A 72,089-nucleotide genomic window follows, 5' to 3' on the forward strand; every position below is an offset into this window, starting at 1 on the left:
TGAATTGTGTCCCTCAAAAAGTCATGTGTTGAAGACCTAACCTTCCATGTGACTGAGTTTGGAGCTAGGGCCTTTAGGAAGGTAATTAAGGGTGAAGTCATAGATGAAGTCATATGGGTGGGGCCCTGATCCACTGGGATTGGTGTCCTCATAAGAGTGAGAGACCCTGTGGAAGACAGAGATCTCTCCCATGCTTGCACACAGAGGAAAGACCACGTGAGGTCACAGGGAGAAAGCAGCCACATGCAGGTCAGAAAGAGCTCTCACCAGAAACCAAGCCTGACAGCTGGTTGATCTTGCACTTGAGAAATTAAAGTTGTGTTGTTTAAGCCACCTTGTCTGGGGTGTTTTATTATAGCAGACTAGTACACATGGAGTGCACAGAAACTTTGGTGGAAAAAACAAGTGAAAGAATAAATACATTTCCTGCTCTTGAGAATCATACCACCTAGTAGGAGCCTGTCACCAAGTACTCACAATGTAATACTTGTAATTATTAAAATATCTACTGGTTCAACCAGTATTTATTGACCCTTTACCATGTGCCAGGCACTGTGACGTTACTGGGGATAAAGCGGTGAATGAAATAGGGTCTCTTCTGTCACATCTGATGTGGGAGACAGCAAACAGCTTGATATCGAATCAGGGAGACGAATACACCAGGTGAGAGGGAAGGAAATGGTGGCGGCTATCTTTTGTACAGGATGCCTGCGAAGTACTTTCTGACCCAGTGGTATTTGAAGGAAATGTGGAAGGAACTGTACAGGGATCTGAGGGAAGAAGTGCCAGGCTGAGACGGGCAAAAGCAAAAGCTTGAGCAGCGAGCTGACATGTTCATGCAAAGGGGGCCCCTATGGCTGGAGCGAGACAGGAAAGGCTGAGCAGGGCTGGAGTCCCCATGGAGCACCAGGGCCCTCACTGGCTCAGGTGTCTCCTCCAAGCCCTGAGAGGAGCCTGGTCACGTCTCGCTTGTCACCCACTTTGTAATTTACACAGTTGAGATATTCCAGCTGGATTGGGCCTCCTGCCTCCTTCTGTCCTGTCCCCTTCCATGGCACTTCCTCCCAAGGTGGGTGGTGTCATCTGTTTGAGTCTTTGGTGATCCAGAAGAGAAAAAGCTAGGAAGCCATTAAGTGGTTGGTGGAGTGTTTTGTTTTGGTTTTTGAGGGAAATGTCTTTCTTTTATTATGGTAAAATAGAATGACATAAAACTACCATCTTAGTTGCACTTCCCTGATGGCTAATGATACTGTTGGGTGGTTAGAATAGGAAATAGGAGTCCAAAATGGTGCTGGCTAAAAGACAAGGAAGGGAAAAGCCCGCGAAAATAGAACAAAGGAAGGTCAAAGGAAAGTCCGAGGACCCGAGTGACGACTTCAGGTAGAACAAACAGAATTTCTGGCTAGCCCAATTTGCATAGGGCAGGCCCAGGGGGAGGGAAAAACATATAAAAAGAGGAGCCAAAGGGCTCTCTCTCTTTTTCTCTCTCTCTCCCGCACGCCGGGGCATTCTTCTCTTTGCGTCTTTGGGTCGACATGCCCTCTCGCCTTGAGGATGGATTTTTCTGCTATTATCTAACCTTTAACCTTTCACTATCTTAATAATTTTTAAGTGTGCAGTTCAGGGATATTAAATTCATTTGCATTATTGTGCACCCATCCTTGTAAGTCTTTTAATTGAAATATTGTTGACATACAATATTATGTGAGTTTCAGGAGTACTGCATAGTGATCTGATATTTGCATAAACTAGGAAATGTTCACCACAATGAGTCTATTAGTGTACAAAGTTATTGCAATATTATTGACCATATTTCTTATGCTGTGTACTACATCCCTGTGACTTATTTATTTTATAAATGGAGGTTTATAAATCTTAATCCCTTTCACTTATTTCACCCAGAACTCACCCCATCTGGAAACTACCTGTTTGTTCTCTGTGAGTCTGCTTCCGTTTTGTTTTCTTTCTTTGTTTGCTTTGATTTTTAGATTCCACATGTAAGTGAGATCATACAATGTTTGTCTTTCTCAGCCATTCTTTTTTATGGCTGAGTCCGGTCCCATCACTTCATGGGAAATAGATGGGGAAACAGTGGAAACAGTGTCAGACTTTATTTTGGGGGGCTCCAAAATCACTGCAGATGGTGACTGCAGCCATGAAATTAAAAGACGCTTACTCCTTGGAAGGAAAGTTATGACCAACCTAGATAGCATATTCAAAAGCAGAGACATACTTTGCCAACAAAGGTCCGTCTAGTCAAGGCTATGGTTTTTCCTGTGGTCATGTATGGAAGTGAGAGTTGGACTGTGAAGAAGGCTGAGTGCTGAAGAATTGATGCTTTTGAACTGTGGTGTTGGAGAAGACTCCTGAGAGTCCCTTGGACTGCAAGGAGATCCAAACAGTCCATTCTAAAGGAGATCGCCCTGGGATTTCTTTGGAAGGAATGATGCCAAAGCTGAAACTCCAGTACTTTGGCCACCTCATGTGAAGAGTTGACTCATTGGAAAAGACTCTGATGCTGGCAGGGATTGGGGGCAGGAGGAGAAGGGGATGACAGAGGATGAGATGGCTGGATGGCATCACTGACTCAATGGACGTGAGTCTGAGTGAACTCCGAGAGTTGGTGATGGACAGGGAAGCCTGGCGTGCTGTGATTCATGGGGTCGCAGAGAGTCGGACACAACTGAGCGACTGAACTGAACTGAACTGAACTGAATATTCGATTGTGTATATATGCCACATCTTCTTTTTCCATTCGTCTGCCGATGGTTGCTTCCATGTCTTGCCTGTTATGAATAACGCTGCAATGAGCACTGATGTTTGTCTATCTTTTCAAATTAGTGCTTTTGTTTTCTTCAGGAGCTGACAGAGTGTTTTGAACATTAAAGGATAGTGCATGTGTCCTGTTAAGACTACACCACTCCGAGGGGGTCATAGTACATCAGGACACTCTGGCCCTGCAAACCTCTGCATTTGAGTGGAGTCACAGGGGTTTTTCTAGAGGGTGCAGGCAGCCTCACCCTTGGGTGGGGAGGAAGTTGCCATGGGCAACTGGCCAGATAAGCAGTGAGGGGAGATTGATGTGAGCTAGAGAGATCAGCAGGGCTGGATCACAATGGACTGTCGATCATCTCTCTTTTTCTTGGTTTTGTTGCCTGATAAACAGGCACCATATTAAAGTGGGGAAGCAGTGAGATCCACCAGTATCTTCTTACGCTCTTACTTGGCCCACACAGACTCTAGCGATGTAGCCATCTTCTTAGTTCTTGGTCACAAGAGAAGGATCCTGAGGACATCTGGGTGACACCAAGGCAGCATATTCATGCTGTACAGAACTGGCTCTCCACTGCACCCTAAAGTTCTGGGACCAGCAGGCCTGTCTGGGGCAAGGACAGCTTGACGGATCTCTTTGACCATGACCCCTGGACACATTAGACATGAGTTTATGTGGTTTTGTGTGTGTGGGTTTGCGTACATGTCCCTTTCTACATCTTTCTGCCCTTCATTTCATTACCAAAGCACCATAAGTGGCTCTGTTTCCCAAAGACAGGTGGTCTTATTCTCGGAGGGGTCTGCTCTCTGTCCCAGCACGTCCCATCATTGTCCCTTGCGTGCACCATCTCATGTAAATAGATCCCAGGTGGCCTCACATCTGGCCCTTCTTTCATGTCTGAATATGTCTGCATTTCCAGGGGACATCCCAGGCTATGCTCTCACTCTGGAAGCCCCACTCTCTGTGCAAACATGTGTATACCCTATAAGGGCGTTATGTACATTCAGAGGTGTTTGTATATCTGGATGACGTGCCACGGCTCATGGAACTGACCACAGGAACGTGCATTTTGGTGTGTAGGCTAGAGTTTCTGCTCATGCCCACGTCCACACGATTCCCTTCTGGGACAGAATGACACGACTTCTCTGCCGTAGTGTAAACATGAAGAAGGAGATCCTTTCTGCTGTTTCAGTTACTCTTATTTTACATTAATCGGGGGATGGGGGAAGAGAATTTTCCATCGAGTTTTTGGCTGTTCATTTGGAAGCCTGTTGTCTGACGGTATTTCCTTTGTCTTCCTTCTATTGTGTGTGTTTTCTACTCTGTTTCTACACAGGCATAATATTCAGTATCTACCATTCTCGTTGGTAAAGAGCTTTATAATTTATAAAGTTCTTTGGCATACAGCAGTTCGTGTAAACATCACAGCAGCTTTGTTTAGAAGGCATTGTCTGTTTAATAGATGGAGTAATTACAGGCCAGAGAGTGTATACATTTACCCAAGGGCGCACAGATAGGAAATGGCAGTACCGGGACTTGAACCCTACATGTGTGTGCCAAGGTCGCTGCCCCAGTATGAGACTGTTGGTGACTCCTTGTGTTTTCGTTTGAGAATGTTCAGGTGGGTGGTTAATGCTTTCTTGCCATAGAAACACTAATAAACAGTTGTCACTCTTGCTATCAGACAAACCTAGTATTATTAGCTGTTTGAGAATGTCCATTTTCTAGCAGGGCTAGGCAACTTTTCAAAGCCAAAATTTCTGATTTGGATGAAGAAGCATAATAATAAAGAATCAATGAGCAGTTTGAAGCTAGTTTTTATCCTGAAAAAAATATACCTTGAGGTTTTCCTGGTAGTCCAGTGGTTAAGAATCTGCCTTCCAATGCAAGGGACTCGGGTTCAATCCCTGGTCAGGGAACTAAGATTCCACATGACTCGGGGCAGTTAAGCCTGTGCACCCATCAGGAAGACCCAGTACAGTCAAAATAAAAATAAGGAAAATTTATAAATACAGAAAGGACTGATGCTGAAGCTGAAACTCCAACACTTTGGCCACCTGATGCAAAGAACTGACTCATTGGAAAAGACCCTGATGCTGGGAAAGATTGAAGACAGGAGAAGGGGACGACAGAGGAGGAGATGGTTGGATGGCATCACCGACTTGATGGACATGAGTTTGAGCAAGCTTTGGGAGTTGGTGATAGACAGGGAAGCCTGGCGTGCTGCAGTCTGTGGGGTCACAGAGAGTCAGACACAACTGAGCGACTGGACTGAACTGAAAGTTTAAAAAAGAAAAAATACATCTTCCTACTGGATTATCAGTTGAAGTTCAAGGACCAGTAATAAAGATGAACCTGGGTTAGCATAAACTAAAAGGAGGAATAAATAAAATCACAGGTTGTCTCAAGGAACCAAGGAACAGAAGGCTGCCAGGCTAGGACCAGAAAACATTAGGACATTTTCACCCCAGTTCTTGTCTCTGCTTCCCTTCGAGCATGTGCTGTGGTCTCCTTTCTGTTCTCAATTCGGACATGGTTTTTCTGCCTCTCTGGCCCTCCAGGAAGATTATGGAAATGTGGCCACCCAGTATTTCCACAGCTTGAGATACCAGCAGAGGCTGACAGACAGCTTTTTGGTCCCAATTCTCAATTCCCAGGAGAGAAAACCTGGGCCCCACCTTGGGGTCTGGTGTCCCCTCTGTTCTAATTAACAGGAGCAAGGGGAGGAGTTGGTCCCATAACAGTAACACCATGAACCAGGGGAAGTTCCCAAAGGATGAAGAATAGCAGTTTTGCACTTTGTATGTGTCCTCAAAAGTGTTTATCATAACTGAGTTGCAGGAGAATTGTTTTTAAAATTTGGAATTAACCATTAGTGATAGTTCTGTATGACTTAATTTTCTTAACTGTTTATAAAGAGTTCAGAAACTCTTTTTTCCCTACAGTTTTTTTGCAATGTAACTGACACATGGAACTGTATAAATTTGAAATGTACAGCATAATGATTTGACATGGATACATCATGAAATGAATATTGTAAGAAGTTTAGTGAGCATCTGTAACCTCATGTAGATATAAAAGTAAAGAAATAGAAACAAACTGTTTTCCTTGTGATGGAATTCTTAGGATTGACTCTCTTAACTTTCATATATAATATAGAAGTGAAGTGAAGTCGCTCAGTCGTGTCCGATTCTTTGCGACCGCATGGACTGTAGCCTACTACGCTTCTCTGTCCATGGGATGTTCCAGGCAAGAGTACTGGAGTGGGTTGCCATTTCCTTCTCCAGTATATAACATACAGCAGTGTTAATTACACTTATCAGTATTGTGCACTACATACTGGTACTTATTTATCTTATAACTGGAAGTTTATACCTTTTGATCACCTTTATCCAGTTCTCCCTCCTTCTACCTGCTGCCTCTGATAACCACAAATCTAATGTCATGTGTTTCCTTATATGTTTAAAGTTGAGAACATCTTTGGAGAACACCGAATCCACACCCTGTTTATGTAACAGTGATGTAACCGACACTCGGAGGGTTAAGTTGACATGACCATAGCAAGTCAGTCGAAAGATGAAATTGGAACACATATCTGAATCCCAGAACTGTGCTCTTTTTATTGCACCAAGTTTCCCTACGTGATCTGGAAGTCTGATGACTGGTTTTGGATAGAAGCGACATGTATCAGGCAGTGCTAGCTCCGAGAAGCCGAATCACTAGGAAGGATGTTGAATAAGGGCGTTAAATTGACTGAGAAAGCTAGTTAAACAGTCTGAGTCCAGCTGTCCCTCCTGGATCTGGGGCCAAGCCCAAAGTCTCAGGGTGGGTGATGGAGAAGGTAAGATGAATGCAAAGTGGGGGAAAGGCGGGCAGCTGACCTCCTCCTGCCCCTCACTGAAGTCCACGTCAGGCCACCCCATCTCCATTGTCACCATGACCTGCAGGAGAGGGTTTGGAAGAGCTGGAGGAAGAGATCCCACTGAGCTGGAGCTTCAGCCCATTTGCTTCCCGCACCAGTAATTGATCTATTGGATCCACAAAACCCAGTGGGAGCTGTGACCGGACCTGCCCTGTCTGGACCCTCTGGGAATAATCACAGCTGCCACCCCACCTCCATCTTCCACATCACGTACAGATGCCTCTTGTGGGCAGCCCTCACCAGAAACATGGAAGAAAGGGAGTTGTGGGGGCCCTCACTCAGCCCCGCCAGGTTGCAAAGCCACCACATTGCAGCCGATGGCTCTGGGGATGGAGCCTCCCAGCTGCTGCCCCTCCCCCGAGACCAGCTCTCTTTCCAGCTCTCTTTCCAGCTCTCTTGTTGCCGATCCTACCAGAACACAGGCAGCCAGAAGTCTGCCATCTACGCTGATGTCCAGCGGGGGAAATGAGGTGACCAGAGCAGGGCTTCTCACGGGTATCTTTATTGCCTGTAAGTGATTCCCTAGAAGGTATCAACTCTTTGCTTGGGTTCACAGAACGCGAGCATCTCCCTCCCTTGGAGGGTGGGGAGAGAACCGGGGAGAGAACCGCTCCTCATTATGCACCCTGACTCGTCCCCAGTCTCAGATAGAAACCGTCTGGAGCAGCACAGGCGTGGTAGCGGAACCTGTTCTGCCACTTTCTGTGAACTCCATCGGGCGGGGTGGATGCGTCTGGCCCGTTATTGGCTAATTGTGTCAGTATTAGCTCCTCTTGTCCTCAGCTTTGAGCCTTAGCCACAATTCCAGCCTGATAAGAAAGTTCTGACCTAACATCTCATTTCACAGTTCTCCCTTGGAGCTTTCCGCAGGCACTAAAGCTCCTACTATTAGGAACACCAATTAGGGAGCTTTTAGAAATATGTGCTTTTCAGCTGGGAAGGAAGTACACATCTTCTGTCATCTGAAAAGTGATGGGGAATCAACAGAAAAACTGGATGTCCAAGATAGGTACCCTTCAGTTCAGTCGTGTCTGACTCTTCGCGACCCCATGGACTGCATCACGCCAAAGGGGAATAAAGAAGGGAATGAAGGACTTCCCTGGCGGTCCAGTGGTTAAGACTCCATGTTCCCAATGCACCAATGCAGGGGGCATGGATTTGATCACTCATCTTGAAACTAAGATCCCACATGCCACAGGGCGTGGCCAAGGAAAAAAAAAAGAGAGGGAGAAGGGAATTGAAGCAACTTTGTGGCTTTCATTGAAATGACTAGAGTCCTCTGGGCATCTGGGTTGCTAGGAGGAAGAGCTAGGACCATGAATGGCAGAGGGAACGACTAACTTGCTGTCATACTTAGGATTCCAGGGGATGGAGGGTCATCATCCCCGCCCCAGGGCCATAGTGTCTTCATGGCACTTGGCTAGAGGTTCCATTCCATAAGCGATAGTAAGCTGTTCCTCTAAACACCTACTCAGAAAGTTTTCTGCTTTTCTTTCTCCATAATCTCATCAGAAGAAAGGAGCAGATGTTTTTAATTCAGTTAATTTTCCTTCCCCAATCACATAAAGAGGCATCTTTGGTTTCTTGGCAGACTTATGTCTCTGCATGTAGTGTAAGTTGCCCTTATAAGATGCTAGGCTGGTAACTTTCTTTCTACTTAGTTCATCCTCAGGCTGATTCCTTTCATCCCCGCAGGCCAATGGGAAGACATCCTCAGAGACGCACCTGGAAATCTTATTCTCCCTGGCCTCTGTGCATACCTTGGGCAGTCAGGTTCACACATAAAATTAACCATAACATGACTTAACCTCTCTGAGTTTCTTCACCTGTAACTGGGACTAAGACTTTCTCCATTGCGGGGTACCTGTGAGGATCAAGGTGGTACCCAGTGCTCCCCTTCACCCTTTCTGTTCCCTTGTAGTGAGCACCCGTGGCAGGGGCTTTTATCCCCCAGGCCGATTCATGCTCTTTTTGACTTCTGCATCCTAGGAAAATACGCAGAGAGGGTCAAGTTCAGTTTTTCTGAGCAATCAGGCTTGTCCAAGTCTCTGTTCCTGCTCCTCTCTGCCTGCAATGGGCTGAATTGATTACCTTGAGGCTGCAGATAACCTTCTTGGATTCAAGAAGGCAGAGATCAGAGAGTTCCCCTGTGTCTCTCTGGTCTAAGCCATATTTTCCAGTGCATTTCCCCCAAGACAACCCACATCTGGGAGTATGGAGGGCTTGGCCAACTCTGACCAAATCATGCTTTGTTTCCCATCTGATTATTCTTCCCTGCAGACAAGCCCCCTGGAGCTGTGGGCCACAGGACTGAGCAAGTCCTATGCTCCTGGGCATGATATAAACACCGGCAAAACCTCACTTCTAACTTATAATACTGCCTTTGTTTAAGTAATACAGAACCTTTCTAAAGTCTTCAGTTCAGTTCAGTTCAGTCGCTCAGTTGTGTATGACTCTCTGCGACCCCATGAATTGCAGCAAGCCAGGCCTCCCTGTCCATCACCAACTCCCGGAGTTTACCCAAACTCATGTCCATCAAGTCGGTGATGCCATCCAGCCGTCTCATCCTCTGTCGTCCCCTTCTCCTCCTGCCCCCAATCCCTCCCAGCATCAGGGTCTTTTCCAATGAGTCAACTCTTTACATGAGGTGGCCAAAGTATTGGAATTTCAACTTCAGCATCAGTCCTTCCAGTGAACACCCAGGACTGATCTCCTTCAGAATGGACTGGTTGGATCTCCTTGCAGTCCAAGGAGTTCAAAAGCATCAATTCTTTGGCGCTCAGCCTTCTTCACAGTCCAACTCTCACATCCACACATAACCACTGGAAAAACCATAGCCTTGACTAGACGGACCTTTGTTGGCAAAGTAATGTCTCTGCTTTTCAATATGCTATCTAGGTTGATCATAACTTTCCTTCCAAGGAGTAAGCGTCTTTTAATTTCATGGCTGCAATCATCATCTGCAGTGATTTTGGAGCCAAAAAAAAATAAAGTCTGACACTGTTTCCACCGTTTCCCCATCTATTTGCCATGAAGTGATGAGACCAGATGCCATGACCTTAGTTTTCTGAATGTTGAGCTTTAAGCCAACTTTTCACTTTCATCAAGAGGCTTTTTAGTTCCTCTTCACTTTCTGCCATAAGGGTGGTGTCATCTGCATATCTGAGGTTATTGATATGAATAACTTTAATCTTAAATCTATTTATGAATAAAATAACTGCTGAGTTGTTGGGAGGTTCAAAAGGAAGGGAACACATGCATACCTAAAGTTGATTCATGTTGATGTTTTGCAGAAACCAACAAAATTCTGTAAAGCAATTATCCTTCAATTAAAAAATAAATAAATGTAAAATTTAAAAAAATTTTAAAATTAAAAAAATGTTTTTTTAATTAAAAAAAAATTTAAAAACCCTTCAACATCCAAAAAAAAGTAATTTAAAATTTTTAGTAAAACGTAGTATGTAATTGAATAGAAAATGTCCTAGAATATCCTTATTTCAGATCTGTGATTCGCACCTGCTCCCACCCACATGAAAAAGTCACTCCAGCAAAACAGGTGAACTGGGTCAATGCTGTTGTTCAGTCGGTCAGTCATATGTGACTCTTTGCAACCTCAGGGACTGTAGCATGCCAGGCTCCTCTGTCCTCCACTGTCTCCTGGAGTTTGCTCATATTCATGTCCATAGAGTCAGTGATGCCATCCAACCATCTCACCCTCTGTCGCCCCCTTCTAAACTGGTGCGAAATATCATTTTGGAGACAGGGAATTTTGGGGACGTGAAGCTCTCTGGGGGGCAATTTCCTATAAGCAAGAGCACACAGCAGGAGGCGGGTCTTGGGGCAGGGTGGTCTTCTGCCGTCGTGTATCTCTGTTATTGTTGAGATACTCACCCTATGCTTATGGGATTTCTGTATCATTACAGGCAAAGCTTTATGCCAATCTTGAAAAATCAAGAATTTTCTAAGGCATCCTAAACTCTGCTTGGGTGGAAGCAGACACTACTTTAAGGCCACTGGAATTGAAAGAGGCGCTAAAAACAGGAGGCTTACAGAGGCACTTCAGCTGTTGATGGTAGGGATGAACTAGCCACGTCTGCAGCAGCGAAAGGAATTCTACACGATGGGAGCCACAGAACAGGCCTGGAAGGGGCTGAAAGTCACCGCAAGGCAGAATGACAAAGGAACCCTCTATCTTCAAGGAGGCGGCAGCTGTGTGCCCTGAAGATGACTTGGCAATGACATGGTTTGAGAACTGAGACCCCAAATCCTCCAAAGTCCTGGAGATGAACAGAGGGACCCAGAAAAGGAGAAGGTACCAGAAGAAGAAAGTGGGAGATCACCCCTCTCAGCTGCTGTGTCTTGCGGGCAAACACATTCTGGATGCTGGTCACCGGATGATGTCATGATTGTCGTCCTTTTGACTTAAACACCATTTGAGTTTTACATGTTCCAGGACTGAACGTTTGCTTGACTTAGGAAGAAGCAACATTAGCAGGGGCAGTCTCTGAGTGGCAGGGTCAGAAGTGTTATTGTCTTACTTTAGTATATTGGCCGAACTGTCTACAATGAATATGTGCTACTTTTAACATTTTATAAAGCACTACTTCAAAAAAATTGTAATTACTCAAAGCTGTATTTAGACATTCTATTTGAGACTAAAGGAAGGAGATGCAGCCTGGGGAAGTCCAGGGGGCTGAAGAAGAGGGGACCCACAGTCTGGGTGGATGTTAGACTGGGAAGATTATGATTGGAAGGTTCTAGATTGTTTAAACCAGTGGCCCAGTGATATTATCAAGGAGCTGAATCCTTCCTCTCTCTGTTCTGCCTTCATCAGTTTCCGCTGCATCCAAATCTGACTCCCCACATTCTGGCACAAACTGCTCCAATCATTCCAGGCTTCACATCTATGCAGGGCACCGTCCAGCACAGCACTGTCTGGTAGAAATATAATGCAAGCCCTGTGTGTGATTTTAAATTTTCCAGTAGTCATGTTTTTAAAAAGCAAAAAGAAAAAGGTGATGTTAATTCCAGCAACACACGCTATTTCACCCAATGTATACAAAATATTATCTCAGTGTGTAGTCATTAAAAAATTCATAACCTATTTTGCATTCATTTTTTGTACTAAGTCTTCAAAATGCAGTGTTTTTTTTAAGTATTTATTTTATATTTTTATTAATGTATTTTTGACTGCGCTGGGTCATCATTGCTGTGCAAGGGCTTTCTCTAGTTGCGCCAAGTGGGGCAACTCTCTAGAAGCGTGCAGGCTTCTCACTGCAGTGGCTTCTCCTGTTGCGGAACACGAACTCTGGGGTGTGGGCATTAGTAGTCGTGGCTCACAGGCTCTAAGCTCAGGCTTTAAGAGTCGTGCATGGGCTTGGTTGCCCCCTGGCATGCAGAATCTTCCCAGACTAGGGGTGGAGCCCAGGTCCCCTGCAATGGCAGGCAGATTCCTAACCACTGGGCCACCAGGGATGTTCCAGCCTGCGTTTCACATGTGTTTTACACTTAAAGAGGGCTTCCCTTGTGGCTTAGCTGAATCTGCCTGCAATGCAGGAGACCTGGGTTCAATCCCTCGGTTGGGAAGGCCCCTTGGAGAAGGGAAAGGCTACCCACTCCAGTATTCTGGCCTGGAGAATTCCATAAACTGTAAAGTCCATGAGGTTGCCAAGAGTCGGACATGACTGAACCATTTTCACTTTCACATACTTAAAGAACATCATAAGTCAGAGCACCCGCATTTCAAGTGTTCGATAGCCTCATGTGCCCAGTGGCTCCTGTACTGGGCAGGACAGATCTAGAGCAGGGGAAAAGTCCTTCTGTCCCAGCGTTTCCGGCTAGCATGGACATCCACTCTGATTGGACTGCATTAGGCTATTGTCTAGGACTGTAGCCAGGGCAATGGATTGTGCTAATTGGATACAGCTTGGTGTGACAGTGGGAGGCAAAGATGTCCACATCCTAATTCCTAGAATTTGTGAACTTGCTAGATTACATGGCAAAGGGGAAGTGAAGTTACAGATGGAATTAAGTTTGTGATGAGTTGATCTTGGGTGGAGGAGATTGTCCTGGTGGTAATGTAGTCACAAGGATCCTTACAAGCGGAAGAGAAGTGGCAAAAGAGAGAACCAGCACGATGGCAGCGTGAGCAGGGCTCAGCTGCATGCCCCTGGCTTTGGAGACAGAGGAGGAGGGCCACAAGTCAGTGAATGTAAGCTGCCTCAAGAAGCTGCAAGAGGCAAGAAAGGGATTCTCTCCTAGAGCCCCCAGAAGAAACGCAGCCCTGCCAACACCTCAACACCTCGACTTTAGTCCAGTGAGAGCTGTGTTAGACTTCGGATCTCCAGCGCTGTAAGATAATGTACGTGTATTGTTTTAAGTCACCATGCGTGTCGTCATTTGTTATAGCAGTCAAAAGAAACTAAATTGATGACCCAACTTGGAAACCCAAAATAAATGACAGCCGTTATGAGAGATAAAAGAGCCTTTAGTTCCAAATGCTTGGTTTTTAAGTGTCAAAAACAAAACCATGAAAGAATGAGAAAACGTGTGCCATAAACAATAGACTGAAAAGAGAACAGATAAAGAATCGGACGACTCTGTACCCTGGGAGGTCAGATGAGGTTTTCCTAGGAGAGGGAAAGGGAGTCAGAAAGGCAATAAGGTCATAAGATGCTGTTTATCTTCTTAACAGGTCCTTGCACTCTGTTGCTTCTTTTATCCTCAAACAATAGAATTCCACACATATATATGTATACAAATACATACACACACATACGGGCTTCCCAGGAGGCGCTAGTAGTAAAGAACTCACCTGCCAATGCAGGAGACATAAGAGACGTAGGTTCAGTCCCTGGGTTGGGAAGATCTCCTGGAGGAGGGCATGGCAACTCACTCCAGTATTCTTGCCCGGAGAATCCCATGGACAGAGGAGCCTTGTGGGCTATAGTCGATAGGATCCCACAGGGTCGGAGACAACTGAGCAACTGAGCATGCGCATGCACACACACACATACATATGCGTCTAAGAATAGTTAACCGCTCCCCTCCCAGGGATCAAACCCGTGCCCCCCTGCAGTTGAAGAGGGGCATCTTAACTACTGGAGGGCCAGGGAAGTCCCAGTTGAAGGGTTTTTTTATTTGTTTGTTTGTTTTTATTTTTGGCTGCACTGGGTCTTTTTTTGCTGAGTGGGGGGGGCGGGGTGGGGGGAGGGGTGGGGGTTTTTCTCTAGTTGAAAGAAGTGGGGACTGCTCTCCATTTGCGGTGCTCAGGTTTCTCACTGCAGCGGCTTCACTTGTCGCAGAGCACAGGCTCTAGGGCACGCAGGCTTCAGTAGCTGTGGCATCCGGGCTCTAGACCCCAGGCTTCAATAGTTGTGGCGCATGGACTTCGGTGCCTCTCGGAATGTGGGATCTTCCTGGAGCAGGGATCCACCCGTGTCCCCTGCATTGCAAGGTGGATTCTTAACCACTGGGCCACCAGGGAAGCACAAGGTTGGACTCTTAGCAGTTGTAGGAACACAGACCTAGAGCCTGGAGATCCAGAGCTCCTGCGCTCTGGCTAACTGAACTCTTGGGTCATCCTTGACTCCAGTATTTATCAACGAAAACCCCTCACGTGTTTAAATTACTTTCCTTGCCTAAATCCAACAAAATGAATCTTTTCTTCTAGTGGAACATCTTGCAGGGTCAAGGCGGTCACTATTCTAAACATTCGCTCTCCTGTCCTCCAGGAGTATTTGCATCTTGCCTGCTTCCTTACAGGAAAGGTCCTGAAAGACCAACCTGAGGTCGTCCACAGACACCCTGGTCTCTGACAGCCAGCTCCCCAGCTCTCTTCCCAGCCCTTCCTAGTCTCTTCTGACTTCACACGTGCTCCAGGTTTAATGTGTGGTCAGTGAGAGCCAGAACTTTGTAGACTTCACAGTATTTCCTGGTTCATGGCCCTGTGAAAAATCTAGGTTTTTTTTCCCCCTCTGTGTTTACAACAGACTTCTGTTGCTTAGATTCCCACACAGAGGGGAAAAACCCAGGAAGCCGTCTGCTGCTTTTTCCTCAAACTCTGCAATGGCACAGCCAACCCCCTGGGCTATTGTGAATCCTTAGAGTTTTGACCTTAGGATGATTTATGGAGGTTGTAAAAGTAAGTTTATGAGGGGAAAAAAGTGCAGGCATGTAATGTGTATAGAGAGAGAGAAGGGGGTTGGGGAATATAGACACAGTAAAATCTCCTAATCTTAGGGGAATGTATATGTGTGAGCTGTGTGTGTGCTTGGTTACTCAGTCATGTCTGACACTTTGCAAGCCCATGGATTGTAGCTCACTGTCCATGGGTTTCTCCAGGCAAGAATACTGGAGTGGGTTGCCATTTCTTACTCCAGGGCATCTTCCCCACCCAAGGATCGAACCCTCATCTCCTCTGGCTCCTACACTGCAGGCAGATTCTTTACCACTGAGCCACAGGGGAAGCCCTAATAATTATTTATGTTTATCATATTCGTTCCTAAATAGGCACAAGTGCCTTAAAGATATGAATAGAAAATTCACATAGACATACAACTGATTAGCAGACGTACAAGCAACTGTTCAATCTCACTAGCCTAATAAATATTTCTAGGTTAAAAGAAAATGCCCTTTCTATTTTTCAAATAATTAAACTTATTTTTTAAATGAATCCAATAAAATCCAATCCAATACTCCCATTGAGACTATAAATTAGCACAAGTCTTACAGGGTAAAATTCAAGAGCTTTTAAAAATCTTGATTCCCCTTTAATAGTTCCCTGTAGTGAGTCTAATACAAGGAAATCATCTTAAATATGGCAAAAGACTTTTGAAACAAAAATGCCCAGCCAGCGCAATAAGTAATGTGTAAAGTAAGAAACAAGCAAATACCTAGCACTTAGGGAATGGTTTCAAAAATTGTGACAGGTTCACTCAGCAGAATATTAGATCGTCTAGCTAACTCCCTTTCTTTTTTCTCTTTTATTTATTTCTTTTTTTTTTTTGGCTTCCGGGATTTTAGTTCCCGGACTGGAGATGGAACCCAGGCCTCAGGCTGGCAATGAAAGCAGGACTTCTAACCACTGGACTGCCAGGGAACTCGCAGCTGCCTTTGTTAGGACAAAGACAGACAGGAGAGGACAAGGTTCCAGTTAGCTCTGCCAGGATTGGCTGTTTTGTTTTACACACAGTGTTGTAAAGCTGAAACCGCTGGAATCCAGGGATGTGCTTATCAACAAACAATGGACTTATTAAACTATTTTTTAAATTAATTAAGAAATGAAAAGCCTTTTCTGGTAAATGACTACAGGGTACATTTATCAGTTTCTAGCACATTTCCTGGCCAAAGGAGGTGACAGCAATTATTATTAGAGTAGTCAGGGATGTTTTATTGAATGCTGACTATATGTCAGGGGCTTTCTCAAGTGGTCCATATCATCTTATTTTATTCTCATTGCACACATTTTGCAAGGCTGCCCAAGCTAGAGTGTTCCAATCTGTTTCCCTCCTAAGCATTTTGCCAGCCAGGTAGGTACGATGGCCCTGAGGGATGAAGACTTCCCAGTTATTAGCTTGGGGATCCTGGCAACCTGATCCCGGATTTTATTGCACTTGTGAAAGAGGACTGCGCAGGAAAAAGCAGGGAACTGGATTTGCCCATCAGCAGCCAGCTCAGCCACCCAGACCAGCAGTCTCCAGCCACCATAGGGCCTCACTGGGCTCCGGGAGGAATTGGTGCCCATGCCGGTGCTGGCCAGGTGCCCGCTCCAGATACAGGCTGAGGCGCCAAGTGTAGACAGCAAGGGCAGGGCAATCTGGTGTGTGGAGTCCACTACAGAAGATAGAAAACCCCTGGGAAGTAAAGGAGATGCAAATTCTTCCTTTTGAATTTGGCCTTTTCAGCCTTCTTTGTAGCCTCCCCACCACCCCACACCAACCCCTTCTTCCCTCCCCCAACCCTCCACCTCAACCTGCAGCCTATAGCTTCACGCCTTTCAAACCAACAGGGAAAAAACAGAATACTGTCTTCTTAGTCCCATTTCTTCAGAACAACATTGGCAGGGCGCTGTGCCCTCCTCCCGAGGGTGTGACGGTGAAAATTTCAACCAAGACAGCCTCGGAATGGCCAAACCTCAGAACATCCCAGCTGAGCCAGCCCCAGGTAGAAACCTGAAGTCAAAAGCATTTCTCTTATTCCTTCTCATGTCTCTCATTTGGGGCGGGGGGTGGGGAAGGAATTTTATGTCTATTACAAGAAGAAACATTAACTTGTTGAAAAACTGAACGCTGCTGGATTTGGAAGGAAAAGTGGGAATCCCTGATGTAGCCCTCTGCGCTTCTGAGGCCTCTGCTTTTGTTTTTTCTGGTACTTACTCTGTAGTTTTGAAATATAAGCCTACTCAACTACAGCTCGATTTTTCAGTTTTAGATAGTGCCTATTGCCTTCCTAGCGGAAAAGCAAGATCTAGGGTTACCGGAAGGAAGACCCCTTCTGGGCCCGGAGAGAGGGCTCTTGTCTGACACCAGGAAATGAATTGTTCAAGGATTCACACGTGCTGACAGAACGAGAGACTTTATTGGGAGGGGGCAGCTGGGCGGAGAGCAGGAGGGTCAGGGAACCCAGGAGGACTTTTCTCCCATCTAGCTGGTATTATGGTGATGCTATTAGTCTCCAGGCTGTCTCTGGCCAATCACTCTGACTCAGGGTCCTTCCTGGTGGTGCCTGCATTGTTCAGCCAAGATGGATGCCAGCAAGAAGGATTCTGGGTAATTCTTACATATGGTAATTCTTACCATGTGTTGGTAAGACATATGGGCTGCTGTCTCCTTTTTGACCTTTCGGTGGTGGCTTGTTAGTCCTGTGTTCCTTACCAGGATCTCCCTGTCATAAAGTACCTCACACACACGGTTACTGTGGTGCCTGACTAGGGTGGGCAGTTTCAGTCAGCGTTTCCCCTAACACCAGGGCTCTCACGAGCACTGCCTCCCACACACTCCACCTCACCCCTCATCCCGCTCACAAACCCTAAATCCACATTTAGGGTTTCCATCCTGGTGACCTTTCATTTTATTCACAGCTGTAGCAAAGTTGTGTATTCTCTCCTCTGAGTTCTCGTCCATTGATTTTGGCCCTTGTGGATTTATGCTTTTTTTTTCTTTTCACTCCTTCGCTCCATTTTAGTGGGTTTGGGAGACTCATCAATCCTCTTGTCACCAAAAGTCGGCTTATCAGTCTCCAGTGTGTTCTTTCTTCTCCAAAGCCTTGACTTGGACCCATTCTTCAGAGTCTGTGAGCCGATAAAAGAAAAGCTTGTCATTTCCCTTCCCAAGGGTACTTGCATAATTTTATGAGGAAACACTGGATAACAAAAAATATTCAGGTTCCAGAAGAGAGGTTTATGGAGCAGAATTTCAGGCAGGAGTTTGGGTCCCTGGACACTTGGGTGACACCTCTCAGAGTCTGTCTGTCCTGCCTAAGGGTGAGGCCAGTAGGCAAGTCCTCAGGCCAGGAAGGGGTTAAGGGCCAGCCGGCAGGAAGGACTAGGAAGGGAGGGGAAGGGAGAAGACAAAGGAATCCGGGTCTCTGAAGGAAGAGGGCTCGTGGGCTGGACCAGCTTGTCCCTTCCCTGGACTTGCTAAATATAACTGTTCAGTAATCTGCAGTCCCAGGGGGGTCAGGCTCAGAGGAGGAGCCAGGCCGGGAAAGAAGTGGGTGTTGGGCCCCCCAGGTCAGAGGTGAGCTGGGGAAGGCGTCACCAGCGCCTTCTTTTCCTGGACTCAGTGCCCCGAGTTCAGTGTCATCCCCGTTTGGGGGTTTCACATGGAGTAGTCTGAGGGGCTGCCTGCACTTGCCCAGCGCGTGATAAAGATCCGCTGTCCCTGGGTCACTGCGATGGAGGGCCTGCATTCCTCCAGGTTCTTTATCTGGGGAACATTCCTGACTAAAACGGGACAGACCCCAGAGGAGTGCTGATGGACAGGGCCTCTGCCCAGAGCACACAGGCCCGGCCCCGGGCTCGGGGGCCCCGCCAGGACTGCTCCCTGGAGCGAACCCTTAGGAAGGGCCTCGCGCCTCGCAGAGGCGCTGGGCAGGGACCTGACGGGCAGCACCATTGCTGGAAGTCCTGGCGTCCCCCTGCCCTGTCTGTTTACGGGACAGCCAGAGGTCTACATCTTGGGTCCAGGGTTCGGTGAAGGAGCAGATCATGGGCTCTGTCAATGGGAAACTTACGTTCTCTGTTAAAAATATCAACAGAGAAAATCTCTTGTGGACAGGGCAGTGAGAAAGAGAAAGCTGGATTCAGAGACTGGTTTCACTTCACAGTAAAGAAAAAGCCCTTCCCTCTCTTTGGAGAGAGAGGTTTCTGTACCCTCTCAGAAAAGGTCTTAATCATCTAGTATTTCCTTTTACGCAGGCACAGCGGTTCTGTTTATGAAAGAAAGCAGACCTTTTCCTCACCATGCATATTGTGGAGAGGATTGTTTACAACACAACACACACAGGGCTAAGGCTCCAGGCACTTTGCAAACACAGCCTCTCAGGGCTGACCAAGGTTGTGGTGCTTTCAGTCTTGCCACGAGGTTAATTTGCTTCATGGTTTATGCAGGATTCTCCCTTCACCAGGCACCGCTCAGGGTTTCAGTGGATCTGTCCCCCTCTTCTCCCATACGAATGGTTTTCCTGGAGAGGGGCCCCCAAGAGGTGTTTGACTAGGGGGCAGCCAGCCTGGAGGTTTCTTCTCTGACCAGCATCTTCTCTCAGTCACCCAGAAACATCGTGAGGGCTGTGAGCTCCTCCCACCTTCATGGGAAGGTGGGGCTGGTTAATAAATGGGGCTAACTGAGTCCCTCAGCTCCAAACTCCCAAGTGCTCGTGAACCACCTGAACATCTTGTTTAAATGCAGATGCTGGGACTTTCCTAATGGTCCGATGGCTAAAACTCTAATGCAGAGGTTGCGGAATCCATCCCTGGTCAGGGAACTAAGATCCTGCATGCACAGCATAGCCAAAAATAAATAAATAATACAAATAAAACGTAGGTGCTGATTCCGGCAGCCAGGGGTGGGGCCTGAGAATCAGCATTCCTTACCAGCATCCAGGGGGTACCAGAGCTCTGGTCCAGACAACATTTTGAGCAGTGAGGCCTGACCCCAGGGAACCTTGTTACAGAAACACAGAACCACCCAGGGCACACCTGAAGGCTTTGTCCTCTGCCTCGCTCTGTTTGTAAGGCTCCGCGTCCTCTCCATGGACCTGGGGTCTTCCCGCCACCCCAGTGCTCCAGGTCTACACCCTGTCCTTGAACACCATGCTCACCATGCCTCCTCCTTTCCACTGAAAGCTTACTGCGTGCATAACAATAGTAACCGCAACTGCTCCCCTCCTCATGGGCACTATTGATAGGTATTCCATGCCCACTGTGTGCGTCACAACAGTTGTGTCCAACTCTTTGGGACCCTTTGGACTATAGCCCGCCAGGCTCCTCTGTCCACGGGATTCTCCAGGCAAGAACGCTGGAGTGGGTTGCCATTTCCTTCTCTACTCCGTGCCCGTTTGTCATCACAAATGAGGTAGACGACCATCATAACCGTGATCCAGGTGAGGACCGCAAGTCTCTGGAAAGGCTCACCTTTCCAAGGTCACAGTCAGTGGGGGATGCAGCTGGGGCGCCTCTTCACTGCCCTGTGCTGCCACCCCATCCGTGACACGGGTGGCAGCTGCTAGCAGGGAACGGAAGAGCAGGGCGCCTTCACGGACTCTGGGCGTAACTCTGGAACCCGTGCCTGAGTCGCTGTATGTAGGACTCTACCCACACCCAACAGGTTCCCTGCATCTGGCACATGGGAACTGGAGCCATGCGGTCTGAAAATGAGTGGAGCAGAGTTATCTTCCATCCACGCTGCTGGGAGAAGACCGAAGGGGTGATAATCCTCAGATCACGAGGCTTTGGGAAAGAAGCTGTTAAGGGAAAATGGGCTTGTCTCCAAAAGCAGCCCTGGATAAACTTTGCTTCCACCTTCAGCCCTGGCATTCCTTTATTTTTTTTTTTGGTAGAGAATAAAGAGTCAGGGAAGCAGCTGTTTGCTCTAGAATCTTTTACGCTTCTCTGTTTACCACCGTGATCAAAAGGGGGGACATAGGTCCCTTACCTCCAAACATAGCAAAGTGCAGTGAGCTCTTGTTATCTTGCGTGCATTCCCACACACACATACGCACACGCATGCACACACGCGTGGTTTGCCAAGCAGATACGGGGCTCAAACATGGAAGCATGGAAGAGCGGAATGTGTCACACTTGTGAAAACAATCTCGTCAAAAGAATCCCATCTGCCTACATCTCCTTTTTTTTTTTGGTCTCACCGTGCAGTTAGTTCCCTGTCCAGGGATCTAACCCTCACCCCTTGCATTGGGAGCTTGGAGTCTTAACCACTGGACTGCCGGTGAAGTCCCTCTATGTCTCCTTTTTTTAAACTGACTCTTAAAAAATTTATTATTATTTATTCATTTTTGGCAATGCTGGGTCTCCGTTGCTGTGAGGGCTTTTTTCTGCTCTAGTTGCAGTGAGTGGGGCCTACTCTAGTTGCGGTGCACGGGTCTCTTATTGCAGCTGCTTCTTACTGCGGAGCGCAGGCTCTAGGGTATTCTGGCTTCAGTAGTTATGGTTCCCGGGCTCTAGAGCGCAGGCTCAGTCGTTGTGATGCCACGGGCTTGGTTGCCCCATTTCCAATGGGATCTTCCTGGATCAGGGATCGAACCCATGTCTCCTCCATCAGCTGGCAGACTTTTTACCACTGAACCATCAGGGAAGCCCTTTCTGCAAAATGACTTTTACAGGTTTTTTTTTTTAATTGATTTTATTTTTAACTTCCAGTTTTATTAAGACATAACTGACACATGGCACCATATAAGTTTAAGTGTACAATGTAACAATTTGACTTACATATGTAGTGATTATCATAATAAATTTGGTGAATGTGCATCATCTCATATAGGTGTGACATAAAAAAATAGAAACATCTTTTTCGTTCTGATGAGTGCTCTTAGGATTTACTGTCTTGACTTTCATATGTAACATATGGCAGGGCTAATTATATTTATCATGTTGTGCATGACATACCTGGTACTTATTTATCTTCTAACTAGAGATTGGTTCCTTTTGACCCTCTTCATCCAGCCCCCCTCCCCGACTCCCTCCTATGTCTGCTTCTTTATCATTAATGTGAGTCTTGAGCTACTCTCACTTCATTAAATTTACTGTAAAAATTATCAACCATGCTCATCTTTTTTTTCCCTGCATTCCTGGTTCTCTGCAGCTCAGTCTGAGCTCTCCTCCAGGCCCCCTGGGCAACCAGTCATCTCTTGGAAATAAACCATCTGATACCCTCAATCTTTGCTTCAAATGCTTGTTTCATCACCTTTTGTCAAAATCTGACTTTATCTGCAGGAGGATACGTTCCTCCTCTTTTTGCACAGCATTCCACACACATACCTCCTTTCCCCACCCTCCCCATTCCAAACTGACATGAGTCTCCTGATGCTTGCTTCCCCGGTTCCTTTTCCTGACTATTTTTTGGTCCATCATCAACTCCAAGGAAGTCCACGCCGCTATGCTTCCTCAGCTTCCCCAGTCCTTCTTCCTGCCTGCCACCCTCTAGGGTACTCTTCAGATGTCTCTTGCTCCTCAACATTCTAGAAACACCCATAGATCTTTTCTTATAGTTCCTCAGCCTTCTTGGGTCTAGAGAGCTTTATCTGCACTGCTTAATGTCATCAAGACACAGGCAGATAATCAAACAGGATCTCTCCTGGCCCACACTCTGAAGCCTGGAAATTCTCCACTGGGCTCTGCAGGCTCTCACATTTCCCCCCTATCCCTACCGAACCCTTCTTGTTGTTTTCTTTCTTTATTTGTTTTTTAAAAAAACATTTATTTATTTGGCTGTGCCAGGTCTTAGTTGCGGCAGGTGGGACCTAGGTCCTGGGCCAGGGAGGGAACCCAGACCCCCTGTGCTGGGAGTGCAGAGTCTCGGCCACTGGACCTCCAGGGAAGTCCCCCCTTCTTGTGGCTTGAATGTCCTCCTGGATTTCCTTGCCTCTTCACCCAGGCTGGAAAGTTCCCACTTCTGAATCACGCAGTTTCCCGTGTAAGCTGTTCCCAGCCTCCACCGTTTCTACAACGGTCTCTCTGTGCCTCTTTGTTTTTTGATTCTTTTGTGTTTGTCTTTCGCAGGCTTCCTGAGGTCCCTCTGGTGGGGAACCTGTGCCTTTTACCTTCTCTCCTCTGCTGTGAGGTCACCACCGTGGAGCCTGGTTCCTGGTTTTACTTCTAGTTCTTACTAGTTAGTCTCAAGGAAGATGTCAATGACGCAATGCTCCAGTCACTCCTCAAACCCTGCACTGGAGGAGGAAATGGCAACCCACTCCAGTCTTCTTGCCTGGAGAACCGCATGGACAGAGGAGCCTGGCGGGCGACAGTCCCTGGGGTCACAAAGAGTCAGACCTGACCAGACGAAACAACAATATACTCCCCACAGGGCCTGTCTCAGCCTTTGTTTCACCACGTGGGTCCCCAGGCCATCCCTTTTCCCTGCTCTTCAGATATCATTCTGGACTGAAAACCCTGTGATTATCCAAAGTAAGGAGTTTCCTCATTTCCCCCATTCCCTATTGGCCTTCTCCTAATCAGAACATTTATTATTTTCAGCTTGGCACACTGTAAGAACCTCCTAGCTGCATGATCCCATCGTCTCCTCCATTCCAACCTACTGTTCAAAGACCACATTCCTGTCTTGCTTAAAAATCTTCATGTTTCCCCACTGAGGCTCAATGCTTTGACCTACTGGGCAAGCCTATTTTTCACACATACCCCACTTTGCTGCTTAATCTTTGCTCATGTTTTTTTCTCTCTTTTTTTTTTTTGAATGTGGACCATTTTTAAAGTCTTTTATTGCATTTGTTACCACATCACTTCTGTTTTATGTTTTGGTTTTTTTGGCTGCGAAGCATGTGGCATCTTAGCTCCCCTACCAGGTATCGAACCTGCACCCCCTGCATTGGAAAGTGAAGTCTTAACTACTGGACTTCCAGGGAAGTCCCTTTTCTCCATCTTGAGGGTCTTGTCTCCTTCATGGCCACATGAGCAAAATTCATCTTACCTTAGAGGTGAGTTCAAAAGCCATCTCAGACAAGTTGTCCCTAAAGACTCCCCGTAGAAGTGATTTCTCCCACCTTTACTTTCCTACAGCTTTTGAGTCCTCTTAAACATTTATAATTTTCCACCCTGTATTATGGTTGACACACAGAACTGTAAGTCCTTTAAGGGTGTGCATCCTTGTCTGTTCATCTCCGCATGCCCCCTACAAGCAGCATAGCACACGACACAATGCTGGACTACTCAGGATGCTTTTATTACAAGTGACAGGAACCTCGCTAACAGGCCAGGAAAAGAGAACGTATTCGATAAACAAACACAGCAGGTCACACAGCAGTGGGAGGCACAGGGGAACAGCTGGGCCTGGGGACAGCTGGAACCACGGACTGGAATTCAGCAGGACACAGGCTCCATGTCTCTGCTTCTCCCTATCTGTTGGATTCATTCTCCTTCTGCAATCAAGATCCCTCCGCATGGCACTGACAGCTCCCAGGACTCACATACCAGGCTTCCACCTCCAAAGAGGGCCGGAATTTAAGCTGCAGTTGGAAAAATTGTCTTAGAGAACTACTCTGATTGGTCCAGCCTGGACCAGAGGTCTTCCTTCAATCAATCAGCTTGGCCAGTTGATTGGATGACTCAGTCTTTCAGGAGCTCACTCCTGGGTTCTGGAGCTGATTTTTAGAAAAGAGGAATTTTCATGAGCCAGGCAGGCACCCCAAGAATTAGAGCATTCTTTTTCTCCTTTTTTTTTTTTTTTTTAAAGAAGTACTATAGTTGATTTACAATGCTGTTTGTTTGTTGTTTTTTTTTTTTTTGATGTCTGATCTTATTTATTTGTTACTCTTAGAACATCTCATTTTTGACTGGACTCAGAAGTAGAAGCTCTCAGAGAGGACAGCCTCCGTCTCTTGGCAATCTGTTCCTGCCGTTTTTCTTTGGCCTCCTTCATTCTCTTGACCAAAAGTTTAGCATATTCTGCAGCCTCTTCTTTATTTTTCTTAGTACGCTGTTTCTTCAGAGCAGTACGCGGGCGTTTGTGTTGCAGAACTCGTGGAGTCACAAGACGCTGAATCTTGGGTGCTTTAGTCCTAGCTTTCTTACCGTCTTTGTTTAGGGGCTTTCGCACAACATACTGGCGGACATCATCTTCTTTAGAGAGACTGAAAAGTTTGCAGATTCTGCTAGCTCTTTGGGGACCCAGGCGACGAGGCACTGTAGTATCGGTGAGTCCAGGAATATCCTCCTCCCCTTTTTTCACGATGACCAAATTGAGAACACTCAGATTTGCATCCACAGTGCAACCCCGTACAGGTTTGCGCTCTCTCTCCAGTCCTCCTTGATCTGTAACAGGAATGCCCCTTACTCAGTAGCAGGCAAACTCGGCCATGGGTCAAGACACCCTGCTTCATGGAGAAACCCTGCTTATCGTTCCTGCCACCTATTCGGACCACATAACCCTTCCATTCTCCACCCAGAGTGGCAGCAGCAACTTCTGTGGCCATACGCTTCTCATAGAAGGTACAAAGTTTTCGTTCATGGTCTGCTTCAATGAACTTCTGGCAGCCAGTGGCCGGGAAAGAGATGTTCAGCTTCATTCTGAAGCGGCTGACAGCCTCCAAGGCGCCACGAGAAAGAGCTACACACAAAAAGAGCTAGATTTTTTTTTTTTAATCTAACAGATTAGATTCTGATATACAGCAAAGTGACTCATATATATAATTTTCTTTTTAATTATAGGTTATTATAAGATATTAAATATAGTTCCCTGTATTATACAGTAGGACCTTGTTGTTTATTTTATATATTAAAGTGTGTATCTGCTAACTCCAAACTCCTAATTTATCCCTCCCCCAGCTCTCCTCTTTGGTAACAATAAGGTTGTTTTCTGTGTCTGTGAGTATTTCTGTTTTGTAAAGAAGTCCATTTGTATCGTATTTTAGATTCCATATACGAGTGACACCATATGATATTTGCCTTTCTCTGTCAGATTTACTTCACTAAGTATGATAATCTCTAGGTTCAACCATGTTGCTGCAAATGGCATTATTTCTTTTTTTGTGGTTGAGTAGTATAGCACTCTTGTATCCAATAAATTTATTTCAAACATGTTATTAGTATTTTTGTTGATGAGAATGTATGTAGTAGTGCCCTAAGAATTCAATCACTGCTCAGGGCTGTTCTTTGTCATATTAACCACGTACCCATTTCTTGAAAGGGAAAGTCGTTCAGTCGTGTCTGACTCTTTGGGACCCCATGGTCTATACAGTCCGTGGAATTCTCCAGGCCAGAATACTGGAGTGGGTCGCCTTTTCCTTCTCCAGGGGATCTTCCTAACCCAGGTCTCCCACATTGCACGCGGATTCTTTACCAGCTGAGCTACCAGGGAAGCCCATTTCTATTCATTAAAGTAGGACTTTTAGTAATTCCACTTGTCAGTCTCACTCCTAATAGAATATACACCTGAAAGGAAGAAAATTGATTCTTTCCTTCTTTCTTCCTTTGGCCACAACTTGAGGTTTCTGGGATCTTAGTTTCCCAACCAGGGATTGAATCGGCATCCTTGGCAGTGAAGGCATGGAGTCCTAACCAATGGACCATCAGTGAATTCCTTCCTAAAGATCCTTTAAAATCAAACTTTCCTCTAATCTAGATAAACTTTACCTCTAACTAAAATGGGTTGATGAAATTTCTATATGTATGTAGCTGGACCCCAGTGAAAAAATGGCATCAAGCTTATTCTAGCTTTTGGTTGTTGTACACAAATTCCTTGTATTTTTGACCAATTTTCTCTCTTCCACTTTCATCAACATCCTATACCTTGAATCCCAGCACTTGTGGATTTGCTATGTAGAATGCATGTTTGTTTCTTTTGCTCAAATTGACCATTATTCATTATGAAAAATTATGAACATATTCTTCAAGACTGGTTTTTCTGGGATGGGCCCTCATGGCCAGGGCTGTGAGACTCAGATTGGAAAGTAGGTCAAGGGTGAATTGGTTTTCTCACTTTGAGCTTTTTCACACTTTGAGATCTTTACTAACCATTTTGACCCCTTTTATCAATGTCACCTCTACTGAAAGTCAATAAGAACTGAATTACCCAGACCTTCTGGTCCTTGAGTCCTTGAAAGCTGGGGGCATGGCAAGAAAAATCTTTTATTTCAACCAATACTTATCATTAAGAGAGGAGAGAAGCAAAGAGATGTTAAGGATAGCAGAAAGTGGGCTCTTAACACTACACACGATAGCCAAACATCTATATGAAAAGGAGATTAATTTATCCAGATGATATGTCAAATGTCTAGACCATACCATGAACTGAATATTTTTTTCATAGATTTGCAGTTGCCAGGCTTTACAAAAAATATATAATATGCCATTTAAATTTCAAATAAACAATGATATTTTTAAACTATAAGTATTTCCCATGTGATTCTCAGGACAAACTTACACTAAAAAATTTAGTGTATCTGAAATTCACATTTAATCAGGTGTCCTGTATTTTATCTGGTAGTTCTACTTAGATTAGGTACTTTGGCCTTATATAGACACAGTATAAATTTTACTTGTAAGTCAATAATTTTTTTTTAAGATATATATACATAGGATTTCCTGGGTGGTCCAGCAGTTAGGAATCTGCCTGCCAATGCAGGGGACACCAGTTGTATCTCTGGTCTGGGAAGATCCCACATGCCACAGGACCACTAAGCCCATGAGCCGAAACTATTGAGCCTGTGTCCTAGAGCCTGGAAGCAGCACCTACTCAGACTGAGTCACAACTGCTGAAGCTCGTATGGTCTAGAGCCTGTGCTCCACAGCAGGAGGAGCCCTGCAATGAGAAGCCCATTCACCGCAGCTAGAGAGTAGCCCCTGCTCACCACAACTAGAGAGAGCCCACTCACAGCAATGAAGACCCAGCGCAACCAAAATAAATAAATAAACAAAAATTCTCAAAAGGTATATGTGAAGAGAAATGAAGCCTTTCCCATGGTTTATCTTTCCACTATCTTTGAAATGAAAAACTTGACTGTTCTTCTAAATTCCAAATTTTATTCCATATGGCTCACATCCTGGAACCCGAAAGCAGTTTAATCAATGGATAAATTGAGTTAATACTCCATTCTGTTAACATACTCTTTGTTAATTTGATTGCTTCTTACTTTGAATACATTACAGTGTTTAGGCCAGTGTCACAACCTTTAGTCCTCTCACAAAATCTCCTAAATAGTGGTGATGCAGTCATCTATTCAAGGACCAGTTGTCAAACACAGTCCCTGCAATGCTCCTTTCTAGGCTCTATGAGATGCATGAGTGCATCCCAGGTCGTTTCAGTTGTGTCCAACTTTTTGCAGCCCTACACACTGTAGCCAACCAGGATCCTCTGTCCATGGAATCCTCCAGGCAAGAATACTGGAGAGGGCTTCCCTGATTGTTCAGTTGGTAAAGAATCCGCCTGCAATGTAGGAGACCCCAGTTTGATTCCCGGGTTGGGAAGATCTGCTGAAGAAGGGATAAGTTACCCACTCTAGTATTTGGGCTTCCCTTCTGGCTCAGCTGGTAAAGAATCCATCCGCAATGTGGGAGACCTGGGTTCAGTCCCTGGGTTGGAAAGATCCACTGGAGAAGGGAAAGGCTACCCACTCCAGTATTCTGGGCTGGAGAATTCCATTGACTGTATAGATCATGAGGTTGCAAAGAGTAGGACACCACTGAGCAGCTCTCACTCACTCATACTGGAGCAGGTTGCCATTTCCTTCTCCAGGGGATCTTTCTTACCCAGGGATCAAACCCACATCTCTTATGTCTCCTGCATTGGCAGGCGGATTCTTTACTACTAGTGCCACCTGGGCACCCCCATGAGATGTACAAAGACATATGAAATTCATCAATGACCCTCCGAGAATCTACTGTGGCAGGCAGTACTCAAGGTGCTGGGAGTGCTGTAGATGGGCTTGCAATTGACCAAGGAAGAGCACATCCAATAAGGTGGGAAAAGACACCAAGATCCCCAACGCCAAGGGACTGTGTTCTGCTAAAGAGTAGGGGTTTTGTTTTGCTGAGTGGAGGGTACAAGCTGAGGGCAAAGTCTGACTTTCTTAGGATGACAAAACTAATTCTTTTTTTTTTTCTTTTTTTGTTTTAGCTTTTTATTTTGTGTTGGAGTATAGCAGATTAACAATGTTGTGATAGTTTTAGGTGAACAGCAAAAGGACTCAGCCTTTGAATATGCACGTGTCTATTCACTCCCAAACTCCCTTCCCATCCGGGCTGCCACCTAACACTGAGCAGAGTTGCCCGTGCTACTGAGCAGAAGACATTGTTAGTTATCCATTTTAAATGGAGCAGTGTATACATGTCGATCTCAAACTCCTTAACTATCCCTCTCCCCTCCCCTTCCCCCCTGGTAACTATAAGTTATTTTCTAAGCAAAGGCAAGTTGAGTGGGAGGAAAGAAAGAAGAGAGAAGAGGCAACCAGCAGAGCTGGGCTCTTTGATGGGAAAAGACAAAGATGTCCTCTGGGGTAATGGATTCAGTTTCTGCCCAGTGATATGTGTGAGACGTGATCCTTCTTTCACAGGCTCCAAAGAATCCCCAATAAAACATCAGTTTTCTCACTAGTACATTGTGGTATTGGATGTGTTTTGGAGGATATGACAGAGCGGTGAGCATAGCCTCATAGCGAGTGTAAAGTAAGAGTCAAGGCCCCCATGGGAGGCCCACCCATCTGGGCTGCATCTTGGGAATGTTCATCTCACATGTTTGGTATAAGTTAGAGAATCCAGCTGCAGTTCAGATTAAGTTGTTGCTAAGAAGACAACCTCGCCATCCATGCCAAACATTTGGACTTTTATGTAAGAGAGTGAAGATACTTCTGGCATGAGCCAATGGTTCTTGGCATCAGTTAAGTTTCTTTTGTTTTAAAGCAAATCAAAGCCGATTAAGCAAGAAGAAAAAAAGAGAGAGAGAGGGAGAATGTGGGGAAAGGGATTGGTGGGAGAAGGTATTGGAAGCACAGGGGAGAGTTCACAGACTCAAAGGAAGAGCTGACCAGCTAGGCCTTGGAAAGGACAGGGGGACAGAGACCAGGGCTTCTCCAGGGACCTCGGGGGCCAAAGCTCATAGACGTTTTTTTTTTTGTTTTTCTTAGCTGCTGCACTCATGTGTTTTAGCCTTACTTATCATCCTGGTCATGTTTTCAAGTTCCCATGAAAGAATCTTACTAGTACAGCTCACTCCAGGGTTCTCTACCCATTGTGGTCAGCCAGATCGTACAGACGTGACTCACAACAGAATCTCCTCTTCTTTCCAGGCCTCCAATATACTCAAAACTAGCTGGAAGTGCTGCTTTCTTGGATGCTTATACAGCTATATCCCTTCTTTTGGTTTAACTGAGAATTTAAAATTATTCCATCTTTCTCACAAATACTAATTTGGAAGTTACATACTTGATTTATATTCTTCTGGTGGTTACCCTAGAAATTCCAACTTAATTTACCAAATTTAGGTTAATCAGTATCTTTACCCTCTTTTCAGGCATTATAAAAACCTTAAATACTTAAATTCCATTCCCACTTACCTACTTGTAAACTGACTTTTTTCATATATTTTAATTCAATTTTAAAGCATAACCTAAAATTATTTATTACAATTTTATATTGCCAATGTTCATTTGCACTTGCCATTTTCTTTGTTTTTCATTCTTTCTGTGTCTCGTACATTCCCTATAAGATCACTTTTTTTTCCCTAAGTCAAGTATCTTTTAGCATTTCCTTTAGGAGATTTTGGCTTTCCCTGGTGGCTCAGCTGGTAAAGAATCTGCCTGCAATGCAGGAGACCTGGGTTCGATCCCTGAGTTGGGAAGATCCCCTGGAGAAGAGAAAGGCTACTGACTCCAGTATTCTGGTCTGGAGAATTCCATGGACTGTATAGTCCATGGGGGTGCAAAGAGTCAGTCATGACTGAGCGACTTTCACTTCATTGCACTTCACTTAGGAGATTTTGTTAGCGAGGAGTGAACAATCTTTATTTCCCTAAGATGTTTATTTATTTATTTTGCCTTTATTCTTTTTAAAATTGATTTACTTATTTACTTTTGGCTGTGCTGGATCTTTGTTACTGTGTGGGCTTCCCTAGTAGCTCAGATGGTAAAGCATCCACCTGCAAAGCAGAAGACCCGGGTTTGATCCCTGGGTTGGGAAGATCCCGTGGAGAAGGCAATGGCAATCCACTCCAGTATCCTTGCCTGGAAAATCCCATGGACAGAGGAGCCTGGTGGGCTACAATCCATGGGGTCACAAAGAGTCGGACACAACGGAGCGACTCCCACACGCAGAGAGGGCTTTCTCCAGTTGCGGTGAGTGGGGGCTGCCCTCTAGTTGTCTTTCAGCGACGTCTCATTGCGGTGGCTTCTCTCATTACTTAGCACAGGCTCTAGAGCATGTGGGCTTCAGTAGCTGCTGCGTATGGGCTTAGCTGCTCCACAGCGTGTGGGATCTTAGTTCCAAAACCAGGGACCTAACCCGTGTCCCCTGAATTAGCAGGCAAATTCTTAACCACTGGACCATCAGGGAAGTCCCAATTGTGTCCGTATTCTTAAAAGATGTGTTTTCACTAGATATACAATGGTAGGCTTGCAAATTGTTTTTTTTTAATATGCTGAAAATATAGCGTTATTTTTCTGGTGTCCATTGTTTGTTGTTGAAAGCTTGCTGTCAATCTAGCTCCTGGCAATCTTTTCTCTCTGTTTTTTTCCGAGTATTTTTAAGAATTTCTTTATTTTTAGTTATCTATAATTTCACTATGATGCATCTGAATATATCTAAGTATGTTATATTGCTTGGATTCAGCAGATTCCTTAATCTCTGGATAAGTATCTGGAGCAGTGGTAAAAATGTTTGAGCATTATGTCTTCACATATTGCATTTGCCCAATTCTTTTCTCCCTCCTTCTGGAATTCCTCTGTAACATTATCTCGCATGTCTCTTAACCTCTATTTCATATTTTCCATCTTTTTTATTTTGTGTTGCATTCAGAACAGTTCATTGCTCTTTCAATAATTGTTTCTTCAATTGCACTCTTAATCTATCCCCTGAATTTTTAATTTCAGTTAAAACTTAAACTTTTTTATTTTTAAAGCCCCACGACACTTTTTATAGTTTACTAATCTCTGCAGATATTTCTAAAATATATCCTTTAAACACTAAGTAAGGATGTCTTATAATTTATCATCTCTAACTTAATCATCTAGAATCTACATGGCTCTTTTTATGGTTCTCTGTTGTTTCTGTTGGTTTCCGTGTGTGCTTGGTTATCTTGGATATTTTAAATTATACGCTGCTCACTGCCTTGGAAAACTGTTTATGGAGATGCTCTGTGGCCTAAGATGAAGGGGCTCTTCCTCAGGAGAATTTGAATTTGTCTTTCCTTCTTTCGGGCACATAGGTACCCTTCTGTGTGGTACCATTTTAACTTCATTCAGGGTTTAGGATTTCTCAGACCACCCAAGTCTTTTGAATCCGTGGGAGTAACTACCTCAAATTACAACTTCTCATGCATTTTGTTTTGCTCCTTTGCTCCTTCTGGCCCAGTTTAATCTCCTCAAACCCCATGGAGGTGGAAGCAGGGAGGTGGCGTCCCCTTTGAAAGTCCCGCTTCCTGTGGAGGCTTCCATTTAAACCTCTGTCCTGGGCTTTAATTTCGGTCCCTCTCACACTGAGAGCTCAGTTCCTCGGAACCATCTGGCTTTTGTGAGGACAGAAGAGTGCTCTGTTTACCTCTGGATTTCTGCTTTCTCTTAGCTTTTGGCCTGATTTTTTTGTTTTTATTTGATCAGTAATTTGATGCTTTCGTGAAGATTATGAAACATTTTTCTTTTCCTCATAGTTTTTAGATGCTCTTAGCCAAAGGGTATCTCTGAATAACCTAACTCACCACAAAGAACAAGGCCAGGCCACAAAGACCGAGCGCTAGCTCCTCAGGCCTCCAGCCGGTGTCACGTTTCTCGGGGAGAGTCAACACAGCACCTTCTGCCCTAAGACAAGAGGGTCTGCTTCGTGTCAGTCAAATGTCTAATGACTTTTGAGGACTAGAGGTTTATAACCATCTTGAGGCAGATAATTTTAAAAGGACGTGGAAGTGAGAAGAATTTCCATTCTGGAGTCTCTTAATACTTCTTCTATCCAGTACTAAAAGGCCTCAATCCACATCTGAGCTCCACACTTGGAAAGAGGAAACATCTGATGGGTGGCCTGTCTCCTGTAGCCTTCCCCTGTGGTCCAGCGTCCATCATGGTAGATAGAGTGTTTACCACACTTTATTCCTCACAGGTGGAGTCTGCCTCAAAAGACAGGTATTTGCACCTGACAGAGTTGAGTTCTATCCTTGATTTCAGAACCTACTACATCCACATAGAAATTGTATGCGGAAGGGGAGACAGAAAGGGAAAGTGGTGGCAGGGAAAATCTCCTGGGGAAAGATGAAGAATTTGATGGTCTTGTCTCTTGGCATTCAAATGCTTTGCCCTTCTCTCCATAAAGTGAAAGTGAAGTCGCTCAGTCAAGTCCGACTCTCTGCCACCCCATGGACTGTAGCCCACCAAGCTTCTCCGTCCATGGGGTTTTCTAGGCAAGAATACTGGAGTGGGGTGCTGTTTCCTTCTCCAGGGGATCTTCCCCACCCAGGAACCAACCCCAGGTCTCCAGCATTGCAGGCAGATGCTTTACCCTCTGAGCCACCAGAGAAGCCCACCAACAGTGTAGGAGGGTTCCCTTTTCTCCACACTCTCTCCAGCATTTATTGTTTGCAAATTTTTCGTGATAGCCATTCTAACTAGTGTGAGGTGATATCTCATTGTAGTTTTGATCTGCATTTCTCTAATAATTAGCAATCTGAGCATGTTTTCATGTGTCTCTTGGCCATCCGTATGTCTTCTTTGGAGAAATATCTCTTTAGGTCTTCTGCCTATTTTTTGATTGGATATTTTTTTATATTGAACAGCATGATTAAGCAGAATATCTTAAGGAGAAGGCAGACATGATGATCATTTGTAGTTGTAGACTTGGGTTCAATCAGCATTGATCAAGGACCCCTTAGGCACAAGGCCCTAGGTCAAGCGTTTTTAAAAATACAACTCATTAAATTCAAAACAAAAAAATCATGTCCCCTCTCTAGTGTTGAGCAGGGAGGTGTGAAAAACAACAACTATTTTAGGACTCTGGAAGGAAGAAAAGTTCTTACTAGATATTCTCCCATGTAGGGAAAAATATTTCAGGAATATATTTGGAGACTCAGGGGTACATTTTAAAGCTCAAGTTTGTATAATATTCCATTCAATTAAGCCTCCAGTTCTTCTGAAGGATGTGGTAAGAGTCCTGGACGTGAAAGATTTGCATTTTAGCCGTGTTAGTTCATATTGCATTTTAATTTTCCAAAAATTTATTTATGTATTTATTTTTGGCTGCTCTGCATCTTCGTTTCTTCATGTGGGCTTTCTCGAGTTGCGGGCAGCGGGGCAACTCTTCAATGCAGTGCTCGGGCTTCTCGCTGTGGTAGCTTCTCTTGTCGTGGAGCATGGGTTCTGGGCGTAGGGACTCAGTAGTCGCGACTTGTGGGTTCTAGAGCGTGGGCTCAGGGGTTGTGGCACACAGACTTAGCTGTCCTCAACATGTGGAATCTTCCCAGAGTAGGGAGGGAACCCGTGTCCTCTGCATTGGCAGGTGGACTGCTAACCACTGGGCCATCAGGGAAGTCCCTTACGTCTTAGTTTTAAGGAAAGTTGCACAATATGCTGTTTCTGTGAAACCCCCTGTCCACAGGGTAAAGATGCTCAGCACCCGTACAAGAAGTTGTATGCAACCCAGTTAAGGAGGGGAGTACCATGTGTCCACAGAGGGGAGTTTTTCTTCAGGGAGCACCTTACTGATTTTTCTTTGATGACATGTAGTCATTATACTACCTTCCACTGTAGCTATTTGTGGATGCCTTCTATATCATATTAAACTCTACTTTCTGGGACATTCCGAGGTCTTATTTTCCCATAGCCCCTAGCACTGGACAGGCAATAAATCATAAGAGGCAGTATAGGGGTGTAGAGCATTAAGTACTAAGGCTCTGATACTAAAGACAGAAGAGATGTGAAACTTCCCTCGTGGTCCAATGGTTAAGGCCCTGTACTTCCAATGCAGGGAGTGAAGGTTCAATCCCTGGTCAGGGAACTAAGATCCCACATGCTGTGAGGCCAAATAAATAAAATAAAAATCTTTTTTAAAAAAGACAGGAGAGGTACAAGTGTCACAGATGCTTGTTCTTTTTCTCGCGCCAATTTTTTTTCTTCTTTCCTTCCTTCCTTTCAATGACAACAGAATCCCAATTTTCATCACTTATCCATTCCTTGCTCATGCAGTCAACGCCCCTTGGGAAAAATCTGATCCCACTCCTGGCTCCAGGGGTGTATTAGTCAGGGTTTTCCAGAGAAACAGAACAAATATATATATAAAGAGATTAATTATACAGAATTGGCTCGTGTGGGGTTAAGATGGAGCTTGCAGATGGAGGCTCAGGAGAGTGGATGGATTGAGTTCAAGTCCAAAGACAAGAAGAAACTGATGTTGTTGCTCAAAAACAGATAGAAAGCAAATTCTTCTTTCCCCCTAGACCTTTATTCAATTCAAGCCTCCAACAGATTAGACAAGGCTCACCCACATTGGGGAGGGCAATCTACTTTACTCAGTCTACAAATTTAGACATTCATCTCCTTCAGAAACACCCTCACAGACACAGTCAGAAATAATGTTTGATCAGTGTATGGAAACCCTGTGTCCCAGTCAAATTGATACATCGAATCAGCCATCACCAAGGGCAAACCCTATTTGGTTTAAGCCAGTCATCACACCCTGCCATGTTGCTGGTCACAGTGCTTGGTTCAAAATGAGCAAATATCCAACTCCAGGCCAATAAAATGCAAGAGGAGATGACATTTGCTGGAGATTGCAAGAATAGAAACTTTCTTACTTTTCTATGGAAGTGACTTCTTATCCATCTGGACATGAATGAAAAAGATTCAGTCCAGGAACGTTGCTAGTAGTCATCTTGAGATGATGAAGAAGCCAGGCTTGGGACATAACAGGTAGTCTGGAAGGCAGAGAAAGGCATGAAATTAAACTGGATCAGTGTTGAAATTATTGAGCCTGGGATCATGGTTTGCCTTAAAACCACCATATGCTCCTGCTGCTAAGTCACTTCAGTCGTGTCCGACTCTGTGTGACCCCATAGACAGCAGCCCACCAGGCTCCCCCGGTGGGATTCTCCAGGCAAGAACACTGGAGTGGGTTGCCATTGCTTTCTCCAATGCATGGAAGTGAAAAGTGAAAGTGACGTCACTCGGTCGTGTCCGACTCTTAGCGACCCCATGGACTGCAGCCTACCAGGCTCCTCCGTCCATGGGATTTTCCAGGCAAGACTACTGGAGTGGGGTGCCATTGCCTTCTCCAAAACCACCATATAGCTGAACTTAACAGTTATAGGAGCCAGCAAATTCCATTTATCATGTCAACTGGTTGGGGCTGAATTTTCTGTTACCTGCAACCAAAAGACTTCTAATATAGTTGGAATTTCAATGTGATGATCAATGAGAGACTTTAACATTCAATGATCCCGTTAAGAATGCAACAGAAAAGTAAACATTTCTGCTATGTGAGCAACCAAGTTGGACTGCATACATCAGAAAAGACGACCATGTATGCAAAACTTGAAACCACCAGAGGAATTCTGCAGAGCTACAGCCTACATTCCTTCTTTCTCTGCAACTATAAACATCCTTCAAAGTAGCCTCTTCTCCTCCACAGGGTTCCAGGGATACATCTCAGCATTTCTCTGAGAGTTCACTTGATCGAGAATCTTTAAAGAAAGGGAGAGTAACTTATTTTTCTTAGTGCATTCAGCACTTTGAACAGTGCCTGGCAAAGACTAGGCCCCTAATAACTATGAATGTATGAATGGATGGATTTATTTATTTAACAATTACAGATCTTCCTCAACTTATGCTGTGGTTACGTTCCAGTAAACCCATCATAAGTTGAAAATATTGTCAGTTTAAAATGCATCATAAGGGGCTTCCCTGGTGGCTCAGTGGTAAAGAATCTCCCTGCCAATGCAGGAGACACAGGTTCGATCCCTGGTCTGTGAAGATCCCACATGCCCTGGAGTAAATAAGCCGTGCATTGCAATTACTGAGCCTGTGCTCTAGAGCCTGGGGAGCGGCAATGACTGAGTCCACGTGCCCCTAGAGTCCGTGCTTCACAGTAAGAGAAGCGCCTGAGAAGCCTGAGCACCACAATTAGTGTAGCCCTCGCTTCCGGCAACCAAAAAAAGCCTGTGCTGCAACGAAGACCCAGCACAACCAAAGGTAAACAAATACAGTTATTTTTTACAATTAAAATGCACCATACGGTATTCTCTGGTGGTTAGGACCCCACACTTCCATTGCAGGGGCACAGGTTTGACCCCTGGTTGGGGAACTAAGATCCTGCGTGCCTCATAGCATGGCCAAGAAAGTAAAAATAAAATGCATCATAGCTTAGCCTTCAACATACTCAGAGCACTGAAACTAGCCTACAATTGCACCAAATCATCTAACACAAACTGATGTTAAAGCAAAGTGTTGGGTATATGTCATTTATTGAATGCTGCACTGAGAGTGAAAAACCAGACGCTTGATGGGTCCAGAATGGTTTTAAGTGTATCACGTGGTTGACTTGGAGCTGCGGCAGGTGCCACTACCCAGCGTCAGAGTATGTAACCAGCGGAAAGATCAAAATTCCAAGTGTGGTTTCTATTGAATGTGTATCTTTTTCATACCATCAGAAAGTTAAAGAAAAAAAAACCCCGCAAGTTAAACCATTGTAAGTTGGGAACCATCTGTGTTTATTAAGCACCTGCTGTATGCCAGGTACCAAAGGAGGTGTCAGATTACAACAGTGGGCAAGACCAAGGCAGTCCTGGGAGTCTTGGTGTGACAAAGCTTCTAGGGAGAGGGAATGTTTTATTCCAGATAAACAGGTACTGGTTACCTAGGTGTGTTTATGTTGCAAAATTTTACCAGGCTGGGGACTTCCCTGGTGGTCCAGGGGCCAAGACTCCACGCTCCCAATGCAGCGGGCCCGGACAAGATGCCTCGTGCTGTAACTAGATGATCCTGCATGCCAGATGGAAGACCGGGAGCAGCCAAATACATTTTAAAATTGACCAGGTTTATGATGCATGCATGCTGTGTCTTTACTTCAATAAAATGCTCCCCCAAGTAAAACGCAGAAATAAAAAGTCCTTATTCTCAAAGTTTACATTCCCATCAGAGCAGACAATACAAATAAATATACAATATGTTGAGAGGTAGTAAGTGCTATAAACGTCTGACTGTAAGAAGGATGAATTCAGTGAGAACACAGACGTGACAGAGAAAGCACACTTTGAATATGTACTACCACAGGAAGAGCGTCCCCAGGCTTCCAGCCATCCACCTCAGAAGCTCAGCTTCAACTTGCTTTCTGAGTCAGGCTGACACATACCTTTGTGCTGCTAACTGGGCTCAACTGAGGATGGTCCTGCCAGGGACGGATGTGGGAGTGGTTAGCAGATGGGTACATGTGGGACTTCCCAGGTGGCTCAGAGGTAAGGAATCCACCTGCCAATGCAGCAGATGTAGGTTTGATCTCTGGGTTGGGAAGATCCCCTGGATGAGGAAATGACAACCCACTCCAGTATTCTTGCCTGGAAAACCCCATGGACAGGGGAGCCTGGCAGGCTGCAGTCCATGGGATCACAGAGAATCGGACGTGACTTTGCGACTGACCGCACATGCACGAGCTTATGTGTAAAACCTGACTCCAGAAGAGTGCTGGGATACGCATCCTCGGCTCTGCTTCTCCAGATGTTGGAAGGATTTGATCAGGTATTTTGTACATCATTGTCTACATTTTAGAGTATTTAATGAGAAATGTTAGAATTGCAGAAATGGAAAAGACATTTCCCCATGGCCAGCGGGTGTTTTTGGACAATCTATTGTGTGCCCAGACCTGTGGAAGTCAGTTCTAAGATACAGTTCCAACCAAAGGCAGTTTATCATCTTAATAACAAGATGGATACCTGTCAAACAACTACAGAATAATATAGGAATTTAAATAATCAAACTTAGGACCACCCTGGTGGTCCAGTGGTTAAGACTCCTCCTTCCAATGCAGGGTGTGTAGGTTTGATCCCTGGTCAGGGAGCTAAACTCACATGCTGCAGGACCAAAGAAACCTAATCATAAAACAGAAGCAGTATTGTAGCAGATTCAATACAGACTTTAAAAATGGTCCACATCAAAAAACCAAAAATCTTAAAAACAACTATCTTGTGTGATTTTTAGAAACTGTAAAAAATTGAAAAACAAACAAAAACACAATAGGCTTGTACAGTATCCCGTAGGTCCCCTTTATAGCATTTGTCACATGTGAAATTTTATTTATTTTTTAAAATAATTTTATTTGAATTTTTTGGCGGTGCTGGGTCTTCACTGTCGTGTGGGCTTTTCTCTAGTTGTGGTGAGCGGGAGATACTGTCTAGCTGTGGTGCTTGGACTTCTTGCCGTGGCGTCTCCCGTTGCAGAGCACTGCTCTAGAGGGTGCGGGCTTCGGTAGTTCCAGCACGTGGGCTCAGCAGCTGCAGGTCCCGGGCTCTAAAGTGCAAGCTCAATATTTGTGGCCCACTGACTTTGTTGCTCCAGGGCATGTGGGATCTTCCCAGACGAGGACTGAATCCAGGTCTCCCTTGTTGGCAGACTGAGCCACCAGGGAAGCCCACGTGTGCAATTTTATTTTTGTACGCGTGGGTGTTTGATCGTTCGTCTCCTCACCAGCCTGTTAGCTCTATAAGTCTGGGACTGGATCCAGTTTTGTTCACCGTCATAGTCCTCAGAGTGGAGGAAAGTGCCCCGCAAAGAGCAGGCCCTCGGCACACATGTGGAATGAAGTAACTGAGTGTGAGAATGCAACCACATCACAAAGACAGAGTAGCTTAGCAGTCCACAGCACGGGCTGTGCGGTTAGATTGATCTGCAGATTCCTAGATGGTTATTTGTGTGTCCTTGGGTAAGATCTTTAAAGTAAATAAATGTTTTACTCCATTATCTCTGCCTAAAATGGGGAGAATTATCATTCTCACCAGGACGGTTCATTGTGAAGAATGAATGACAGGGGCAAAGTGCCTGGCACATAGTAATTGCTCAATAAACAGTACTTCTGAGTATTACCTTTGAAAGTATTCCAATAGTCGCTTTTATGAGGTTGAGGCAGAAACTAGCAGAAATTATGAATCTAGTTTCTAGTCCTCGTTTCTAAAAGAAGAAAAGAAATGAGATGTGTATCCTGGTTGTACGCATTCTTCACTCACTCATCCCATCTGATGAAGCCCCAAAGCCAGTGTTGTGGGGTGAGCGTTTAACTCGTTGAAAGTCAGCAGACCTGGCTCCTGAGCCTCTCTGGGCTGTGCTGGTGAGTCGACTACACGCATCAAAGCTGCAGGCCAGCACAGGCAGCAGTGTACTGGCCCTGGGACCAGCAAGGCTCAGGGTCTGTGTGACCCTGAGCCTTCCAACCACAGTCCTTAGATCCTGCAGGAACCACAGGGAGTCTTCAGGGCCCAACATCTCAAGGATCCCCTTCCTGTGAAATTTCAGAGGTTTCTCCTGGGTCAGGAAGCCTTAGGTAGTAGTTAGCATAAATATTGTCACGTCCCCGCCCCAAATCCCAATTTAAAAACTGGCTTAAAATCCAAACACGATCACATGTTTACACCCAAACATGATTCAATGTGCATTCCCCACGTGGGAGGAATTGGCAAACCAGGTTGGTGAGCATCAGAAACAAAATCACCTGCCCAACTAATTGCTCAGTCATGTCCAACTTTTTGTGACCCTTATGGACTGTAGCCCGCCAGGCTCCTCTGTCCATGGGGATTCTCCAGGCAAGAATACTGGAGTGAGTTGCCATGCCCTCCTCCAGGGGATCGTCCCAACCCAGGGATTGAACCCAGGTCTTCTGCATTGCGGGTGGATTCTTTACCAGCTGAGCCACCAGTGAAGCCCATTTCCCCAATAGTTTACTGGCAAAGGAAGGAGTTTCTACTCTGTTTTTACCTGAGCAGCAAGAACCAGGTGGACCACATGCAGGATAGGTGATAACAAGCTCCAAAACCTAACCTACCCCGACATATTCCAGACAGCACAGATCATCCCCCCAAATCCCCTCATTAGAAATTCATCCTTTTAGTAAAGTTACTGACCTTTCCTTACAGTTCTTTTACTGCAATGTTTTAAAAGTCTCTCTCACTACCTGTCTTATTAGCAGGCTCCTGTGAACTGATGTAACAGTTCCTTTATCCCAGCCCCCAGAAGGTTGGATGGCAAAGATGAAGGACACAGGGGGATGGGGGTGCCTTGTGGATTTCACAGTTGAAGGAGACTGGGTCAAGCCTGAAAGCCAGGAATATGCCCTGCTTTTGATTTGAATCATTGAGGATTTGATATTGTTTATTAAAAAAAAGATTATTTTTTGATGTGGATCTTTTTTAAAGTCTTTATTGAATTTTTTACAGTATTGCTTCTGTTTTATGTTTTGGTTTTTTGGCTACGAGCCATGTGGAATCTTAGCTGCTTGACCAGGAATTTAACCGACACTCCCTGCATTAGAAGGGGAGTCTCACATGGATGGAGTCTGTCATGCAGAGTGAAGTAAGTCAGAAAGAGAAGAATAAATATTGTATATTAAAGCATATATGTGGGATCTAGAAAAATGGTACAGCTAAATCTATTTCCAAGATAGGAACGGAGACACAGTCATAAGAGAACAGACATGTGGAGCCGGTGGAGGAAGGGGAGGGTGGGAGATTGAAATTGACAGGTATATACTACCATGTGTAAAATAGATAGCTAGTGACAACCTGCTACAAAGCACAGGAAGCTCAGCTCAGTGCTCTGTGATGACCTAGATGGGTGGGATGGGGGTGAGAGGGGAGGGAGCTCCAAGAGGGAGGGGATATAGTATACATACAGCTGGTTCACTTCATCATACAGCAGAAACTAACACAATATTGTAAAGCAATTATGAAGATTTTTAAAATTAATTAATTAAAACACAGGTGAAGTCTCAACCACTGGACCACCGGGGAAGTTCTGATGTTTTCTTTAAAGGACTGTGTAATTCAAATAAAAAAAGCTTTGAAGAGTAACTCACACATTCATTTACTCCTGTTCACCAAGTGCCTGCTGTATGCCAGACATTATTCAAGGTAGAGTCTCCCCCAAACCCCTACCTTTTGAGAGGCAAGAGGCAAATACAAAGGAAGACCCTGGCCTGTGTCCCCCTCTTCTTCTCATCTTACCCTGAAGCTTTCTCCCACACCAGAAAGGCCCCTCTGCAAGCTGTGTGGATGCTCCAGCCAGTCGAACCTCCATCCACACCCATTTCGCTAGAGTCTTAGGACAGACTCAAGGAAGAGGCTGATGCAGACTCTGGAAGTGGGCTTGAGGCCAACATGTGGGTTCCTGGTGCATGGTCTAGAAGCAGGGGTGTGGGCTCCATGTGGCATAGCCACTTACCCACACAGACTCTTCACCTCGGGGTGAAGAGTGAGGGGGCAGTGAGGGAGGCACGACCAGAGAAGGGCCAGAGAGAGCCTCGTACAGCCTGTAGGGGTGTAAGGGCAGTATTGATTCTAGATGCAGGGAATACATGAAGAAACGTACCAAAATCTCTGCCTTTGTGTTGTGTACACTCAGTGGAGGGAGACAGGCTATAAACAAATACAGAGCAAAAAGTAAATAGCTACATATATAGTACCCTTAGGGGCTTCCCTGGTGGCTCAGTTGGTAAAGAATCTGCCTGCTATGTGGGAGACCCAGGCTCAATCCCTGGATCAGGAAGATGCCCTAGAGAAGGGAATGGCAACCCACAGCAGTACTCTTGCCTGGAGAATCCCATGGAAAGAGGAACCTGGTGGGCTATAGAACATGGGGTTGCAAAGAGTCGGAGAATTTGATAGTAATAAGTACTCTGGAGAAAACAAGAGGTACAGACAGGGGAATTTTAAATAATGCAGTTTGAGCAAGGTACTGTACTGGGATTGCTGTAATAAGGTATCACAACCTGGGTGGTTTAAACAGCAGAGATATATTGTCTCATGGGAGTCTGAATCCAAGGTATTGGTAGGGTCTGTTCCTTCTGAGGCTGTGAGGAAGAATTGGTTCCGTGTCTTTCTCCTGGCTTCTGGTAACCTCAGGTCTTCCTTGACTGGTGGATAGCTGTCTTCTCCTCATGCCTTCCCACCATCTTTCCTTTGCATGCATCTGTCTCTGTTTCTAAGTGTCATCTTTCTACAAGAACACCAGTCATGTTGGGTTAGGATCGCACCCTAATGAATGACTTCATCTTCCGTTGGTCATCTGCAAAGATCTTTTTTCCAAATAAGGTCATAGTCACAGGCACTAGGAGTTGGGATTTCAACATATTCCGAAGGGACACAAGTCAACCCTTATCAGAAAGCTTTTTTGTCAAAATGCTGCTGCTGCTGCTGCTAAGCCCAAAGGTGAAGGGTTAAAGGGGTGAACCATGCTGAGATCTGGGGCCAGGACTTTATAGCAGAAGAAATAGCACGTCCAAAGCTGCTCATTTCTCCAGAACAGCATTTTGGTGGGTTAAGACAATGAGCCTGGAAGGTCAGGGAAAGAGAGTCTGCAGCGGAATAATGCATTCCTGGGACTTCCTCAGTGGTACAGTGGCTAAGATTCTGTGTTCCCAATGCAGGCGGCCTGGGTTCAATCTTTGGTCAGGGAACCAGATTCCATGTGCTGCAACTAAGAGTTCACACGCCGCAACTAAAACACTGTGAGTCAAGATCCCACACACTGCAGCAAAGATCAGAAATCCCCTGTGCCACAACTAAGACCAGGCGCAGCCAAATCAATAAAACATTTTTTAAAGAAAAAGAGGAAATGGCCCATCCACCTCTCACGGATGTCCTCCGTAACCTCAAAGTCCATCCTTTTGAAATGTTGGAGACTCTTACATTTCCCGAGAGTGAGGTGTAAGATCGTTGGAAATGGAGAATAAGCCCCCTACCTCCTGGTGGTCAGTGAACACTGGTGGTCAGTGAACACAGGTGATGCTGAGGGTACCCAAGCCACCGTTCTCTTTCATCTCCACTCCAAGAAGTGGCTTGTACCCTTCAGCCCAGGAGGAGCCCATGGAACAAAAGGGAGTGTGGCTGGAGGCAGGTAAGGGCTAAGATGACAAAAGACAAGGGAGTCAAGTTTATCGTTGAAAGATGCCTATGGAATTTTGAGGATGAGATGAGATGAGATGGTTGGATGGCATCACCAACTCAACGGACATGAGTTTGAGCAAGCTCTGGGAGTTGGTGATGGACAGGGAAGCCTGGCATGCTGGAGTCCATGGGGTCGCAAAGAGTTGGGACACAACTCAGAGACTGAACTGAATGGAATTTTGTCATCATTTATTGTTACTCTCTTGTCACATTCAGTCCCCCGTAACACGACCATCACTGACAGCTTTCATTCTGATTTTCTTAGTATTTTTTTTTCTTAGTTTTTAATTGGAGGATAATTGCTTTACAATGTTGTATTGGTTTCTGCTGTACAATGTGAATCATCTTGGCTTCTGAAATCCTATCTTACCAATGAAAATTAGAGAAGTAAAAGAGAAAAGGCAAGTTTCCTGGAATTCAAATTTAGAGTAAGAGGAACCAGCCATGGATAGTTAGTGTGTGTGTTAATCGCTCATCATGTCCAACTCTTTGCGACCCCATGGACCAGAGCCCACCAGGCGCCTCTGTCCATGGGATTTCCCAGGCAAGAATACTGGAGTAGGTTGCCATTCCCTTCTCTAGAGGATCTTCCCAACCCAGGGATCAAACTCGGGTCTTCTGCATTGCAGAGCCACCAGGGAAGTTTTCAGTTAACACACAAAAGAGAACAGGCACATTTCCTGGAATGCAAATTTAGAGTAAGAGGAAATGTCTTTAGTTGAAATCTGACAGCCACTGATCAAGCCCAGCATTACGGAACCACGTAGCCTCAAAAGTTCTCTCTGATGTGTCTCATTTCAACTCAGGTCAGGAGTGGAACGGGCAGTTCTTCAGACTTCCACTGAATCATGCCTAACCTTCTGGCTTCACTTATCTGCAAGCTGGAATGCTCTCTGCAGCCGTCAGCCATCACCCCCCACCCTTCCCTTCATCCTGCTCTGTCCTCAGATAACAATCCTCTCCAAACAGGCTCTGTTCCCACCACGTTTGGAATGCTTCAGAGTCAAACTGAATGTGAATCAGAACCAAAGTCCCTTCATGCCATTCCGTTCACCTTCCTCTCACATTCCACACCTCGCCCTTAGCTGGAGGGGCCCGGGTGGTTTTCCGCTCACGACTCCCCCAGTTCTGCCTGACCCGGCCCAGGCTTGTTGGGAGACTAAGTCCTTTGTTCCCGTCCCCCTTGGGGCCCTGGGCACCCTTCCTCGCCATCCCAGCTCTGCAACAGTCTCCTCCTTGTCTGCCCAAAGCCCACTCCGGATCCAAGTTCCCGTGTAAGGCTCTGGCCCCGTAGTTATTTTCTAGTGACGTGTACCCTTGGTTTCTCCCTCAGGCTGGGACAGGAAGCCCAGAACGTTCTTTAAAGCATGGCAGAGGGAGAAAAGAGACGGTATCAGCCTGTCCCAGAGCCTTGCGCTTTCTGGGGTTTTCAAAGTAGAAAACAGCTTCCTTTCCAGGGCTCCCCTATCTCCTCCAAAATGGAGACACTTGGTGCCTAGGGGAGTGGGCAGCCCCCCTAGGTGGGTTGTCTGTGTCATCAGGAATGTCAGGATGGGAAAGGGAGAAGGGTGAACAAAAGGCCTTGTGTGTGCCCAGCAAAATTTCCTTGGAACCTACCAACTCCCAAATATCCTTAAAGGGCTTGGAAATCAATGCGTAGTGAGCATCCCTCAGGCGCCTTGCACATTTTCCTTGTATAGTTTTATCTTTATTTGTATGCAGATATACACATGCAAACCACTGCGGGGTAGGTCTTACCATCCTCATTTTACAGATGCAGAAACTGAGGTGTGCCGTGCTAAGGGCCTCGCGGGTCACAGAGCTAGTAAGGGGTGTAGCCCAGACTGAATTGGGTCCTGAGTTCAAACCCTGTGCTCTTTCATTTCCTCTTACTTAAAAATAAATATTGTTTTTCTGAATATCTAAGTGATACATATTCTTTTTTTAATGTATTTTTCTACTGAAGAATAGTTGATTTACAATGTTATATTAGTTTCTGGTGTACAGCAAAGTGATTCAGATATACATACATATATATATATTATATACATACTCTTTTTTAGATTCTTTTCCTTTAGGTTTATTATAGGATATCAAACATAGTTCTCTGTGCTGTACAGTAGGTCCTTGTTGTTTATCTAAGCTTTTTTATACAGTAATGTGTATCTGTTACTCCCATACTCCTGATTTATCCCTTCCCTCCCTTCTTCCCCTCCCGTAACCCTAAGTTTGTTTCCTATGTCTGTGAATATGTTTCTGTTTTGTAAATAAGTTCATCTGCATCTTTTTTTTTTTTTTGGACTCCACATATAAGTCCTAAAAGTTTCCCTCTAAGCACTGCTTTTGCTGCATAGTTTAAGCTGTATTTTCAATTTCATTTTGTTCAAAATATTTTAAAATTTCTCTTGAGATTTCTTCTTTGAACCATGTGTTGTTCAGATGTGTCTTGGGGATTTTTTCAGCCGTCTTTTTATATTTATTTCTAGTTTAATTCCTGTCAGATCTGAAAGCAGAGATTGTATGATTTCTGTTCTTTTACAACCACTGAAGTATGTTTTATGGCCTAGAAGGTGTTCTATCTTGGTAAATGTTCCATGTGAGCTTAAGAAGAATGTATATTCCATTGCATGTCGATGAAGTAGTCCACAGACATCTCTTCTATCCTGTTGATTAATGGTGCTATTGAGTTCAACTATGTCCTTACTGATTTTTTGCTTCATGGATTTGTCTATTTCTGATAGAGGGGTGTTGAAGTCAGTATCTATGATTGTGCATTCATTTCCTTGCAATTTCTCCTTACATTCCATCAGTTTTTTTTTTCATGTATTTTGAGGCTCTGCTGTTAGGCACATATACATTAAGCATTGTTATTTCTTCTAAGTAACTTCTTAAGTCTAAGTTTATGATACCTTGTACAGTTTTATGTCCTCTTTTTCTCACTAAAAACAGGATTTTGCTCCTAGGCACAAGCCCTTTCCACTACATAAGTCTAATATTTCTTAATCAACTTGGTTGGGACCAATTTGTGATGATTCACAGCATTGCCTGGCTACTCATGTGTTCTGGAAAGTGGTAGGAGCGGGTACAGGACTTCAGGTGGAGAAGGGGTTGAGAGGGAGCCCTTGACTGCTGGCAGCCATTATCAGCAGGGGAGATGGCAAAAGAACAGGCAGAAGTTTCAGTTATTGAGTGAGACAGCAGGTCAGCATCAGCATAGATTGGACCAGTGATGCTCTTTCCGTCTGAATACCTGCCTATTGGTACAGAGTTAGGACCAGGAACCCAAAGTAGAAGGCATTTTGAGTACTTCTTAAAACAGAAGCCACGTGGGCAAAGGACAGGGCAAGGTTGAGAGCCTGTGTAGAGTAGACACCAAGGTCAATACCACTCACCCAGTCTGAGTGTCCAGCGGGTCTCCTAGATGGCGCCTCCAGTCTCTGTTCTGAAACTCAGGGAACTTTCTCATTCGTCGTCTTGGAGCTCTGCATTGCTTCCTGTCACCTGGGCAGCCAAGCCACAGTTTGAAAGTGCGTCATGATAGATGTTTGACATGTAAACCCTCATTAGTAACCACCTCTGGAAATTTCTTCAATTACTTTCCCAATCGATTCACTTGTCTTCTGGAGCTTTGGCCTTGACTGGCCATGCCTATGCTCAGAATGGAAGAAGGAAAAAGGCTCTAAAGAAAGGATTGAGCAGTGTTAAAATAGTAGGTTGGGCGAGGGCAATGACCTTAACACTACTGAAATCAGCTGCATTTTATACTGTTCTCAGTTTCAAGGTCTCCAAGGTCTGCCTACGCCCAGTGCAATCGTATGCTGAGCTTCAGGGCTTCCAGACCCTTCACACAACAGTAACCCTGAGCAACCTTTTAGTGCCAACCAAGTCGCTAGATCCGGGGATAAGGGCTGACTTTGTCTTGCCTTCTAAGAGGGGCTCTGGCATCTTTCGTGGACTAAAATTTTTTCTGAGACATCTTTTGCTTTCACTGGAATACAGTTGTTGCTTTTCCATAATAGATTAATAAGGGATGTTCTAGAACTGGCAGTAGCATCCTCTCATAAGCATTGCCTTGGAGCCAAGAGACAGTGTAGTATCATCCCAGAGATGGAAGTCTCAGACTTTGAATCAATGTTATGACCAAGTGCAGCGGAAGGACCAGAAGGAGCGGAGCAGGAGGGAAAGGAACATAGCGATGTGGTCAGGACAGAGAAGCAGACACGCCTTCTCTCCTTCCTGCCTCGTTACTGTCCAGCTAGTTACTTACCCAGAGCTTCAGTTCCCCCGGCAAGAAATCCCAGCGTGGCCTCTCGAAGAGGGATTCCTTATCTGTTTACTGAGCATCTATTAAGCACCGTGAGCCTCTTGTCAAGCACAGCCAGGTGTTCTTCATCTTCTATCCCAAATGCCTAACACAATGTCTGGTACATTTCAAGCATTTTATCAACGATTATTGAATAAGTAAATAAATGTATGGGTGGGAAAAAAAATAAATGAGTGGAGAAACAAATGAGTCAGTGTAGAACTGCTGACCTTTGAGAATCTGCTTTGGAAGGGCTGAAGGTTAGAGGAAGTGCTGGTTTTGAGGTCCCTAGTGGTTACTAGTACCAGCCACGGAAGTAAGTAGAAATAAAAGAGTTGGCTCCCTTCAAAATACACAGCCCGTAGAAAGAAGGTTGCTATGAAAGGGGTGGAAAAAGCCAGAAGTTAACGGGCTCCATTGTGTAGGGAGCAATGTGGCCCAGCAAGACGGTTGGGTCAATTTCATTAATGCCCTTAATGATTAATTTCTTAGTTAATAATTGACATGTCATAGCAGAGAAGCCTGAAAACTGAAATGGCGATTGTTTCAGTATTTCAGATTCTCGTGCGTGTCTGGGTCCTGTTAATAGTCTCCATGGGAAACATCTGCAGGGGTAAGGTGCGCTTTTAATCTTCTGACATGTTTAAATAAATTCAAATAAAATAAATGTAAATACAGGTCTCCTGGGATACCAGAAGAGGGATGAGCATCATCAAGAAGGAGTACTGGAATTCCTTAAATATCTGGGTGCTCTGAACAGGTCCTCATTTAAGATCTGAGGCTCTCCAAACAGGGCTGCCAGAGAATCGAGTCACCCCACATGTATCGGGGGCGACTCATATAACAGGAAGAGCGCTGGAGATTTTTGCTTTGTCATTTCCTCTTTGAATACAACAGAAAAATCCAGTTAGCCAGGATTCTGGAACTCTGCCGATGCTTCCTGTCCTATCTGACTGTAAAATTCAACAAGGGATCATAAATAATAGACACGAGGCCAAAAATACATCTGGGGAATCCTGTCAAAGAGAAGGGCTGACGTCAATGACTTCTGCATGGCCTCTGATATTTAGTCCCGAGAGTGAGAAGCGAGATTACAGCTGAGGGGAGGGCATGAAGCAGGGACTCAGCTCAGCCCAGGTAGCCCTGGTGTTCTCTGCTCTGTGGCTGCATAAAAATTTCCCCAGGGCTTAGCAGGTTAAAACAGCAGTCTGTCTCCTGACCTTGGGGTTCAGGAATTCGGGAAAGTTCAGTTGGGTGATTTTTCTGCTTCATGTGTATCACCTCAGGAGGTCTCAGCTGGAGGGTCCGTGGCTTCCACTCACGTGTCTCGAGCCTGGTGGGCTTGACTGGAACTGCTGAGTGGAGTGTGTTCCCAAGACCTCATGGCATGGCAGTCTCAGGGCAGACAAACTCTCACGTGGTGCCCAGGGCTCCCAGAGAAAGTGTTCCAGGAGACCTGGGTGGAAACTACACAGCTTCTTAGGTCTTTACCCCCAGAAGTTCTAGAATGTCCCTTGGACAGCATTCTGCTAGTCAAGGAGGTCAGTAAGGACAGGCCAGCTCCAAGGGGAGAGGCATGAGACTCCACCTCTAGATGGGAGAAGTGTGTGCCCAGCTGCTCTGTTGTGTCTGACTCTCTGCAACCCCGTGGACTGTAGCCAACCAGGCTCCTCTGTCTGTGGGATTTCCCAGGCAAGAATACTGGAGTGGGCTGCCATGCCCTCCTCCAGGGGATCTTCCCCACCCAGGGATCGAACCCACGTTTCCTGCCTTGGCAGGCGGATTCTTTATCACTGAGCCACCTGGGAAGCCCTGCTGGTGGGAGAAGGAGCAAGCCTTTGTGGCCCCATTAACCTAGGCCATTGGAGAATGGAAGAAATGTCCCCCCAGTGGAGGGTGGTCCCCTGCAGAAGCCTATTGTCATTTTTCTGCAATAGCAAGAAGGAGACTGGAGAGATGAAAGGCAGGTCTTTTTTTTTTTTTTTTTTTTGGCCCCCCACCCCCACCTCAGCACTGCATGGCATGTGGGATCTTAGTTTCCCGACCCATGGATCTAACCTGCTTCCCCAGCAGTGGAAGGGCAGAGTCTTAACCACTGGGCCTCCAGGGAAGTCTCACAAGGCAGGTCCTGAACACATCCTCCCAACCTCTCCCAGGGACTCAAGGGTGCTGCAAACAGCCTTGGGGACCCAGAGACCCAGGCCCTTCCCTGTGAGTACCCTTTTCTGAAATGAAGAGCTCTCTCTGACTTCCCTCCCTAAGCTTTCGGCCCATCTCGTCTACAAAGTCATATACCTCTGGAGGTCTTGAAAAAACCGAGATGCTCTTCCTGCAGCCACGCTGATGAGGAAACTGATGAGGAAACCGAAGCATGGGCCTCAGACCCAGCACATCCTATAAACATTTACGTGCAGGCCTTTCCTCACCTGTTAAAGACATAATTCTTCATAAACTTTCCCACAATGTTTTCCAGTTCCTAAACATAGGGAAGCAAGGTTATGGGTGAAGACAATCCATGCATTCCCTGACAGAGGTTTATTGCCCTCAGTCCCAGGGCAAACAGAGCTGGCTCCTAGCAGTACAAGGCAGGAAGGAACTCGTAGACCCTTCACACCAAGTGAGTCATGGGGAATGACAAGAGCCCAGAACTCTACAAAAGCTTCTCAAAACTCCCTGAGTAAGGAGTATCATTTAACCTCTTCACAGACGAGGAAGAAATCAACTCAGAGGGGTTAGGGGATTTGTCTAATGGCACACATTTGGAGGTGGTGGCAAAGCTGAGATTAGAACCTAGGTCAGGCAGTGAAACCTCCTTTCAGAAGACAAAAATCCCCTCACAGAAAGGAAGCAGAGACTTCCCTTGCGGCCCAGTGGTCAGGACTTTGCCTTCCGATGCTGGGGGTACAGGTTCGGTCCTTGGTCGGGGACCCAGAATCCCACGTGCCTAGTGACCAAAAAACTAAAACATGAAACAGAAGCAATATTGTAACAAAGTCAATAAAGACCTTAAAAATGGTCCACATTAAAAAAAAAAACCAACCAGAAAGGAAGCAATTGCACTTCTGGGTAAACACGTCTGGGTACAGAGGGTGCTGGTCTTCCTAAAGTCCCCTCCTTCATATCTCCATCATTAGCACTGGAGAGGGTACTAGAGAGGAACCTGAAGCAACGCACAGGACCAGCTTTTCCAGTTAAGCTATGATCTCTCCAGGCCCTGGTTGTCTTCTTTGGCACTTTTGAAAAATATCCATCGCCTCTGGAGATCAGGCTGGCAATATATAAAAGAGAGCTATAAAACTGTCCCTACACTTTGACCCAATGGTCCCCGCTGAGGAATAGACCCCAGGGGAAATATGCAAAAGAGAAAAGCAAGTAAATAGCACCGAGAGGTTTACGGTAACACCATTCACAACAGTGGAAAAATGGGGCATGACCCAATGCCCCAAATTAGGAAAAGGTTATGCGAACTGTCGTACATTAAGACAATGGAATGTTATGTTACTATTAAAGGGAACTGAGTTTACAGATTCTGTTGATACGTCGAAAGGCACATGTAAGATAATCGCAAGAGAAAAGAAAAGAATGTGAAAGAGTATGTTCACCCTGACCGCGGACATAAATCAGTCTGTGTGCTCATCGATAAGGATCAGAAGCCCACAGAATGCTGCAGATAGCTGGTGCTCGACATTTATAGCATTTTTTCCCCTCTAAACTCCATAGTACCTTGAAAAAAGATCCATTATTCACGTTTGTTCCCAGGGAGGAGAGAGGGGATTTCCTCATTCCGGGGCTCAGTATGTGTCTGCAATGTAATATGTCTGTAGGGAGAGCCAGTAGCTGGCTCATCCACATGATAGAAACATGGTGTTCAGGGCAAAGGGAGGGGGTGCCTGGCCTACACTCACTGGGCCATCTCTCTGTAATCACAGATAGTTCTGGGCCCCGCACCCCAGGCCAGATGAGAGCCCATTTCAAGGAGGATAACTAGCATGCGTGGTGACTAAGGACCATGGAATATGGCAAGAGCTTGAAAAGCCTGGGAATATCTGGTCTGAAGCAGAACAACCTATCAGAGACCCAAGAAACTCTCCTCCAGCCCTTGGGAAGCAGTCATTTGAGAGAGGGTTGGGCTTTAGTGGGTTGGGAAGACCTATGGACAGAAGTTATGGAAGCGCAGACTTCAGGCTGACATGAGGAATTCAGTACTCAAGAGGCGGTGAGTCTCACACCGCTAGAAGAATGGAAGCAACGCATGTAAATTTCCATCACATAAATGGCCCTCCAGTTTGACCTTCACCAGCTCCAGCAGAATTACGCATCAACCCAAGGGACAGACACAGTTCCTCTGATTCACGGAGGCCTGAGGGAAAAACATGGTAAAAATAGAATATTCTGCCCTCCATGTACCAAGATAATTTTACTGACCTGCTGTCAGTGGGGTTTCCATTGTCAGCTGTTTTCCTAGGACTGATCCTAAGTGTTTACAAAGTGATGTTGTGGAGAACTACAGACAGGCCAGAGGTACAACCTAGAGCTTTCCTGTTTTCCAATGGAAAGAGAATTATCCTGAATTGAGCAGTATCCATGATCTTTGACCTCATCAGTGACGCAAACAACTATGTCTTCAAAAAATTTACCCTAACAGAATGTTGTAGTCTAGTGGCTTCTACACGGTTTAAAATGAGAAGCCCATCAGTAAAAAAAAAAAAAAAAAAAAAACTGAGTATGTACCCCTAATGTCTGGATGTTAATACACAAATTTAAACATGAACTGGCGCTTCCCAGGTGGCGCAGTGGTAAAGAATCTGCCTGCCAGGGCAGGAAACACAAGGGTCGTGGTTTTGATCCCTGCGTGGGGAAGATCCCCCGGAGAAGGAAATGGCAACTCACTCCCATATTCTTGCCTGGAAAACTCTATGGATATAGGAGCCTGATGGGCTACAGTCCCTGCGATCGCAAAGAGCAGGACACGACTGAGTGACTGAACATGCACACCCATGAACTACTATCAAAACATATTAAATATCCACAAAGGTCAATTTCTTTCCTACCTATCTGCAAAAGTATATAAACAGAAGCTCCAGTATTTTCTCTCTAAGCTCCTTGGATCATTTTACTCACCCCTTCCTCCCTGCCCTCAAACTTGAATACTCACTGAGAGCCCATAGCTCATGCCAACAGAGAGGTCAGTCTGATAATACTGGAGCAACTATAATAGGAACAAACACATCGGGCTTTAAGATAATGGGAATATCTAATAAACACTACTACCTCTGGGAAAAAACTGGATCTATTGGTAGGTATTGGAGCTGTGATTTGAGCAACTTTCCCAAACCAGTTTAAAAGTATGATGAATAAAATCTTATACTAAAATATGTGCAACTTTATAACAACTAAATAGAAAGCTTTAAAAAGTAAAGGATAAAAAATAAGGGATCTCATCACTGAATGTCAGTCGTGCTACCTACTGAATGGATGGATTCATCTATTAATTCAGTGTTTATTAAGAACCTACTAAGTACCAATGAGCATTGTGTGCTAAATGTTGGGGATACAGTAAGAGGAATAAAAACAGAGGGCCCCTGAGATTGTGAGATGATAAACAAGTGGATGAGACAGAAAACACACATGCAGATAAACAAATTTCTGATTATAAACTGTGGTCCGTGCCATGAATTAAATAAGCAAGGTGATATGATACACAGGGATGGGAGGAGGGAAGAGACAACTTCAGAGAAGGTCCCTAGGGTGGGCTTCTCAGGAAAGTGATGCTGAAGATTGAGAAGAGGCTGTCACACGGAAGAGGGGAAAGACCTACACAGCACATTGCCAAATGCAAATCGTGACACCCAAGGGCCCAAACCAAAGGGCAAACTCACGCTCACCTTTTAGTTGGAGTCCATCATGTATATTTTCTTATTTTTTTAATTTTTTGGCTGTGCTACATGGCATGCAGGATTTTAGTTCTTTGACCAGGGATTGAGCTGGTGCCCCTGCAGTGGGGGCACCGAGTCTTAACCACTGACTGACAGGGAAGTCACCCATCATGTATATTTTAATGCCCTCTAGGGTGGCTTCCTTGGTGGCTCAGTTGGTAAAGAGTCTGCCTGTAATGCCAGAGACCTGAGTTCAATCCCTGGGTCGGGAAGATCCCCTGGAGAAGGAAATGCCAACCCACTCCAGTATTCTTGCCTGGAGAATTCCATGGACAGAGGAGCCTGGAGGGCTATAGTACATGGGGGTCACAAAGAGTCGGACTCGACTGAGTGATTAACTTTCAGGGTGGCGCTAGTGGTAAAGAACGAGCTTGCCAATGCAGGAGACATAAGAGACACAGGGTTCAATCCCTGGGTTGGGAAGACCCCCTGGAGAAGGAAATGGCAACTCACTCCAGGATTCTTGCCTGGAGAATCCATGGACAAAGGAGCCTGGGGGACTACAGTCCATAGGATCATACAGAGTCGGACACTCCTAAATCAGAGTTGTTTTTTTAGGCTCCCAATGCACTGAGTGAACAGGTATCTGGTGCTAAGAACTTCCCTATAATTGGGCCATTAATGTCCTCATTCAAGGAAGCGCACACACTCTCCTCTCCTTGGTCAAGGCTTCCTGGCAACCTTTCTGGATGACACCGAGACAAGAAGACTTCACAGTTACAGACAAGCTTCCCACTGGCCCTGCCCATGGGGAGCCCTCCTAGTTGAGCAGGGTCACCCAGCCCACACCAGTGGGTACAGCAAACAAAACTGTGGACTTGCTCTAAAGTAGTTCAAATTCCCTGCAAGGGCACCTGACTTATCTTAAAATGTAAAACACCTGGATTGAGTATGTTGTAGTTTCCGTGCCTGCTGAAGACGTAAATGCACGGTCGGTAGGTTGGATTTATGAGACGGTACCATCTGGGATTCACATTCTGTCCATTAGGTCGAGCTAAGTGCTGTCAGGAATGCGGGAAGAGCCATGCTGAAATGGGGGAGCAGATAAGCAGTTAAGGCGCCTTAAGTGAACCCAGCTGGACTAGCAGGCCCGTCAGTAGCAGCAGCACACCAGGCAACCCCGCTGAGTCAACTTCAGACTCACTTAACCCTCAGACGTTCGAAAAGCAAAACATCAGTCCTTTGCTGTTTCATCTCACTGGCTTTCTGTGCACTCTTACGTGACGAGAAAACCGGAAGAGAGATCACCCAGACACACTTCAGACTGCAAAGAAGAAGGGTAAGTCTGACCTTGAACTTGAACTTGACTCACACTCTAGGATTTTGTGGAAGACTAAGCACCACAGCTATGACTCCCAGAGGTTCATTGACACTTAGTTCAGTTTTGAATATCGCCAATGAAAGGGTGAGGAGGAAAGTCCCTACATTCTGTTTATAGAAAGATAACCCTGAAGTCAGGTAAAAAAAAAACAAAAAAAAAAACTGGGTATTAAAATAGTATTAGAAGAGAAAGATAGCTTTCTAATGGGACCAGGAATAGCAGAGACATTTCTGATATGAAACCTTTGTCACTTTAATGTCAAAGAAACATGAGAAAAGGGAACCCTCGTGCACTGCTAGTGGGAATGTAAATTGGTGCAGCCACTATAGACAACTGTATGGCTGCTGTTCAGTCCCTCAGTCGTGTCCAACTCTTTGTGACCCCATGGACTGCAGCGCGCCAGGCTTTCCTGTCCTTCACCATCTCCAGAGTTTGTTAAAATTCACGTCCATTGAGTCGATGATGCTATCTAACCATCTCATCCTCTGCCACCCGCTTCTCCTTTTGGCATCAATCTTTCCCAGCATCAGGGTCTTTTCTAATGAGTCTGCTTTTCACATCAGGTAGCCGAAGTATTCAGAGAAGGCAATGGCACCCCACTCCAGTACTCTTGCCTGGAAAACCCCATGGATGGAGGAGCCTGGTAGGCTACAGTCCATGGGGTCGCTAAGTCGGACACAACTGAGCAACTTCACTTTCACTTTTCACTTCCATGCATTGGAGAAGGAAATGGCAACCCACTCCAGTGTTCTTGCCTGGAGAATCCCAGGGACAGGGGAGCCTGGTGGGCTGCCGTCTATGGGGTCACACAGAGTTAGACACGACTGAAGTGACTTAGCAGCAGCAGCTTAAGTATTGGAGTTTCAGTTTCAGCATCAGTCCTTCCATTGAATATTCAGGGTTGATTTCCTTTAAGATGGAAGTACCTAAAAAAACTAAAAATAAAACTACCATATGATCCAGCAATCCTACTCTTGGGTATTTTTCCAAAGAAAACAAAAACATGAAATTTGAAAAGATGTATGTACTCCCACGTTTGTGTGCGTGTAGTCACTCAGTTGTGCCTGACTCTTTGCAATCCCATGGACTGTAGCCCACCAGGCTCCTCTGTCCATGGGGATTCTCCAGGCAAGAATACTGGAGTGGGTTGCCATTTCCTCCTTCAGGGGATCTTCCCACCCAAGGGATCGAACCCAGGGCTCCTGCATTGCAGGCAGATTCTTTACCGTCTGAGACACCAGGGGAGCCCACCCCATGTTTATTGCAGTGTTATTTAAAATTGCCAAGATATGGAAACAACCTAAGTGCCCGTCAATAGAGCAATGGATAAAGAAAACAGTATGTATGTAAATACAATGGAATACGACTCAACCATAAAAAATACAATGAAATCTTGCCATTTGTGATAATAAGGATGGATCTAGAGGCTAGTAGGCTAAGTGAAATCAGTCAGAGAAAGACAAATACCATATGATTTCACTTACATGTGGAATCTTAAAAAAAAAAACAGATTTACAGAGAAGAGATTGGTGGTTGCCTGAGACAGGGGCTAGGGATGGATAAAATGGGGAAACAGAGTCAAAAGGTACAAATTTCCAGTTATACAATAAATACGTCCTGGGATGTAATGTACAACGCCCAAATTACTATAAATAATAATACAGTGCTGCATATTTGAAAGTTGCTAAGAGAGTAAATCTTAAAAGTTCACATCGAAAGAAACAAATTCTGAAACTTTGTATAGTGAGGGATGTTAACCAGACTCCTTGTGCTGGTTGTTTCATAATATGTACAAATATTGAATCATTATGCTGTATAACTGAAACAACATCATGTTTTGTGTCATTTATACCTCCATTAAAAAAAACACAAATGGTTGTATAAACATGTAATCTGGAAAAAAAGAATGTAATTGAGCCATTCTCAGTAATTGTTTACACACTTAAAACAGAGAGCAACCAAATGCACAAAAATTCAACCAGGGAAGAAATGTGTATTCCAGAGAATGTAGACCAGAATTGGTTTGATTTTGATTCCCAGCAAAACCTAAAAATTAGTGAATAACAGACGGTAAGTAAACCCTGAGAAAAGGAACAAGTGAAAGATACAACCAAACTAGCTTCAGTTATTTTAAAAGATTTTTTTAAGATTAATTTAAAAAATAGAGAAGGCTGTGTCCTGTGTGCTATGATTTGCAATAGATGTGTAACAAAATCCCTCAGGGTCTCTTGGTCAGAGGAGACACGTGGGTCCCATGTAGAGGTGACGGCATTTGTGGGTGATAGAACAAACTGAGTGGGCTGTTGGCCCTGCGTGAGCCTAAAGAGGGCTCCCCACTGTCTGGCCCTAGTCCTGCTCACTGAACTGTTTTTGCTAGCCTCCCAGTGGACACACGGAAGACCGTGTATCCTGTTTATGATTGATGCCACGTTATAAGGGACTGTCGGCACACTGAAGGGTTCCACCCAAGCGTCCACGCAAGAGCTATGGGAGCTTTTATGGGCTTCGATTTCCTTCTCTGAGTCTCGGCAAATGAGAATACCTCCTAGAGGCTTTTCGAGAATTAGACTGCACAGCAGAAGTTAATCACCCAGGAGAGAGATTCAGTAAATGTGGATTTCCTTCTAATTTTTAGGAAGGGCTGGGATTCAATATTATCTCGATAGCTGAGATTGATAGATTAAAAACCCGAAACAAAATATAATACAATACACACCTTATCTTAAAATAGACAAAGGGTAGCCAAGGGAGAATGAACCTAATATCAACTTTGATTAAAAAATAGAAACCCTGGGAATGTTTTAATTGCCTACAAGTTCATGGTAAAAGGGTAGCTTTTAGACTTCTTTTTAATGTATCTGATTCTGGAATTTTTATTTTTTTATTTATTTTTATTTTTTTGCCACACATGCAGGGAGGGATTGGGGGCAGGAGGACAAGGGGACGACAGAGGATGAGATGGCTGGATGGCATCACTGACTTGATGGACGTGAGTCTGAGTGAACTCCAGGAGTTGGTGAGGGACAGGGAGGCCTGGCGTGCTGCGATTCATGGGGTCACAAAGAGTCAGACACGACTGAGCCACTGAACTGACCGACTGACTGACAGGGTTTGAGGGGATCCTAGTTCTCCCACCAGGGGTCGAACCCCAGCCCACAGCAGTGGAAGCACACAGTCCTAACCACTGCACCACCAGGGAACTTCCAGAGGTAGCTTTTAAAAAGATACACAATCTGAAGATACCTACAGTAGGGCTGATGTAGCGTGGAAGAGGGCTGATGGCTGGGTGTTGCAATTAGACAAAGTTTGCTCAATGAAAGAATGCGTTTCCTAAAAGAAAAAGCTGTTTGTGGATGAAATTAGTTTCCGCATGAGGCCGTGGCACCTCCATTAGGCTCTCTAGGAGGAAAGTACTCTTGTTTAAGGTCTTTCAAGGTCTCTCTCAGCAACACCTGGGGTCCCTCATTCCTGGGCTTCTCTCCCGTGGGCTCTGCCCTGGAAGAGAGATACACATGGCCTTTGCCTGGGTGCTGCCTAACCGCCCGAGCTCCTGTGCAAGGAAGCTCTTCTCATATTTGGAGACTTGGTCTGGCAGCATCACCATGTAGCATTATGATTCTGTTTCTCACCAGGATGAGGCAGTAATAAAATAAAAAGAGAGCAAGTCCCAGTTATGGAAAGACTGCATGTCTCAATTTCTGCTCACCTTTGAGTCACGTGGAGGTGATAACAAGTACTCAGGTAGTGTCTGCACTGACCAAGGAGTAGACCTGTGTTTGCAACATTGTGGTAATCATCAGTTCAAGATACTGTATATTTATTGAGTGATCAAACTGATCTCTTCTTTAAAAATACTTATTTATTTTATTTTTATTTGCTTGGCTCTGCTTAGTCTTAGCTGTGGCATGGAGAATCCTTAGGGTTAGGGTTAATTTGCAGCATGTGGGATCTAATTTCCCAACCAGGGATCAAATCTTGGTCCCTTGCTTTGGGAAATCAGAGTCTTAGCCACTGGACCACCAGGGAAGTCCCTGATGATCTCTTAATAATGAAAAATTCTATAATTCAAATTTGATCCTGTAGGTGACCCTTTTCTTGCTTCTCCATTAGCTGAAAGTATTGTAACAATTTACATCCTAGTCTCATAAACTCATTCAGGAAGGACCATTGAGTCTTTCCTGGAACTTAGTTATTTTTGAAAATTCAAATTGACTCAGATAATGTACTTTTCAAATTTTGTTGTTTACAGAAGTAAGTCATTACTGAGTCATGTTTATAGTAAAAGTAGGCAAAAGGACAGTAACATACTTAAATAAAAGTAACACACCGCATTGAGTCTGTACAGAAATAAATTTGTTTCATATTTACAAATACAGGTACTCAAAATGGACTTCCTTTAAATAAGGTCTTTCTTCTCATCTGCCACCATATTTAGTACATGCCAACGTTATTAAAAACAAAGCTATTTTTTAGTTAAGGGAATAAAAATGCATTTCATCTGCTTTTTTTTTCCCCCCAAAAAAGAGGAAATAATTTCACCATTCTTAAAGTGATCAAAAACATCCAAGTGGACTTTTAGGGAGTTTTCCAAAAGCAAAAGAAAGGGGAAGTTAAATAGAAGAGAATCTGGTACCTGAATGAATTTTTTCCCAAAATATAAAAGATTAGTTTTGCAAAAATCAAAGCGCAGTGTATCTCAGGGGCTCAGAATAGCTCCTGAACTCTCTGGATAAGTATATCAGTTGTTATACAATTTATATGGTTATCAATGTGAATCTGGTGTTAAGGCATGAGAAGAATACACGCTCTATAAATGAGTATATTATGATTTTCTATTGGGACAAGTTGTTATCAGTCATTTTGAATCTCAGACCTTTGCTTGTTAAGCTTTGCACTAAGCAGAGCTTCCAAATTAAGAATAGATTTGAAACACTTTCTTAAATTGCAAACCACGAGACTCCTTGATTGAATCTAACCTGCTTTGTTCTGCCGACTCTCTTGTTTTCACTGGCTAGCAGCCCCGACCCTAGACAGTGGGTCCGGGAAGGTAGAAAGACACCCAAATATCCTCCCCAAATAGCTGACATACCTGTAGAGGCAGGGCTGTCTTGACTACACTTCACCATGCTGGCATTTTTCTGTCCAAGTCTTCTCCCACCATGGGAAATTGTCTGTGGACGAATCTATCTTCTAGTCCACTGGGTTACCTTTTCCTCAAAATTCTGTTTACCTGGGGTTCTTCCTTCCTCTCCCCAGAAATCTATTGCCTTCAGTCTTTCTCCTCCTCCAGTTAGCTCTCTGATTGAAAACATAAATATTGAATTTAACATGACTTCTGGGTGCTGTTCAGAACAGTTCTAAGTGGCAAAATATCCCCTGCAAAAGAAGAGAGGATTATGGAGGTGAATGGTACTGAGAATGAATCTGGTGTGGATATACCTGTTGCTATGAGGATAAATCTATGAGAAGTATAATTGAGCTTGTAGCAGGGTCTACTAAAATATAACTTTTCTTTTCTTTTTTTTTAAATTGTATTTAATTTTTAAACTGTACATAATTGTATTAGTTTTGCCAAATATCAAAATGAATCCGCCACAGGTATACACGTGTTCCCCATCCTGAACCCTCCTCCCTCCTCCCTTCCCATACCATCCCTCTGGGTCGTCCCAGTGCACTAGCCCCAAGCATCCAGTATCGTGCATCGAACCTGGACTGGCATCTCGTTTCATACATGATATTTTACATGTTTCAATGCCATTCTCTCAAATCTTCCCACCCTCTCCCTCTCCCACAGAGTCCATAAGACTGTTCTATACATCATTGTCTCTTTTGCTGTCTCGTACACAGGGTTATTGTTACCATCTTTCTAAATTCCATATATATGCGTTAGTATACTGTATTGGTGTTTTTCCTTCTGGCTTACTTCACTCTGTATAATAGGCTCCAATTTCATCCACCTCATTAGAACTGATTCAAATGTATTCTTTTTAATGGCTGAGTAATACTCCATAACTTTTCTTTTCTTAAAAATTATTTTACTGAAGTGTAGATGATTTACAGTATTGTGTTGGTTTCTGGTGTACAGCAAATTGATTCAGTTATACATATATAAATTTATTCTTTTTCATATGCTTTTCCATTATGGCTTATCACAGGATATGAATATAGTTCCCTGGGCTATACAGTAGACCTTATTTATTCATTCTATATAGAGTAGCTTGCATCTGCTAATCCCAAAATTCCAGTTCATTCTTCCCCCACCTACTCCCCCTTGGCAGCTATAAGTCTGTTCTCTGTGTCTGTGAGTCTGTTTCTTGTTTGTAGATAAGTTCACTTGTCACATTTTTAGTTTCCGCATATAAGTGATATATGGTATTTGTCTTTCTCTGATTTACTTCACTTGTTGTTTAGTTGCTAAGCTGTGTCTGACTCTTTGCGACCTCATGAACTGCAGCATGCCAGGCTTCCCTGACCTTCACTATCTCCCTGGAGTTTGCTCAAACTCATGTCCATTGAGTTGGTTAGTATGATAATTTCTAAGGTCCATCCATGTTATTGTAAATGGTATTATATCATTCTTTTTTACGATTGAGCAGTATTCCTTGTATATGTATATGTATATATACACACACACATCCATTCCATTGTGTGTGTGTGTGTGTATGTATATATTTATCATTTCTTTATTTATCTATGGACATTTAGGCTGTTTCCATTTCTTGACTATTGTAAATAGTGCTATACTAAACATTGGGCTAAAACATGAGTTTCTATTTTAAAAAATCAAATGGTATTTTATTATGTGAATGTTGTATACACATAAAATCAATGATCAAGAACAGCTTCAAATAACCTGTGGATGGCCCATTACATTAGTAAGCCTTGCGTTGCACTGCGGCCTGATTTCAAATTTGCAGCACTGCCTATGTTCAATGTCAGATATCTCAGTTTGCAAAGATCCTTTGGCTCTCTCTGTGTAAACAAATGAGACATTCTTTTTTTCTCAAAAATGATAATCACACTATTTGTAGATTGAACCAAGGACATGGGTAGAAAATTTAATGGAAGGGATGGAAGAGAAACAGGAGTTAATGTTGATGTTTCAGGTGCTAATAGGTTTAGGGGAAATTAATAACTTCAGTCATGAAGACATAATCTATAAACTGCTAACATAATGTCCATGTTTGGTGTAGGTACAAAGAAACCAGCTGAGAAGAGAAATTCTGGGAAAGGGACATTGGGACAGAGAGCGATGCATTTGGATGGGAAATTCCCACCTTGGAGGGTGAGATATTTAAGCAGACGTTTCTGACTCAATTGCAGATTTCCAATCAGAAGTTGAATATGACAATAAGTAAATCGGGTGGTGCTAGTGGTAAAGAGCCTCCTGCCAATGCAGGAGACGTAAGAGACCGAAGAGATGCACGTTCAACCCCTGGCTGGGAAGATCCCTGGAGGAGGAAGTGGCAATCCACTCCAGTATCCTTGCCTGGAGAATCCCATGGACAAAAGAGCATGGCGGACTATAGTCCATGGAGTCGCAAAGAGTCAGACATGACTGAAGTGACTTAGCACGCTCGCACTGGAGACAGACACTTAGCCGTCATCCACACAGGGGTGATACTTAAGGCTCCTAGTAGATAAGGGAGAATGATGACAATCCCTTTGATTTTTATACTATAAATCTTTTCATTGCCTTCTCCTCTGGTGTGTAGCCCATTACTATGTCTCTTCTGTGTCCATCTATTTTGGTTTAGCTTATGTGCTCACAGTGGGTAAGAATGTGTCTAACTCACTTTGAACAGTACACAATTCAATACCATTGCTAAGCAGGCTCTCTCTCTCTTTTTCTTTTTTGTAGTATTTATTTTTAGTTATTTGGCTGCATCAGGTCTTAATTGCGGTACGCAAATATCTGATCTTGGTTGCAGCATGCAAACTCTTAGTTGCAGCATGCAGGATCTGGTTCCCTGAACTGGGATCCAATCTGGGTCCTCTGCATTGGGAGTGTGGAGTCTTAGCCACTGGACCACTGGGGAAGTCCCGCCAAGCAGGCTCTTAACGTGTACATTTCTCATCCAGATCTGAGTTGGTTTGACCTGGGCTTGGGGAGGGCAGGACCCAGCTCCAGGACACAGATCATGGAGTTAAGTACGAGCAGAGAGACAGGGTTGAGAATTAAAAACCCACTCAAAAGGCAGCGCTGTTGTGAAGGTCCTCTGAGGAGTCAGAATCCAGGCAGAAGACCATCAGAGGGCAAGCAGAACAGGTTAGAAAGGGAGGGCAGAAGGTTTAATGAGTAAGGAGGAAATAGATAACGTGTGATGGTTTTCTCTGAGCTTCTCCACCAGGGACATGTTCCTGAGTGTATGATTTCAGAAGCTCTGACACACTCTCTGCATAGTTCACCCAGTATCTCGGGCTTTGGAGCATGCTTCCGGACGTGTACCTTCCCACATGTGAATTAATGTCTTTTCTTACAGTCAGTTGTGATTTTGACCATCTGCAAAGTACTAAATTGTAAGCATCTCAATGGCAGGGATATGTCAGAAGCGCCCCTGCCCGCCCCCTTCATGGTCTACCCTGGAACCCTTGAGGAGCTGCCCCAGGCCTCCTGCAACCTGGATTGGCTGAAAGCAGGGTCTACTGGGTGCCCCCAGAATCAAGGACTCATTTTGGTAATACTAACCGAGGACCTCTCCCTCGCTGTACCTTTCTCCTCCCCCACATCATTCTCTTCATACCCCCAGGCAACCTCCTCACTCCCCAGCCCTCACCAAGCAGGCTCTTAACATGCACATTTCTCAGCCAGATCTGAGTTGGTTTGGCCTGGGCTTGGGGAGGGCAGGACCTGGCTCCAGGACACAGACCAGGGAGTTGAGAGTGAGCTGAGAGACAGGGCCCTGGAGGAGGATGTTAGAGAAAGCCATCGCATGTTATCTCTTTCCTCCTTACTCATTAAACTTTCTGCCCTCCCTTTCTGACTTGCTCCGCTTGCCCTCACACTCCAGGTCTCCTCCGGCTGGGTTTGCAGCTTTCTCTGACACAGCACTTTCTCTGAAAAACCCTGCCTCGGGCTAAACAGCCCCCAGGCTGAGAATCTGCACTTTTGCTCAGGCAGGCTTGCCCAGTGCATCCCAGAAAGAGATCTGGTCCTTCTTGTGGTTGTCCACACTCTTGGCTCTGGCCTGTTCATCCCACATTTCTGACATCCTTGCCCCACTTCCTCCACTATGAAGGAGAGTGAAAAGCTAAAGGTTGAAACACTTACATCCTGTTTTAACAGATATATGATCATTAGCAAATAAATATAATAAAATATAATTCAAGTGAATGAATAAAAACAGCTCACCTTTGGGTGGATATAGCTTTGGGGTTAAATAGAAACTTTTTTGCGTAAAATTAGAACCAGTTGCTGTGTTTTCAGAAAAGGCTTTGCTTCGCCAAGCAAATTGGCAGAGATGTTCTTACAATAAAAGGACCACATCCTAATATCTTTTCCTAGCTCCAACCTATAAAATGTGGGCTCTATGGCATTTCCAAACATCAGGGAATTATAACTTCCTCTCATCACACCACCAAGAAAGAGACAAGCCAACATCTTTATTAATTTTTTTGAATAAATTGTTACTGTACACATGTCAAGTGTTAGAAACTGGGCTAAGCACTATGAGAATTACAGCTGCATAGATGCTCTGATCCCTGGTCCTCAGGCACTCACAATCCAGCGGGAGACACCAGACAGGTACATTTAGCCACACTACAAGGCCGTGTGTCGTAACTGCCATGGGAGTGAGTTGGGGGGAAATCACGTGCCGTGGGTTTTCAGAGGGGGGAGAGAGCATTTCTGGCTTAATAGTGGAAGTTCCAGCTGAGCTTGCCTTTTGCTTATTCAGTAACTATTAACTGGATGTCTCTGAGGACTGGGGACTGTGCTTATTGTTGGGGGACACAAGAGTGGGCAAACAGCCATGGCCCCAGTGGCTCCCAGGAGAGCCTAGAGAGAAAGTAGACCTTAAAAGATCACACAGTAAGGGGGTGTGTGCCATGGATTGGGAGATTGGGATTGACATTTATACACTATTGATACTGTGTAAAAATAGATAGCTACTGAGAGCTGGCTGTATAGCACAGGGAACTCTAGTCAGTGCCCTGTGGTGACCTAAATGGGAGGGAAACCCAAGGAAGAGGGGGCATATGTATACCTGTAGCTTATTTACTTTGCCATACAGCAGAAACTAACAGTGTAAAGCAATTATGAAAAAGTGAAAGTTAGTCACTTAGTCGTGTCCGACTCTTTGTGACCCCAAGGACTATAGCCCACCAGGCTCCTCTTTCTATGGAATTCTCCAGGCAAGAATATAAGGGGTTGCCATTGCCGTCTCCAGGGGATCTTCCCGACCCAGGGATCGAACCCGGTTCTCCCACATTGTGGGTGGACTCTTTACTGACCGGGTCACCAGGGAAGCCACTATACTCAGTACTGATTTTCCTTCCTGTGAAGAGCTTGTCTCAGCCGCTTCCTCTTCCTCTCAGGAGTGAGTTGCCAGAGAGCAAGCGTTCTCATGGACTCCCAGCAACTAAACTCCAATTTTAAAAATCACACAATATATAATAATAACTTATGGTAAGTTGAAGGAAGGAAGTCGAGGGAGTTAAGAGGGCTCAAAGGAGGGGTTCAGGTCAGGGAAGAATTCCCTATGGAAGGGATGTGACAGCTGAGATCTATAAATGAGTAGGAGTTAACTGGGGTAAAAAAGAGAAGAAAAGCAAGAAGAAAGGAGAAGGGAATAGGCATTACTGTCAAAGGGAACAGCACATGCAATGTTCTTAATGTAAAAATAAATGGCAACTTTGAGATGCCCCATGGAGTGAAAATAATAGGGAAGAGGGAAGAACAGGAAGAGACTGGAGCCAGACCACTCAGGACCTGGGGAGATAAGCACTTTGGTCTTGATGCCAAGAGCAGTGGAGAATCTACTGAAGGAATTTAAGAAGAGAAACAGGACTTCCCTGGTGGTCCAGTGGTTAAGACCCCACCTTCCAATGCAGGGGATGTGGGTTTGATCCTTGATTGGGGAACTACCAAAAAAGAAGAGGAGAAACAATCAGATTCATCTGTTAAAACACTCTTGCGGCTACTTTGCCAGGAATGATTATTTCTAGAGCTGCAGGGTGAGTGCAGAAGACAATTCTGCTATAGGCAATTAAACTGGTCCAGGCAGTGGGTGATGATGGCATGGGAGGAGAGAAGTGGGTGGATGGGGGAGATAGGTGGGAGTAAAAAGCTGGTACCGGTTCTTAGTGGTAGGTTGCAAGAATATGGAAGCCTTTACTCTCAATTCTAATTTTCCTTCCTATAAAGAGTTTGTCTCAGCCCTTTCCTCTTCCTCTCAGGAGTGAGTTGCCAGAGAGCAAGAGTTCTCATGGACTCCCGGCAGTGACTGAAATGAACATGCCCCTTGGGACTGGGATGTGAGTGGATCTGCTTTCTGTGTAGCTGGGGCGCCAAAGCCATCTGGCCCTCACACTGAATTCAATCCTGAACTCTATCAGTAAAGCCGACCTCCTGGTCTTCATACATCCTCTTCATTTTCTCAAGTTTTTCACAACTTAGGAAGAGAGATGCTGTTTATCAGGGAATCCTCTGAAACTCCCAATAGACTAGAGACGGGACATCCATAATGGATGAATCAGATTTTGACAGAAACAGAAGAGAAAGCATTACAGATATGAGGACAGCCTAGGAGAGAGGAAAGTGATAGAAAAGCCTACAAGTCGTGAGGGTGAAGAAGGGAGGAACTAATCTGGGTAAAGCTGAAGATCTATGTGGAGAAGTTGCTACAATCAGGCTGGAAAGATTGGATTAAGATTATGGAAGGTTCCGAGGGATGTGCTAAAAATTTTGGACTTTATTCTATAAACAAAGGAAAGTCATTAAGGTTTTCAAGAAGGTGGCCTGAGCTAAACAGCTTGTGGTGTGTTGGGTAGGTTGAGCTTGGAAACTAGTTAGTAAATTATTACAAAGTCCTGAACTAATGTGGGAATGATGAAGAAGAAGCAAATACAGACATGTAAAGGAAGAATTAGCAGGTTTTTCTTAAAAGATGAGATGTGATGGGTGATAAACAAGATGAATTTAAGACGGCTCCAGGGTGTGCATTCTGAAAGCGGAGAGAACAAGAGTACCATGTGGATGTTGGGAAGAAAATGATTAATTCAATTTTAGACACCCCAGGAAAGGGACAGTTGTGGGGGACAAAAGAACATGAGAGGCAGACAAGTGGAGCATGCGGGGATGACACTGAACCTCTATCAGCTAAGGGCATCTCCCTCCGCTGTGGTTACAACGCGCACTTTCCCGGGTCGGGGGTCCTAAGGCGATTGTTGGCCTAGAGGGCTTCAAGCATTCACAAGCTGAGTTTACCTTCCAAGAATGGGAGAAGACAGAAGAAGACAGTTGCCTCGTCCAGACACAGGAATAAATTTTATTTAATGGGTTAACATTTAAAAGTCAGGAACTGATTTTCAGCAAAGATATCCAGCCTGAAGGGGGAAAGAATAGCGTCTTAAATGAATAATGCTAGGAAAACTGGATGTCAACATGCCAGAGAATAAGGCTGTACCTTTACCTTACATCACATATAGAAATTAACTCAAAAATGGACAAAGACCTAGATTTAAAAGCTAAAACTGTAAAACTCTTAGAAGAAAACAGAGAGGCAAATCTTCGTGACCTTGGATTTGGCAGAGGTTTCTTTAAAATAACACCAAAAGCAGGCAACAAAATAAAAATAGATAAATCAAACTTGATTAAAATTAAAAACTTTTGTGCCTCAAAAGACATTATCAAGAGAATAAAAAGACAGCCCAAAGAATGAAAGAACATATTTATAAATTGCATATCTGACAAGGGTTCACTGTCTGGGTTATTTATTTATTTGGCCATACCATGCAACTTGTGGGTTCTTAGTTTCCCAATCAGGGACTGAAACCATGCCCCCCGCCATGGAAGCAGAGTCCTAACCAATGGACTGCTAAGGAATTCCCTGGGTTATATTTTTGTAAATTCCCGGAACTCAGCCACAAAAAGATAACGGAGCTAATTTAAAAATAGGCAAAGGATGTGAACAAACATTTCTCTAAAGAAGATATACAGATGGCCAATAAGCACATGAAATGATGTTCAACATCACCCGTCATCAGGGAAATGCAAATCAAAACCACAGTGAGACAGTACTCGATACCTGCCAGGATGGTGTAATAAAGAATGAATCCTTGTACATTTCTGATTGGAATATAATATGGTGTAGACATTGGAAAACAGTCTGGCAGTTTCTTAAAAAAGTTAAACATAGAATTACCAAACGATCCACCAATTGCACTCCTAGGTGTATACCTAAAATAATTGGAAGTAGGGGCTGAGGTATGTACACCAATATTCATAGCAGCATAACTCACAATAGCCAAAAGGTGGGAGCAACCCAAGTGTCCCTCACAGACGAATGGGTGAACAAAGTGTGGTAGAGCCATACGATAGAGAATAGCAGTCAGCCTTGAAAAGGAGTGAACTTCCGATGTATGTTACAGCATGAATGAACTTAGAAGATACTATGTTTAAGGAAATGAGTCAGATACAGAAGGACGAATCTTGTACGATTCCACTTAGATGAGATACCTAGAAAAGGCAAATTCACACAGACAGACAGTGGACTAGGAGTTACTCAGGCATGAGGGAATGGGAATGGGAAGTTACTGCTTAGTGGGTACAGAATTTTGTTTGGAGTGATAAAGTTTTGGAAACAGTGGTGATGGCTGCACAACATGGCACTTAAAAATGGTTAAAATAGCAAATATTCTTACCACAAAAGGCCAATAATAGTGGAATAACTAGATAAATGCAATAATTATATTTTTATTTTTTAAATTGTTTTATTTTTTCCTTTTTTATTTTTAGTTGGAAAATAATTGCTTATAATGTACTGGTTTTTGCTGCAGTAATAATTATAACTGTCCTTTACTGACTGCTGTCTGCATGCCAGGAGCTTTACCAGTATCATCCAATGTTATCTTCGTAATAGCCCTATAAGGGAGATGCTATTACTATCCCCATGTTATGCAGAAGGAAACTGAGGCTAATAGAAGCTAAACGATTTCCCCAGAGTCACCAAGCTGGTAAATAGTGTGAAAGTAAAATGATTTCAAGTCACTTAGTTAGAAGTTAAAGGAATTCTGCTTTCTTTTGTTGTTGTTACAGTTACATTTTGTATCTAGAAATAATATTTCTAAGAAAATAATGTTAATAAGACTATAATTACTTCTAAAAAAAAGTGGTTTTAGAACAACAGTGAAATACCAATTTCTGCCTCTTTAAAAAAAAAGTATTTATTTATTTCATCTGGCTGCATCAGGTCTTAGCTGCAGCGTGCAGCATCTTTTGTTGCAGAAGTGCTCGGGCTCTAGAGCGCTCCAGTTCAGCTGTGGCACCTCGAGGGCTTAGTTGCTCCAGGGCATGAGGGAGGTTAGTTCCCCAACCAGGGATGGAACCCTTGTCTCCTGCATTGGATTCTTAACCACTGGACCACCAGGGAAGTCCCCCAGTTTCTGCGTGTATGTTAGTCACTCACTCCTGTCCGACTCTGAGACCCCATGGACTACAGCCCACCAGGTTCCTCTGTCCGTGGAATTCTCCAGGCAAGAATACTACAGTGGGTAGCCTTTCCGTTCTGCAGAGGATCTTCCTGACCCGGGGATAGAGAACCCAGGTCTCCTGCATTGCTGGCAGATTCTTTACCATCTGAGCCACCAGGGAAGCCCAATTTCTGCTTATTTAATCGAAAAGATGTAAACCTGTATAATAGCTGCTGTTTTTGAGGATGTAATGAATTGAAAACCTTTGAACAGCAATCTGGTAATGTAAATCAGTACAATCCTTTTAGAAAGCCATTTCACAAGATATACCAGAATACTAAACACTCATTTTCAAAGTCGTTCTAGTTTTGGAAATGGATTCTAAATGAGATTCTACATATATAGAGAAAGTGAACTATGCAAAGGTATTAATTGAAGCATTGTTTAAAAAATGGTTAAAAAAAAAAAAAACGGTTGTACCGTTTGATACAACCCTGGGCTCCTCAGGAAGCCCATATTATTTTTTTAAATAAAATGTTTAAAATCCTTATTTTTATAAGATCCTTATTTTTTTTAAGATTGAAAAGGGTAAAAACAAATTGAAAACAGTCTAAACTGCTCAAAAATTTTTGAATACATTATTATATATTTATTTAGCAGAATATTGGAGAAGGAAATGGCAACCCACTCCAGTGTTCTTGCCTGGAGAATCCCAGGGACGGGGGAGCCTGTTGGGCTGCCGTCTATGGGGTCGCGCAGAGTCAGACACGACTGAAGCGACTTAGGAGCAGCAGCAGCATTCAGCAGAATAAATTTCTTAGAATATCACATATAATATTTGAAAGTACCTTTTTACAAGGTTGTTTTAAAAGTTAGATTAAAAATTGGGTGTCCATTATGAGTGTAGTTCAGAAAAAAATAGTATACAGAAGAGAAAAATAACTTTAAATAAATAAACAAAAAATTTCAAATGAGATTATCTTTCAGTGGTGGAATTCTGTAATGTATGGAATTCTTTTATCTATTTCTCATATATTTTAAAATGAGCATATATTACATTACAATTGTAAAATAAACTTTAAAAAAAGTATAGTTAAAAAGGATCAAATTCATATTCTTCTTCTGGATTAGTGAGTGAAATTAAAGATTTTCTTTTCTCATCTTCAAAGATGGTATGTTCTTTCTATCACATCTTAAGAGCTCTGGTGTGATTAAAAAGACTGATAAATGACCAAGAAATCATGGGTCATCAACTACAACTCCCTGAGGAATGAGCAGAAAGCCCTAAGCCTTGAAGTTACATTAAACTAATGTAAAAAATTAGTCATGTTAATCCACCCAAATTACATACACGGTACTTCATTTATTGCTTAGTTATGTAAAGACTCAATACACCAATGCAGTGAAATTGAAACAAGTTTTAATAACAAACAGCAACAGAGGTTTCACTAAGTGAAGCAGAGATACGACCAGAAAGATTTTGAAATGATTAAAATTTTACAAAGAGCTGAAGACAATGCCAACACAGGGAAAGCCCTTGGCTGATTTATAGCCAGATCACCCCCTGTTGGGGTTGGCACGTGTGCCTCGGGTGACCCTGGAAGAAACCTGGCTGAGACACGGGACAGAGCTAATGATTCCATCAAGCTGAGACCAGGGTACAATTAAAGGAACCCTTATCCTAAATGG

The 72,089-nt window shown here is 44.4% G+C and overlaps 1 long non-coding RNA gene and 1 pseudogene across 1 annotated transcript; both read right to left on the reverse strand.

Moving 5' to 3' along the window:
- Positions 1 to 17,250: 17,250 nt before the first annotated feature.
- On the reverse strand, positions 17,251 to 49,308 carry LOC101906081 (uncharacterized). Its single transcript, XR_003032964.2, has 4 exons — positions 48,477 to 49,308; positions 47,602 to 47,710; positions 35,864 to 35,983; positions 17,251 to 17,985 (listed from the first exon to the last, which is right to left on the reverse strand). It is a non-coding gene; the product is annotated as an uncharacterized lncRNA (long non-coding RNA).
- On the reverse strand, positions 21,166 to 34,755 carry LOC132344059 (small ribosomal subunit protein eS6-like; annotated as a pseudogene).
- Positions 49,309 to 72,089: the final 22,781 nt, after the last annotated feature.

Source organism: Bos taurus, chromosome 27 (assembly GCF_002263795.3).
Source record: "Bos taurus isolate L1 Dominette 01449 registration number 42190680 breed Hereford chromosome 27, ARS-UCD2.0, whole genome shotgun sequence".
Taxonomy (NCBI): Eukaryota; Metazoa; Chordata; class Mammalia; order Artiodactyla; family Bovidae; genus Bos; species Bos taurus.